This window comes from Schistocerca piceifrons, chromosome 2 (genome assembly GCF_021461385.2).
Source record: "Schistocerca piceifrons isolate TAMUIC-IGC-003096 chromosome 2, iqSchPice1.1, whole genome shotgun sequence".
Lineage (NCBI taxonomy): Eukaryota > Metazoa > Arthropoda > Insecta > Orthoptera > Acrididae > Schistocerca > Schistocerca piceifrons.
This window is the reverse complement of record NC_060139.1, coordinates 940,005,927-940,078,015: the sequence shown is the minus strand read 5'-3', so window position 1 is coordinate 940,078,015 and position 72,089 is coordinate 940,005,927. Positions and strand designations below refer to the sequence as shown.

General features: G+C 43.8%; 1 protein-coding gene across 1 annotated transcript; it reads left to right on the top strand.

Annotated features, from left to right (window-relative positions):
• Nucleotides 1-28,681: 28,681 nt before the first annotated feature.
• On the top strand, nucleotides 28,682-48,780 carry LOC124774970 (extensin). The gene is made up of 3 exons (XM_047249705.1): nucleotides 28,682-28,808; nucleotides 43,783-44,094; nucleotides 48,386-48,780. Exons 1-3 carry the CDS (start codon nucleotides 28,797-28,799, stop codon nucleotides 48,707-48,709), a joined length of 648 nt encoding a protein of 215 aa, XP_047105661.1. The 5' UTR covers nucleotides 28,682-28,796; the 3' UTR covers nucleotides 48,710-48,780.
• The last annotated feature ends 23,309 nt before the right edge of the window (nucleotides 48,781-72,089 follow it).

The following is a 72,089-nucleotide window of genomic DNA, read 5'->3' as shown; positions in this document are numbered from 1 at the left end:
GCACTGCCTCTATAAAATGCGGTGTATTTTGTTTTGACCAAGAAGTCATGGCAAATTTTAAAGTATTACACGCGGGCACAACACACGACACAATACACAAATAACTACACAACAAACGACACTCGGCACCTCCAAAACTCAAACAGCCGCCAAAGAGCCTGGTACTACGCATGCGCTAATCGTCAAAATAAGCGGCAGGCGACAAGACGACAGGAAATGATAGTACTGCGCATGCGCGAGTTCTTAAAATGTCGCTCATACATGTCGCGTATATGGCCAAAAAGCGATATACAAAATGTATACGCGACATGTATGAGCTCGAGGGTCCGCATACAAGTTCCGTGAATTTTTGTATGAGGTGATGTATCGCGACATGTCAAATTGACATGTCGCTCATACATGTTGCGATACATGTATCCCAGTGTAAACGTGCCTTAAGTTCTAGGGGACTGATGACCTCAGCAGTTGAGTCCCATAGTGCTCAGAGCCATTTGAACCATTTGAACACAACCAAGTCAGAGGCACACAAGAAAGGTCAGTAATAGTAAGGCCCTTTATCATTTTCCCATTCAGAGGGGCGTAAAACAATAACACTTAAGAAGAGACGTATGAATGCATTTGAGCAATTCAGTGACTGACAACAACTAAGTTTTTAAATGTAGAACGCAAGTCCTCACAGGATAAACGCGGCCTTACGCAACGGACTCCTAATAGTAATGTCAAGCGTCCAAAGCACACTGCTCAATAAATACACCACAACGGCAAGCACACTCAGTAATCGCCAGAACGATGGACACTGAGAACAAAATGCTGCTTGTATCCGAACCAACTGTGCTCGCAATGGCATCACATCAGTCACAGAGCCATAGAGACGAGAATGTAGTCACTAGAAGCAAACGGTAAATCCATCATAAACAAGGAAGCAGGATGTTCCCGACAGCATCGGCGCCTCTACTCACCAAGTCCGCCGCAAACGCCCAAACACCATCAGGTAACGTGGCAAACTTTCGTCTCGCCACCACACACGGCGTCGGCAGTCATGGCTTCATGCTCCGCGCACTATTGCCTATCTCATTGTTTCTGCTCGCCCGCCAAAATCCAGCTACTCGACTGTCACAGGTGCCTCGCCGACTTCCCCCACGAGGGGGCGCCACTTCTCTCTTTCCTCCGCGATACAGCGATAATATTATACGCTGTACGTTCGATAGATCAAACCCGAGCCGCCACTTTCGTGTCCAGGATCGGTGAGCCACGGACCTCGTAGCAATGGGAACAGCACCACACACTCCGACCGCGCGTGGACGCCGCCGCCGGCCTCGGCCAAACTACGCGCCGCGAAGACTTCCTCGTTGCTCCACGCCAACCGACCAACTCCCAGGCCCGGAAATGGTGAAAGGACCAAATATACAGGGCTATTACAAATGATTGAAGCGATTTCATAAATTCACTGTAGCTCCATTCATTGACATATGGTCACAACACACTACAGATACGTAGAAAAACTCATAAAGTTTTGTTCGGCTGAAGCCGCACTTCAGGTTTCTGCCGTCAGAGCGCTCGAGAGCGCAGTGAGACAAAACGGCGACAGGAGCCGAAAAAGCGTATGTCGTGCTTGAAATGCACTCACATCAGTCAGTCATAACAGTGCAACGACACTTCAGGACGAAGTTCAACAAAGAATCACCAACTGCTAACTCCATTCGGCGATGGTATGCGCAGTTTAAAGCTTCTGGATGCCTCTGTAAGGGGAAATCAACGGGTCGGCCTGCAGTGAGCGAAGAAACGGTTGAACGGGTGCGGGCAAGTTTCACGCGTAGCCCGCGGAAGTCGACGAATAAAGCAAGCAGGGAGGTAAAAACGTATCACAGCCGACAGTTTGGAAAATCTTACGGAAAAGGCTAAAGCAGAAGCCTTACCGTTTACAATTGCTACAAGCCCTGACACCCGATGACAAAGTCAAACGCTTTGAATTTTCGGCGCGGTTGCAACAGCTCATGGAAGAGGATGCGTTCAGTGCGAAACTTGTTTTCAGTGATGAAGCAACATTTTTTCTTAATGGTGAAGTGAAGAGACACAATGTGCGAATCTGGGCGGTAGAGAATCCTCACGCATTCGTGCAGCAAATTCGCAATTCACCAAAAGTTAACGTGTTTTGTGCAATCTCACGGTTTAAAGTTTACGGCCCCTTTTTCTTCTGCGAAAAAAACGTTACAGGACACTTGTATCTGGACATGTTGGAAAATTGGCTCATGCCACAACTGGAGACCGACAGTGCCGACTTCATCTTTCAACAGGATGGTGCTCCACCGCACTTCCATCATGATGTTCGGCATTTCTTAAACAGGAGATTGGAAAACCGATGGATCGGTCGTGGTGGAGATCATGATCAGCAATTCATGTCATGGCCTCCACGCTCTCCCGACTTAACCCCATGCGATTTCTTTCTGTGGGGTTATGTGAAAGATTCAGCGTTTAAACCTCCTCTACCAAGAAACGTGCCAGAACTGCGAGCTCGCATCAACTATGTTTTCGAACTCATTGATGGGGAAATACTGCGCCGAGTGTGGGAGGAACTTGATTATCGGCTTGATGTCTGCCGAATCACTAAAGGGGCACATATCGAACATTTGTGAATGCCTAAAGAAACTTTTTGAGTTTTTGTATGTGTGTGCAAAGCATTGTGAAAATATCTCAAATAATAAAGTTATTGTAGAGCTGTGAAATCGCTTCAGTCATTTGTAATAACCCTGTACATCGGCCGATAAGACGACTAACCGAACTACCAACCAACGGTCGTCCCGCTGCAATCTCCCTCCGTCGGACAGTTCACGTGTGTCGCCAGCGGCCGGCAAGCATTGGCTGTCCGCGCCTCACGGACGCTCCGCCCCCGACTTCACTGCTGCTGCGTCCCGACTGCACTGCTGGTCCGTCTCCAACTGACTGCCAGACACACGACGACCCGGAAACACTATCGGTCGCTCCAGAGAAGGTACGACAGTGCACTTACCGCTACGCGCTGCTGCTGCTGCCGCTCACGGGCAAGTAAGGCAGGAAGTTAGTGACGCCAGCAAATGGAATTAGAAAACAAGGTGGCAGCACCGTAACAGAAGATGACAACAATAAATGGCAGGAGCAAGAGCCGTGCTCGGCTCAAGTTCTCCCGCGAACGCTTGGCAGATAAGAGAAAACACTGTTGCAAATGCCTTATTTGCAACTTCATAGTGTACTCAATGGCCTTAAAGGGTTAATGGCAATTGGCAGGATAGTTTCTCTGTCGAAGTTACGCGCTTTGTGGAATCGTGGTTGTCTAGTGCCCTCTATTTAGGACGGTCGCGGATCGCGAGGAGAGGCTCGGTCAGCGGCAGTGACGGAGACTCGGTCGGGGGCAGTGACAGAGGGCAGTCAGCGCACAGAACATCGCGAGTAGTCAGTCGGCGCTTGGTGTACTGCGAAGACGCACGGTGCTGACATTCCGGTGTCTGGGTCTGGCAGTGAGCGGAACTGGAGTGCGGAAGCAGCCACCGGTCAACACATAGGCTCTGTTTAAGAGTCGTGTCCGTCTTGAATCCTGAGGAGAGTGCGGGAGTTTACCCTGGCGTGCATGTTAACCGCGAGCTACGGGGGTAACTTAAAATCGTGAGCCATTTGGTAGTGGAACTTTTGGTTGTGATGCTCCGCGTAGCCACATTGATTTTCGATAGTCATTCCTTAAACCACGTGGACGTTGGTCCGGGATACTTGGTACTGCAAGTCCATGTAATGCGCTATGCCCTGGTTCCGTTGCGTTTATCTTGAATTAGAAGTGTGGCCGATATTCCCTTTTTATTATTATTGTTAATATGTTAAGTGTTCAATTTTATGAACAAAAGTTTATTCTCAGTATAAAACTTCTGCTGCTAATTTAAATTGGAACTGCAAACTTTTCCCCTGCTGGCAACTATTATAGTAACAATTTTGCGGCTTCAAACGATGCTTTGGTATTTAAGGTTGTGTGCAGATTGTCTGGTCATTATCACCTTGAGCTAGTTGTAGTTTATAAATTTATCAAGTGAAATGTCATTGAAGATTGTTTAATGAACTACTGCTTTAATAGTAACTGCAGTTGTCACACTGTAACGTTTAACATCTATTCCTCCATTTGGCGCTACTCAGTGCTTCGCTGTTGGTTTTAGTATTTTAGTGAACTGTGTATTAATACTCGGTTTGTGTGTTCTAGAAGCCGTTATTGCTGTGCGCAGGCCATCCTGCCTGTTGTTGTCACTTGAACTCTCGAGCACGGAATTCAGACGCGCGACCGATGTGAACGCCAAACGTCGACAATGTGTATATCTTTCACTGTATCATAACATCATATTGCCGAATATTTTCCATAATAGTTAATTCACGTATTTACCAGATCTTGCTATTTGAGTCTTTTTGAAATCTAATAGCTTTTACAAATTGTTATTTTTCATGCTCACAAGGCCTGATAATTGACTTAATTTCACAACGAGTGAGCTGAGATCTGCAGTTATCTTAGAGTACTACACTCCTGGAAATGGAAAAAAGAACACATTGACACCGGTGTGTCAGACTCACCATACTTGCTCCGGACACTGCGAGAGGGCTGTACAAGCAATGATCACACGCACGGCACAGCGGACACACCATGAACCGCGGTGTTGGCCGTCGAATGGCGCTAGCTGCGCAGCATTTGTGCACCGCCGCCGTCAGTGTCAGCCAGTTTGCCGTGGCATACGGAGCTCCATCGCAGTCTTTAACACTGGTAGCATGCTGCGACAGCGTGGACGTGAACCGTATGTGCAGTTGACGGACTTTGAGCGAGGGCGTATGGTGGGCATGCGGGAGACCGGGTGGACGTACCGCCGAATTGCTCAACACGTGGGGCGTGAGGTCTCCACAGTACATCGATGTTGTCGCCAGTGGTCGGCGGAAGGTGCACGTGCCCGTCGACCTGGGACCGGACCGCAGCGACGCACGGATGCACGCCAAGACCGTAGGATCCTACGCAGTGCCGTAGGGGACCGCACCGCCACTTCCCAGCAAATTAGGGACACTGTTGCTCCTGGGGTATCAGCGAGGACCATTCGCAACCGTCTCCAAGAAGGTGGGCTACGGTCCCACACACCGTTAGGCCGTCTTCCGCTCACGCCCCAACATCGTGCAGCCCGCCTCCAGTGGTGTCGCGACAGGCTTGAATGGAGGGACGAATGGAGACGTGTCGTCTTCAGCGATGAGAGTCGCTTCTGCCTTGTTGCCAATGATGGTCGTATGCGTGTTTGGCGCCGTGCAGGTGAGCGCCACAATCAGGACTGCATACGACCGAGGCACACAGGGCCAACACCCGGCATCATGGTGTGGGGAGCGATCTCCTACACTGGCCGTACACCACTGGTGATCGTCGAGGGGACACTGAATAGTGCACGGTACATCCAAACCGTCATCGAACCCATCGTCCTACCATTCCTAGACCGGCAAGGGAACTTGCTGTTCCAACTGGACAATGCACGTCCGCATGTATCCCGTGCCACCCAACGTGCTTTAGAAGGTGTAAGTCAACTACCCTGGCCAGCAAGATCTCCGGATCTATCCCCCATTGAGCATGTTTGGGACTGGATGAAGCGTCGTCTCACGCGGTCTGCACGTCCAGCACGAACGCTGGTCCAACTTAGGCGCCAGGTGGAAATGGCATGGCAAGCCGTTCCACAGGACTACATCCAGCATCTCTACGATCGTCTCCATGGGAGAATAGCAGCCTGCATTGCTGCGAAAGGTGGATATACACTGTACTAGTGCCGACATTGTGCATGCTCTGTTGCCTGTGTCTATGTGCCTGTGGTTCTGTCAGTGTGATCATGTGATGTATCTGACCCCAGGAATGTGTCAATAAAGTTTCCCCTTCCTGAGACAATGAATTCACGGTGTTCTTATTTCAATTTCCAGGAGTGTATTTGTGTAAAGTAATTTTTTATTAATTTAAAGTTGCGCCACAAGGCTGTTTCTCTTTTAAATTTTTTTAAAATTATTCTCATTGCTTTTATACAATTGAATAAACGGTGTAAATCGCCGCAATTTGCAAATGCTAATTAATCATTGTGTTGCTACCAGTGCACTGTTTTAATTAACGTGGCGAAAATAAATTTTTGTATCCACAAATGGGGTCAACATTCCGCTCCAGCAACCGATGTGCCATGCTTATCAATCCTATACCTTACCAAACATAGCATTCGTAAACCTCTAAGAATTTAAAGGCGATTTAAGTAATTTTGTGCCGCAAAAAGGAACTACTATTCTAGTAGGGGACGAGAAAGTTACTCGTGGGGTTTACTGCGCACGCTGTAGCATTCAGCAGCCTGCCAGAGGAGGAGGAGGAAATTATTTTTTGACATCCCGTCGACACTGAGGTCATCAGAACCAGAGCACGGATTGGGGAAGGATGGAGAAGGGAAGCGGCCGTACCTTTTCGAATGAAACATCCCGCCATTTCCCTTAAGCTGGTAGCCTGCCAGACACACTGAGAAAATAAATTCGTTGTTAACACGAAATCACCACTATCAGCAGTAGCAAAAGGACTGGAAATCGACTTTTTCAAATATCAGTATAACATTAATTATGAGATGCTGTTTTGAGAAAAAAAGTCCTCGTAAATTATGTCTTTTTCCCCTTTTTCCTTCCACTCCTGTAAACTGTGAATTTACTCATGTTGATGGTTCAAATGGCTCTGAGCACTATGGGACTTAACTTCTGAGGCCATCAGTCCCCTAGAACTTAGAGCTACTTAAACCTAACTAACCTAAGGACATCACACACATCCATGCCTGAGGCAGGATTCGAACCTGCAACCGTAGCGGTCGCGCGGTTTCAAACTGTAGCGCCTAGAACCGCTCGACCACTCCGGCCGGCTACTCATGTTGAGCTCGCAAGGGTGATTTGTAGTGATACTTAGGTGAACAAGAACTTCATGGCCGAGATCGCTATAAAAAACTTTAATGTAGGTAACTGGTTTCCGTAAAACTAAATTACTATCTTCAGATCTTCAAAAATGTTATTACAAACATGTGCTAGCTACACAAATGTTACCATTGAATTAACAAGTAAATAAAATATGAAATGAGCGACGTGTTGGCAAATCAGAATTAAAAATTACTATGTACATCACAATTCGCCAAAACATCATTCCCATATCAGAACACGTCATGCCTATAGAGTGGCACAAGACTGTCAATAGTTAATGCATGAGGCGACCTGAAGTTCGTCTGGCTGTTGACAGGTTAAACATGCAGCTGCAAACGCAATTCAAAACATATACAGAAAAAGCAAGCGGGTACCAGTATACTTATAAATTCATCTAGGAAAAGAATTCTACAGTACTAGTTTTAAGTAGTTAATGCAGCTTCTGAATATTAGTCATTACTCCACTTCTTTCAGCAGCGTTCAACAGAACTCTCAAGAGCCTTATATCCTAGAAAGACAGTGTAATTATACAAAACACAGGACAAGATGTGGCCAGTCGCTGTAAAAGGTAGCAGCCTTCCATCTACTATGTATAACAAAATCATGATGAGTCACCCACACCTGCGTAAGCCAGAAAGTGGCGCATATGGCAAAAACGATCAAACGTAACAGAATAGATACACTGAAAATTGGTTCCCAAAAATTTTCGAAATACATAAAAGGAAACCAATCTGAAATGCCTGGGCTAACAGGACAGAGCGGATTAGGTTGTGGAAAGGGGCCAAAATAAGTTTCTGTCAGTTGCACTCAACATACAAACATTATTTATCAACACACAATATTACAACAAGGATGCAAACACACAAAACTTTAATCGACCTCCCTTGATTAACTTGAGATCGGCTGAACGCCACACTCAAAATCCATGCCACAAGGGCTAAGCAAGAAATTGAAATACAAGGTACTTCTGGAGGTTTCACCCAAAAATATTTTCTAAATCTTCAATCTAAACAGGCTGAAGGCCTTAGCAAGTAAATTTTAATGGAACTTGGCTGGAGGCCGCATATTAAGCAATAAGAAGAATTACAATCAAAAGGCAGAAGGCCTTATCTTAAAACATTTCATGCAAAATTCGGCTGAAGGCCCCATACAAAAGCATAAAAATCTTATGCCATAAGGGCAAGACAAGAACCTTAATTTATGAGATATTAAAACTTGGCTGAAGGCCGCACATCAGCAAATAATTTAACGGCTTAAGCCCTAGAAAGAAGAGTTTCAATTTTAAAAGGCAGAAGGCCGTATCTTAAAACATTTCGTACAAAACTCGGCTGAAGGCCCCTATAAAGAACAACAATCTCATGCCTTAATGGCAAGACAAGAACATTAATTTAAGAGATATTAATACTCAACTGAAGGCCACATATCAACAAAAAATGTTTAACGGCTTATGGTCTAGAAAAAGAGTTTCGATTTAAAATGCAGAAGGCCTTATCTTAAAACATCTCATCTAAAATTCGGCTGAAGGCCCCATATAAAAGAATAACAATCTCATGCCTTAAGGGGAAGACAAGAACATTAATTTGAGAGATGTTGATACTAGGATGAAGGCCACACATCAACCAAATAACTAAAACCCAAACAGGTAAATTACTATGTAACACACAAGGAACGGCGCTCAGAAGTTTCCAAGGGTCGGACTGAGATTGTAACACTAACGCCTGTTTAGGTGAGACAGGCACCCTATGCAACGACTTCTTAATCTGAAGGCAGCCCAACCGATAGACAGCCGACCGACCAATCAACAAAATCAATTCCTCTCCACGCAACCAGCAAAACGACCACAAGATTTCAATACAACGTCACACACAATATTGGCGCCCACAACAACCAACAAAACCTCAGCTGGACAGCAATAACTCGACGAGGAAAACACACTGCCGAAAATTACGTCAACGACCAGGGCAGGTAACCGGAACGTCAACTTCAATAACAGGGAATAAATTAAGTTAAACTCCACAGAAGACGGCTGGAATCTAAATCCTTGAATACATACACGTTCTTGCTCCCGGGAATGTCCCAAAAGCGACAACCAAGATCAAACGAAGAAATGTAAGCAGTTTAGGCTCGATAGTAGGTTAAGTGAGGACTCTACTTTCGTGTCCAAGATCGGTGGGCGACAAACTTCGCAGCACTCGCAAGCAGCACCTCACACTCCAACCGCACCTGCAGACCGCCAGCAGCCCCGGCCAAAGTACTCGCGTCGGAGACTTCCTTGGTGGTCCACGCCAACCGACCGACTGGTCACACACCGCCCAGCCGGAAACTATATCCGCCACACCAAAGATAGTACAGCAGTATTAGTATCGATACACGCTGCTGCTGCCACTCACGGAGAGGACAGAAACATTATCGCGATAACCGCAGGAGAAATAAGAACACAGGACTGCAACCACGGTTTAACCCAAGACAAGCAGGACTCGAGCCAGTCACGGCTCGAACTCATCTCTTTGAACATTATAATTCTCAGCCTATAGCTGGATATTTCTACGTTTCAGGACTGCAGAAAACGAAATATCCATCGATGTAGCTTCTTAAGAAAATCATACATAAGGAAGGGCGCCAAACTCTGCTGAAGTACCGGCTGTATTTGCAACTGATAACATGGAAACATGTGGGGGGTTCGTCTGCTGTGGATCCCTATGTCCAACACTGTGCACTGAACGGTGAGATACGAAACACTTGCACCTGCACCAGCAGTGCTCTCTGTCGTCAGATCTGCCACAGATCGCCGCCTGTCCTGATTTACACTCTCTGTGATGGGACGTAACGTCCAGCACCTCGCCGTCTACTCGTGTTTTCACAGTCCTTCAACCACTTTCTCATAGATGTTCACGACAGCAGCACGCAAAAAGGCGACCAGCTATGCCATTTCCAAGGTGCTCGTTCCCATGCGTCAGGCCACACTAATATGCCCACTGACAAAGTGTTATTAATTCGCTGCTGCAGATTGATCAACTTCAGAAAGACAGAGAAACTCTGGAAACGCGTTATACAGGCACCTTAACAATTTGATACCATGAACTGAAGATTGTTGGCCGGCCGCTGTGACCGAGCGGTTCTAGGCGCTTCAGTCCGGAACCACGTGGCTGCTACGGTCGCAGGTTCGAATCTTGCCTCGGACATGGATGTGTATGATGTCCATAGGTTAGTTAGGTTTAAGTAGTTCTAAGTCTAGGGGATTGATGACCTCAGATGTTAAGTCCCATAGTGCTTAGAGCCATTTGAACATTCTGAAGACTGTTGGAAGTTGATTGTGGACACAATTTCTCCCTACCAGGGAAAGCACGAACTGGCAATTAGGAGACTCATTTTCGCCAGTATCGACAGTTGGCTGGCTCAAATTTATAATTTTGGGGGTAAAAAAAAGAAACTGAGAAGTCATGGTTTGATGGACATACGTGACCCTGCAGTTTTTTCTACTTGTGAAGATCATGCTGTGACAGATACGTCGGAGTATAATCCCTGTATAATAGATACAAATGACGTGAATGCAATCTATGACGAAATGTGGCCTCTCAATTTAATACGTAGCAGGATACTGTTCCTATGCATGTAAAAACCGTTAATTTCTGACTGCACAGAGTGATGCAAGAGATAAGACGCCAGGCTATATTTTAATTGCTGCTGCCGATATATGTGCTCTTCGACACCCAAATGAGGATGAGGTGTTTCATGCATCTTATATACTTACTGTGATGAACATGTTACTCAACAAGTTCAGGGTGTAGTTTCGACAAAGCGAGAATCAGCACACCGTTTTTTCTTTTTTTAAAAAAAGTGACAGAAACCTGTTTGCCAATATTTTATTGGGACATTCTTGCGTTCAGCAAATATGACCCATGAACGAGTCATGCACACTGCAAGTGATATTATACTAAACAATTTCGTTAAAAACCAAACTGATCAAGTAAGGTCAAAAATCACACATGCAGCTAAAATAAAGACATAACCATAAGTTCTGGAAGAAGTGAAATAAAGTTCACATTTCACAGTGGAAAAACTTATTTAAGTGAAAGATTTCGAAATAAGTATCTCTTTGTGTACAAATGGTGCATAACAGGCCAAAAATTTCTTGCAAGGGTACCCTTGTCTAGGATGTTTTCGTATATATATTTTAGCTACCTATTTTGTAAATAAAAAAGCTATAAATTTTTTTCTTATATTATACAACACTATTCATTTATCTACTGAAGTCATTCCTTGTAAATCAAAAAGATACAATTCCACTTTTCAAGTGAAGCATCGTAGAATGATGCTTATTATTAGTAATCTTGAATTGTACAATTAGTCAGTTTTTGCATGTTGATATTATTACGAGAAATATTTAGCTCATTTTTCTTTGTAAGTCCTCATAAAAATCAAAAACGTCACGTTGAAAATGAAATGAACGAGAGACATTTGCATAATTTAACACTGCCTAAGCTTCACAGACAATTTGTCATCGTATGTGCAGCACTAGTCCGGAAGCAGACACCATAACGTCATTGTTAACAATGTTAGGCCTGTTCCGTAGGTGGCACTGCCTTGTCCACCGGAAGTGAAGATATTAGGTACTGAGTCGCCTGCTGCACTGCGTCTTTTGACGCTTTGCGTCTACCAGCGAACAACTATCAGTTGCAGAAGATGACTGCAGACATGTCGGACGACTAGGCGACGGGCGTTTCTGCATTTCAACAAAAAGCGACATCAGACAGATCATAAGGTTAAGATCATTTTCTTAACTGGGACCCCTTGTAATCGTTCAGTTTCTCTTCTTCTGTACTTTCTGGGACACCAATTTCCTCCATTTTGGTGTCGGTGGTCAGAAGTAGTGTCTATTCGCCAGAGGACGATCGCATTGTTTATTCAATGCAATCATCAATTTTGCATTTTACTACGAGGGCTATTCAGAAAGTAAGGTCCGATCGGGTGCGAAATAGAAACCACAGTGAAAATCGATGGAGCATTGCACAGATATGTTGCTTAGTGTCTCTAGTACTCCTGTCGATCGCACCATGTCGCTCGTTTCAGTTCTGAGCACGCAGCGAGCCCATAAAGATGACTAGAAAACAGTGTCTCCCACCACGTACGAGGGCGTGGTGAGAGATTTCGCCTGGTGTTATGCCAGCCCACATAACTGTCATGCGTTTCCTTCTTCATAACGATTCTCGGGAGCACTCTGCAGGGCAATGAAGATGCTCCTGCAGCGTTTGGATGGAAAGTGTTTGATCACCAACAATACAGCCCGTAATTGGTTCCTCCTGAGATTCATCTCTGTTCACATTAACCGGACGCTATGAAGACAGCATTTTGGCACAGACAACGAGTTGTAGACCAGCGCAGAGAAATGGCAGAAATCACAGGCGGCTGTCTTGTATGACGAGCGTATTGGAAAGTCCATACAGCGTTACGATAAATGTCTAAGTCGGAGCGGCGACTATGTAAGGAAGTAACTTGAAGGTACAGCTAAATGTTGCAAGTAAAACATTTTTGATTTTCACTGTGGTTTCCATTTCGCGGCTCATCGGACCTTACTTCCGAATAGCCCTCGCAGAATAATGCAATGTGAGATGTGTTAATTAATTGCTAGTTAACTTCGCACCTTCTGTCTTACGAAATGCATAAACACTTACGAAAATGTACAGTCTACAGTTTACTGTGAGAGTGTTTTCTGCAATTGTATTTTTACTTTCATCTACTAACACGTCGTACATACTGAAATCTATTAGGTTAATGTGTTCTTGATTTTAATAATTACATTTATTTTATGGTGAAATAATCTTCTATTCACTGTACGCTAAGTTGTGTACATCTTACGTGACTGACTATGTAACCTTCCCCATTGCATCCCCTGTACCTTTTTACGTAGTTTTGTTACAGTCTTCCGACACCGACAAAATGCAGCTCCCAGCGATAGACAAAAGAAAGTTCATAAAGGTCCATTGTTATTTGTAGAACCATTGTCGGTATTATTTACAGTGTTACATTTATATAATTTTTACATTTACATACTTCATTATTTCTTTACCCAACTAAGATCTGACCATGATCTGCTAGTCAGATCGAAACTGATCAACATCAATAAAAAAAGATAGTGATCCAGACGGTATTTTCCACTCATTATATTGCGGCCGTTATAAATCAGAGAACCGGTCTGAACTTCAAAAACCGGTCACAGATTACTCGGTAGGCCAGCGGCTACCTCCGTCACAAGCCGCATTTTGGGAGGCAATGTGGAGAAATTATTTTTCTTTTCACTTTTGATAGTAGTACGCACAGGAAAAACCGTTCTGAGAAAGCAAAATATTCAGAGGAGTAATATTAGGATAGTGGTCTTGTTCTTCAGTACTGAAAACTTCGAAAGATGAACTTTTTTGCTTGTCACCTTTATGGTATTGCAGCTTTAATGGCCAGTAGACTATATCTAACCCACCAGTTTTGTTCAAGTGACTATCTTCCAGCCATGGTTTAACACTACAAGTTTAAGAAAGATCATTTGGCTTCAAATACATAATAGTTCTCTAGTTGCTGCATCTCTCACACATGTGTCCTTCATCTTACACATTTCCAGCAGCCACCAAGAGCAAAAATTGACAGTTTAATACATTAAGGTGACAAAAGTCATGGGATAGCGATACGTACATATACAGATAGCGGTAGTATCGCGTACACAAGGTATAAGAAGGCAGTACATTGGCGGAGCAGACATTTGTACTCAGGTAAATGAAAAGATTGTTGGCCGGGATATCCCATTCGAGTTCGGCCGCCATATGCAAGTCTTATTTCAGTCAGCGCCACATTGGGCGACTGGCGGCCAGCATTGAGGATGAGATGATGGTAAGGACAACACAACACTCAATCCACGAGAGTAGAAAATCTCCGACCCTGCCGGGAATCGAACCCGAGCTCAGTGCATGGGAGGCAAGCAAGTCACCACCCAGCTAAGCTGGCGGACTGTACTCTCGTGATTCATGTGAAAAGGTTTCCGACGTGATTATGGCCGCAAGACAAACTTTGAATTGTAGTTGGAGCTTCACGCGTAGGACATTCCATTTCGGAAATCGTTAGGGGCTTCAATATTTCGAGATCCACAGCACCATGAGCGTACTGAGAATACCAAATTTTTAGATTTATCTCTGGCCACGGACAACGCAGTGGTCTATGGCCTTCACTTAATGACCGAGAGCAGCGGCGTGTGCGTAGAGTTGTCAGTGCTAATGAACAAGCAACACTGCTTGAAATGACCGCAGAAATCAATGTGGGACGTACGACGAACGTATCCGTTAGGACATTTGGCGTTAATGTGGTATGACAGCAAACGAACGACGCGATTGCCTTTGCTAAGAACGCGACATCGCGTGCATCGCCTCTCATAGGCTGTGATCATATCGGTTGGACCCTTGACAACTGGAAAACCATGGCCTGGTCAGATTAGTCCCGATTTCAGTTGGTAAGAGCTGATGGTAGTGTTCGAGAGTGGCGCAGACCCCACGAACAACCCAAGTGCAAGGCACTGTGCAATCTGGTGGTGGCTCCATAATGGTGAGGGGTGTGTTTACGTGTAATGGACTGGGCCCTACAATTGAACCGATCATTGACTCGAAATGTTTTATGTTCGTCTCCTTGGACACTATGGACTTCACGTTCCCAAACAAAGACGCGCCATATCACCGGGCCAAGATTGTTCACAATTGGTTTGCAGAACATTCTGGACAATAAGAGCGAATATTTTGGCCACCAAGATCGTCCGACATGAATCCTATCTAACATTTATGAGACATAACCTAGACGTCACTTCATGCACAAAACCCTACACAGGCAACACTTTCGCAATTATGGGCGGATATAGAGTCAGCACGGCTCAATATTTCTACAGGGGACTTCCGACGGTTTGTTGAGTCCATATCACGTCGAGTCGCTGCACTACACCGGGCAATAGAAGGTTCGACACATCAGGAGGTATCCCATGACTTCTGTCACTTCAGTGTAGTTCTTTACTTGCTGCATCTGTCATAGATGTATCCTGCAACTGAGACATTTCCTAGCCGTCACCAAGTTCAGAACTTGAGAGTTTAATATAGTGTTAAGCATAATGTGTGGCCAAAGTCGAACCATAAACAGTAAGTGATATTACATTTGCCGTATATGATGCTTAACACTGTATTAAGATGTCAAGTTTATCGCTTGGTGACTGGTGGATAATTTCGGAGATAATGGAAATATGTGTGACAGATGCAGCAACCAAAAAACAATTATGTATTTGACGCCAAGGTGCCCTTGTTAAACTCGATGTAGTGTTAAACCGTGGATTGAAGATAGTTGCTTGAACGAAACTAATCGTCTGCATATACGATGAAAAGTGCAACACCATGAAAGTGGCATGAAGCAGTCGTCAAACTGGCATGGCATCTACTACATGCATGGATACGTAAGTGGGCAGTATTTCAGCAGCCACAAAATGTAGGAAGGGATGAAAGATTACTATTTATTTAAATGATCAACATATATTATTTGCTTCTTCATTTGTGTGGCCATAGTGTCAGTAGTTGCTTTATAATTCTTGAGGGTATTTTTGTTTCTGTCGTTGCAACTACAACAATGCGTAATTTTTTGACAAGACGCGTTTCGTTTTATTGAGGTAAAGCAAGATCAGTGGTCTGTAATTAAGTTATTTACATTCAAATTTGCTTTTATATGGAAAAACAGTTCGTTACGAATAGGTTGATTTGTACTTACGGTGATTTTTTGGCTGATTTCTCGCTTACATCGGGAAACGCAGTCTGCTAGCACATCCGTTCTTTCTGTGCTAGACACTGCTAATTTTGGTCTAATTTTTAGATTAGATTTTAAATTATCAGTGTTTAACGCAGAAAGACAACGATGTGCTAGCAGACGGTGCTTCCCGATGTAAGCGAGAAATCAGCAAACAATTCACCGTAAGGACAAACGAACCTATTCTTAACGAACTGTTTTTCGATCTAAAAGCAAATCAAAACTGTAAATAACTCAATTACAGACCACTGATGATGTTTTACCTCAATAAAGCGAATCGCGTCTGGTGAAAAACTCAGGCATTTTTGTAGTTGCAACAACAGAAACAACTCAGTTCCTTCGAATTATGTTATCACCCTACTCACCATGAATAAGCCACGGGACAGGCACAATACCCACCTCAGTAGAATTTTCACATGTGAAACAAGTGGTTTCCTCGTCCGCAGCTCGTGGTCGTGCGGTAGCGTTCTCGCTTCCCGCGCCCGGGTTCCCGGGTTCGATTCCCGGCGGGGTCAGGGATTTTCCCTGTCTCGTGATGACTGGGTGTTGCGTGCTGTCCTTAGGTTAGTTAGGTTTAAATAGTTCTAAGTTCTAGGGGACTGATGACCATAGATGTTAAGTCCAATAGTGCTCATGGCCATTAGAACCAAGCCATGTGGTTTCCTCGACACGTTTGTTCACAGGTTCACTTGCGAAACCGCATCTGAAATCTGGTTATACATCCGAACGAGATTTGCGATCATAGACCGTAGAATCCCGTACTGTGTCGACTTAATGGAAATGGTAAGGTCGCATAAGATGCGATACCCCTACAATCCAAAAACATCGCAGCTTCCTGGATGATCGTACACACGGCTCTTACATAATTCACAATTGTCTAACAAGGCCGCTTACATAATTCACATTGGCTGGCCGTCGTCAACGATTATTGTTCACACAAAGAATTAGAATGTCAAACAACAAAATTCTATAAGAACTAGCAAATTTATTTGGCAGTTATCTGAACACAGTGACCACACTACCATAGTTAAGAAGAAGAGGAAGGAGAAGAAGAAAGAAGAGCGCAAAATAGTTGGTTGAGACTAAGTGTTTCAAAGTGCCGAACTCTCATTAACACGTTCACGCGACGTGGCTCACATTTAGATCTTACGATCGGGTGGCTTGTACCATTGGTTGCTTATGCTTGAGTCTACCAATTATGCTACCTGCAATACAATACCGTATGTTGTATTGCCTATCAGCCAGGCGCAACGAACAGTTCTGAATACAAATTTGTGCGACCCTTCAACAAGATAGCTTTCTGAACAAATGAGACACATAATTCATGGTTAATTTAGTGTACAATTATTTTATGTGATCCCTCGTTATTTTAAAAATAAAAGGTCACTATTTTAAAATGGTGGCCTAGGACATTTGAATACGACCGTCGATCCAAGGCGAGAAACACAATTGGCAGCACCGGCGTGAACATGTTAATGTGATGGAAGAAACTCCAGATACAGCGAAAGACAAAATTTCTGCGTTACATTTCTACATCTCAATTTTCGATAGACATATTATTACGTATAATAATTTGCAAAATTAATAAAGATTTGTTCCATATACAAAAATAAAACTGGGGATATAAAGCAAATAATGAAACAAAGTAACGCAGAGTGTTGCACCTGGAGGATAGTGTGCCTAGGGGCACGTGATGTTACCTGTTCGGTGTTTCGATCTAATGACCGAATTTAGAATCACATGAAGGAACACGCACTAGAGATCACCATTCCGGCACTTTTTACTGTTTTTGTTGTTGTAAGACATGAGATTGTGTTTTGTGCAGCGTTTCTATGTATTACGTATTTAAGTGCTGTATATTATATTAAAGCTATTTGGGAAATATTGCTAATTCTTCAGTTAGAGAGTTTTATTGTGAATAAAATTCTGCATATTTTTAAAACTAGTTACATATGGACTGTCAAGCCAAACTTCATCAGTCGTGCACCATCTTGTACCTTGAAACGCAAGAAGTCTTCTACCGCAGGGCACCAAGTTAAATAAATTTTTAAATATCTTAACAAATTCCCACGCCATGAAAATAAAAATTTGGGCTACTTATTTCAAAATTTTTTAACCTGTATCTGGTTTTCGACGATTTAAAAAAAATTTGATTTCACTTATTGATTAGTGGTGTGCAATACATCAGTAATATAAGACATACAATACTAAATACAGTACTGTTTGGGAAAGCCTTTCTTTCTCGGAGTAATTTTTGTTATTTTAGAAAAAGACTGAAACAGACATAAAGTGAATGCTATCATTCCAAAATGGAAAGAGAAAATATGTTAAACTTCTATTACAAGGGTTTCTAGAAGCGAAAGTCTGAAAAGTGTTCCCAGGCACAACAGTCCCCTGTATAAAATCCTACAGCTATGCTGCTGCTACAGAGATAAGCAGACAATCTGTCCACCGACCGCTATCTTCAGTGATTATGGATTACTCACAGACAGAGTGAAAGGGTGTGGGTAGCAAGTGAAACAAGCACAACCACGCTGAAAAATTTGTAATATAGGAATCCAATATCCCATATTATTTACGGCATACATAAAAATGAAGTATAAAGGTTTAGCCATCGAAACACGCTCTTTAAAACAAACATACATTAAAGTTATTAGGTAACGGGCAACACATCACATCGTACAAGTGATAAAGAAAGGAACTTGCTCCTACGGCGAGAGAAAAATCGAAGTGAAATGATTTTAGAACGCTCTCAGCTATATCACATCGGTCGGAGAAGTGACTCACTACAGTAACACATGGACAAGGAAAGTGAGGAAGCTCCTAACTGTACAATACCTTTACTACATCAACCCAAGACACTTCAGGTAGTTATCTGTGTCCACGTTCGTTGGCTTCACCAACTCATAACAAACCTGTCACATTACAACCTAACTTAGACCTCGATCTAAGCTACAGATCAGTCTGTCACCATCACCAGATCTTTTGCTATCACATTCGTGGACTTCGCCAACTCAAAATACCAAAGTGTCAAATTCTAGCCTAATGTAGACTTTGGGCTGAATAACAGATCAATCTGTCTCCTATCACATTTTATTTTCCAATCAAGGCTTCGTTGGCTATGACAATAAACAAGGCTCAAGGTCAGCGAGAGGAAGGAAGAAGAAATGGACAGAGATCTGGGGGGATGGGGGAGGGGGTGAACTTACATTGGAGGAGGGCGGAGATGGACAGAGAGAGGAAGGAGGAACGGGTGGAGAGAGATAGAGAGTGGAGGAGATGGACAGAGAGAGAGAGTGGGGGGGGGGGGGGGGGGGAGAGGTGGTGGAGAGAAAAAAGGGGAGGAGGAGGACATAAACAAAGAGAGGGGAGAGGAGGAGATGGCGAGAGAGAAGGGAGACAAGGAGATCTGGGCATATATCCAAATCCCATACATATTTAGCTGCTGCGAAGCATTGCCAGGTTCAATAGTCTACAAATATAATTACGTATTCTGTCTAGTATACTATATATTCAGAATAGGGCAAAATTTCGTCATTTACTATTGTACCTAGTGTTGCAGGTTCAATGGCTATCAGTGTAAATAATCATTACAATATTAAAACTCATCAAATATTACGAGCCTTCGATAGTAAAATGTTTCCACTTGGTATTTTTTGTGATATGTCCAATGAGCTAGATTGTATATATCATGTTACTCTCTTATAAAAATTACGTTTTATGGAATGGATGGCTTTGCAAATAACTGGTTTGAATAACACTTAACGAACAAAATGCAGAGAGTTGTGCTGAATAATTCAAACAATGTTAGAAGGTCAGAAGGCTTTAGTGACAGGGAGAAACTACGAAAGAAATCCCACAAGGTTCCAATTTGGCTTACTGATGTTCCTTATACATGTGAAGAACCTTCCATCCAACATTCATCAAGCAGAATTGGTGCTTTCTACAGGCGATACTTATGCTATTATAAATTCCAGCACAGAGAAAATAACACAAGAAATTGATAATAGTTTTCTTTCAAAGAATTAGTAAGTGTTTCTCTGACGTTCCTTTAGTTTTGAGAAAAGACACTACGTTCAGTCTTGTACAACAAATATGGTCATACTAGCAACTGATGTAGCACATGAATAAGGTAGAATGTTCCAAATTTTTGAGTGTACACATTAACGAAAACTTGTAGTGAAAGAGACATGTTACTCAGATCCTCAAATAAGTTGAGATACTTTTCTGTTCGTATAACTGCTAGTCTTGGAAACAAAAAAAAACCTCAAAAAAATGGTTCAAATGGCTCTGAGCACTATGGGACTTAACATCTATGGTCATCATTCCCCTAGAACTACTTAAACCTAACTAACCTAAGGACATCACACAACACCCAGTCAGCACGAGGCAGAGAAAATCCCTGACCCCGCCAGGAATCGAACCCGGGAACCCCGGCGCGGGAAGCGAGAACGCTACCGCACGACCACGAGCTGCGGACAAATGAACCTCATATTTCCACCCAGTAAACTCTTACGGAATAATTTTCTGAGGCAACTGATCACTTAGAAAGAAAGTATTGATTGTACACAAGTGGGCAGCAGGAGTAATATGAGGCTTTCACCTGTAATCATCATCTTGCAGATGCTTCTTGAAAGAGTTACGCATTTTAACTGATCTTTATTATATAATGTTCCTCCTAAGAATCGTCAGGTGAATTTTCTCTGGTGTTTCGGCAAATTTGCAATTTCATTTTTGCAATGTGCAACTGGACTCAGTCCAAACAGCTGTTTCCCGTTACAAACTAACAAAAATTTTAGCCTGAATTTTACGAGCCTATTCGATACAGCGGTCCCAGATTAATCTAGTGCGATATTTGCTGCATCGATGTTTTCTTTAACCAGTACTTCAACAGCGGCAGCACAGCCCTGGCTCGCGCTGAGTGCTAGCTTTATGCAGCAGCGGTGCTTCGTCATCGCTGGGTACCGTTTACTCTAAGTGCTTTACTGTCCATGTGAAGAGATATCGTTACGACTAATAACGCAACGTACTACTCTGAGACCGGTCTATCGAATGGGCGCGTAAAATTCCGTTTAAAAAGTCATGTTGTTTGTAACGGGAAAGAGACTGACACTTTCCATCGACGCTTGGTGTTGCGTGAAAGATGTGACGAGCAGAACTTGATTGGCCCGACTCCTGCTAGACACTAAAAAAACGAAATTGCACGTATCTGCCGAAACATGAGAGAAGATGCGCCTGACGACTCTTGGGAGGAACACCCTGTACATTTACTAATGAAATTCCTCAAAAATAACTGATCACAGTTTGAGAAGAACATTAATGTCGAACACTGCAACACCAAAAAAAAAGACTTTTGTTTACTCATTACTAAAGCTTTCAGATCAGTGTGCATGTACAAACATTTTTGATATTTTGCCCAACAATAGAAATGGTCTGCCAGGTAGTACTGCGAGCTTTAAATATTTTAAATCTATCCTAAGATAATTTCTTATGGACAGCTCCTTGAAGCAAGACCGACGGATTTTTGTTTAAAAGCTGATAGCTTTTGAAAAGGACAGGTTTTAAATGCAATTGCACGAGTAGGACTTAGTATGTCACTTTATGTTAAATTAACGCCAAAAGTACCATTTAGGAACTTTTAAACAGCCAGCGTGTAGCCATCCACACACACACACACACACACACACATATATATATATACAGGGTAATTACAAATGATTGAAGCGATTTCACAGCTCTACAATAACTTTATTATTCGAGATATTTTCAAAATGCTTTGCACACACATACAAAAACTCAAAATGTTTTTTTAGGCATTCACAAATGTTCGATATGTGCCCCTTTAGTGATTCGGCAGACATCAAGCCGATAATCAAGTTCCTCCCACACTCGGCGCAGCATGTCCCCATCAATGAGTTCGAAAGCATCGTTGATGCGAGCTCGCAGTTCTGGCACGTTTCTTGGTAGAGGAGGTTTAAACACTGAATCTTTCACATAACCCCACACAAAGAAATCGCATGGGGTTAAGTCGGGAGAGCGTGGAGGCCATGACATGAATTGCTGATCATGATCTCCACCACGACCGATCCATTGGTTTTCCAATCTCCTGTTTAAGAAATGCCGAACATCATGATGGAAGTTCGGTGGAGCACCATCCTGTTGAATGATGAAGTCGGCGCTGTCGGTCTCCAGTTGTGGCATGAGCCAATTTTCCGCGGGCTACGCGTGAAACTTGCCCGCACGCGTTCAACCGTTTCTTCGCTTACTGCAGGCCGACCCGTTGATTTCCCCTTACAGAGGCATCCAGAAGCTTTAAACTGCGCATACCATCGCCGAATGGAGTTAGCAGTTGGTGGATCTTTGTTGAACTTCGTCCTGAAGTGTCGTTGCACTGTTATGACTGACTGATGTGAGTGCATTTCAAGCACGACATACGCTTTCTCGGCTCCTGTCGCCATTTTGTCTCACTGCGCTCTCGAGCGCTCTGACGGCAGAAACCTGAAGTGCGGCTTCAGCCGAACAAAACTTTATGAGTTTTTCTACGTATCTGTAGTGTGTCGTGACCATATGTCAATGAATGGAGCTACAGTGAATTTATGAAATCGCTTCAATCATTTGTAATAGCCCTATATATATATATATATATATATATATATATATATATATATATATATATATATATATATATACTCCTGGAAATTGAAATAAGAACACCGTGAATTCATTGTCCCAGGAAGGGGAAACTTTATTGACACATTCCTGGGGTCAGATACATCACATGATCACACTGACAGAACCACAGGCACATAGACACAGGCAACAGAGCACGCACAATGTCGGCACTAGTACAGTGTATATCCACCTTTCGCAGCAATGCAGGCTGCTATTCTCCCATTGAGACGATCGTAGAGATGCTGGATGTAGTCCTGTGGAACGGCTTGCCATGCCATTTCCACCTGGCGCCTCAGTTGGACCAGCGTTCGTGCTGGACGTGCAGACCGCGTGAGACGACGCTTCATCCAGTCCCAAACATGCTCAATGGGGGACAGATCCGGAGATCTTGCTGGCCAGGGTAGTTGACTTACACCTTCTAGAGCACGTTGGGTGGCACGGGATACATGCGGACGTGCATTGTCCTGTTGGAACAGCAAGTTCCCTTGCCGGTCTAGGAATGGTAGAACGATGGGTTCGATGACGGTTTGGATGTACCGTGCACTATTCAGTGTCCCCTCGACGATCACCAGTGGTGTACGACCAGTGTAGGAGATCGCTCCCCACACCATGATGCCGGGTGTTGGCCCTGTGTGCCTCGGTCGTATGCAGTCCTGATTGTGGCGCTCACCTGCACGGCGCCAAACACGCATACGACCATCATTGGCACCAATGCAGAAGCGACTCTCATCGCTGAAGACGACACGTCTCCATTCGTCCCTCCATTCACGCCTGTCGCGACACCACTGGAGGCGGGCTGCACGATGTTGGGGCGTGAGCGGAAGACGGCCTAACGGTGTGCGGGACCGTAGCCCAGCTTCATGGAGACGGTTGCGAATGGTCCTCGCCGATACCCCAGGAGCAACAGTGTCCCTAATTTGCTGGGAAGTGGCGGTGCGGTCCCCTACGGCACTGCGTAGGATCCTACGGTCTTGGCGTGCATCCGTGCGTCGCTGCGGTCCGGTCCCAGGTCGACGGGCACGTGCACCTTCCGCCGACCACTGGCGACAACATCGATGTACTGTGGAGACCTCACGCCCCACGTGTTGAGCAATTCGGCGGTACGTCCACCCGGCCTCCCGCATGCCCACTATACGCCCTCGCTCAAAGTCCGTCAACTGCACATACGGTTCACGTCCACGCTGTCGCGGCATGCTACCAGTGTTAAAGACTGCGATGGAGCTCCGTATGCCACGGCAAACTGGCTGACACTGACGGCGGCGGTGCGCAAATGCTGCGCAGCTAGCGCCATTCGACGGCCAACACCGCGGTTCCTGGTGTGTCCGCTGTGCCGTGCGTGTGATCATTGCTTGTACAGCCCTCTCGCAGTGTCCGGAGCAAGTATGGTGGGTCTGACACACCGGTGTCAATGTGTTCTTTTTTCTATTTCCAGGAGTATATATATATATATATATATATATATATATATATATATATATATATATATATATATTGCACCGACCTATATACTGAGCCATAGTTCGCAGTTTGGCCACGGTAGTGCCACAGTCGTGTGAGTAATGCAATTGTGAAGAGTTCCCTAACGAGATTTTAATACCATTCCGCCTCCCTCCATCAAAAACTGTGGCGGGTAGGATACATTTTGTAAAAAAAAAAAAATAGCTTAATTTGGCGTAATGAAAGAATTTTTGCACATTTTAATCGATTTGATGCGTCTTTCTCGGATAATTCTAAATAAATCAGAGTTCTTCCCCAATTTTACTTTTTTCTCGATTTCAGCGCCATCCGTCAATGGTTTAAAAAAATGTCTCAGACGAAACTTGATTACTCTTTTATGGAGAATCCGAATCTGCAATAAAAATGGGTCTTTACTGATGTGTCGACAGAAGTGCCGACACAGTGTGGTTTGAGGAGACCGAAATACACGCTATAAAGAAAAGTACGTAGCTCCTGGAATACTTAACTTTAATCCATCCTTGTGGTACATCGCTCTTTACGAGACAAGTGAGACTCTTTAGATACAAGCTATGTAAAGCTAATGGCGCCTTGCTAGGTCGTAGCCATTGACTTAGCTGAAGGCTATTCTAACTATCTGCTCTGCAAATGAGCGAGGCTTCGTCAGTGTGCATCGCTAGCTACGTCGTCCGTACAACTGGGGCGAGTGCTAGTACGTCTCTCTAGACCTGCCGTGTGGTGGCGCTCGGACTGCTATCACTGAAAGTGGCGACACGCGGGTCCGTCGTATACTACCAGACCGCGGCCGATTTAAAAGCTACCACCTAGCAAGTGTGGTATCTGGCGGTGACACCACATTTACATTTAAGGTTTAAAAGTTGCCCCCCGGCCCAGCCAAGGGCGCGTGGGCTGCAGGCTACTTGTTGACCCCCTTTGACCCTACGAACTTGTCTTTTCCACTCTTTTTACTTTATGTATAGTTTTCGAGATAATCTCATCCGGAACTTCATATGGACGCACAAACCCAGTAGCTACATGCTGCATATATCATTTCAACGATTTTTTTAATCTAAAGTACATGGAAAAAATCGTTGAAATGATATATGGAGCTTGTAGCTACTGGGTTTTTGCAAACGTTCGTAGCGTTTCCCCATAAGTTCACTCAACAGAGTTTATTCACCTTCACTATTTAAAACAATCTGCCAACGCTGCTGTAACTTTTCGAGGTAGGTAGGTAGGTGGTTAGTGTTTAACGTCCCGTCGACAACGAGGTCATTAGAGACGGAGCCCAAGCTCGGGTTAGGGAAGGATTGGGAAGGAAATCGGCCGTGCCCTTTCAAAGGAACCATCCCGGCATTTGCCTGAAACGATTTAGGGAAATCACGGAAAACCTAAATCAGGATGGTTGGAGACGGGATTGGACCGTCGTCCTCCCGAATGCGAGTCCAGTGTGCTAACCACTGCGCCATCTCGCTCGGTGTAACTTTTCGATTCCGCGACTATAGAAATAATGTAGTTTTGAGTTGAAGAAGTCGTCGAGCCAATTTCGGAGCGCATTTTCATCCGGAAAGGAAGTTCCTAGAAGGACGTTCGATAGAGAGCGGAAAGTTGAAAATCTGAGGCTGCAAGATCACGTGAATAAGGCGGGCGCGGGATTACTTTCCAACCGAATTCCTGTATAGTGTTTTTTTTTTCGGTCTAGCAGAATGCGGGCGGGCGTTATCGTGTCGTAGCATCATTTCACCCAGTCTTCCTGGTCGCTGTTCTTCGAATGAGTGTACAAGACGTCTCAGTTGCTGACAATAAATGGCAACAGTGATGGTTACGCATCGGAAAAGCAATTCGTACTACAACACACCGTCGCTGTTCCATCGAATGCATTACAGTATCTTTTGCAGATGCGTGCAAGTCATTGTATAGGCAGTTGCTGATTTGCTTGGGCTCAACCATTCCTTTCTCTTCCTTATGTTGGCATAAAGACACAATTTCTCGTCACCAGTAACGATACAGGATGGGAATGGTCCCTGTTGTTCACGAGCCAGTTAATGAAGAGCAGGCAGAGACGCACATATGACCCACTTATTGTTGTGATTTTGGCTCAGAGCATACGCTAACTATGACCACGATTTTTGAACCTTGCGCATTGCAGGCAAATGTCGCACAATGGTAGAATGGCCACCAGTTCTCGAATACACTGCCGCGGATCGCTGTGAATTAATGCGTTTAAATGAAAGTGTTACTGGTTGAAATGGCTCTGAGCGCTATGGGACTTAATTTTTAAGTCATCGGTCTCCTAGAACTTAGAACTACCTAAACCTAACTAACCTATGGACATCACACACATCCATGCCCGAGGCAGGATTCGAACCTGCGACCGTAGCGATCGCGCGGTTCCAGACTGTAGCGCCCAGAACCGCTCATCCACTCCGGCCGGCCGACTGTATTACTGAACGTGGACAGTCACTAATGACAAAACAATACTTCTTAAAACGAGAAAACCGTTTTTTGCCTTGCTCTCTCGAATGGCATTATCCCCACACACGGTGAAAATGTTTGTGGGTGCCTCCGCTATGGTCACCCCTCTACTGAACTCAAACAAAAGAATAGATCGGAAATGTTCAAGTTTCTACACTTGGCACTCCATTTTATAGCGTCCAAAGCTCCACTCATTGTCTCCAAATAGCAATCGATAAATAAACGCATAGCAACCAGAATGCCAACATGCAAAACAAAATCGCTACGAACTTATACATTAACCTAATAATTATGTATACACTATGTGATCAAAAGTATCCGGACACCTGGTGGAAACTGACTTACAAGCTCATGGCGCCCTCTATCGGTAATGCTGGAATTCAATACGGTTTTGGTCCAGCCTTAGCCTTCACGACAGCTTCCATTCTCGCAGGTATACGTTCAGTCAGGTGCTGGAAGATTTCTAGGGGAATAGAAGTCCATTCTTCACGGAGTGCTGCACTGAGGAGAAGTATCGATGTCGGTCGGTGAGGCCTGGCACGAAGTCGGCGCTCCAAAACATCCCAGAGGTGTTCTATAGGATTCAGGTCAGGACTCTGTGCCGGCCAGTCCATTACAGGGATGTTATGGTCGTGTAACCACTCCGCCACAGGCCATGCATTATGAACAGGTGCTCGATCGCGTTGAAAGATGCAGTCGCCATCCCCGAATTGCTCTTCAGCAGTGGGAAGCAAGAAGGTGCTTAAAACATCAATGGACGCCTTTGCTGTGATAGTGCCACGCAAAACAACAAGGGGAGCAAGCACCTTCCATGAAAAACACGACCACACCATAACACCACCACCTCCGAATTTTACTATTGGCACTACACAGGCTAGCATTCGCCATACCCACACCATGCCATCGGATCGCCACATTGTGTACAGTGATTCGTCGCTCCACACATTTTTCCACTGTTCAATCGTCCAATTATTACGCTCCTTACACCAAGCGAGGTGTCGTTTGGCATTTACCGGCTTGATGTGTGGCTTATGAGCAGCCGCTCGACCATGAAATCCAAGTTGTCTCACCTCCCCACTAACTGTCATAGTACTTGTATTGGATCCCGATGCAGTTTGGAATTCCTGTGTGATGTTCTGGATAGATGTCTGCCTATTACACATTACGACCCTCTTCAACTGTCGGCGGTCTCTGTCAGTCAACAGACGAGGTCGGCCTGTACGCTTTTGTGCTGTACGTGTCCCTTCACGTTTTCACATCACTATCACAACGGAAACAGTGGACCTAGGGATGCTTAGGAATGTGGAAATCTCGCGTATAGACGCATGACACAAGTGACACCCAGTCACCTGACCACGTTCGAAGTCCGTGAGTTCCGCGGAGCGCCCCATTCTGCTCAGTCACGATTTCTAATGTTGTTCAAGTGAGTGTGAAATCTTATGGGACTTAACTGCTAAGGTCATCAGTCCCTAAGCTTAAACACTACTTAACCTAAATTATCCTACGGACAAACACACACACCCATGCCCGAGGGAGGACTCGAACCTCCGCCGGGACCAGCCGCACAGTCCATGGTTCAAATGGCTCTGAGCACTATAGGACTTAACATCTATGGTCATCAGTCCCCTAGAACTTAAAACAAACCTAACTAACCTAAGGACAGCACACAACAGCCAGTCATCACGAGGCAGAGAAAATCCCTGACCCCGCCGGGAATCGAACCCGGGAACCCGGGCGTGGGGAGCGAGAACGCTACCGCACGACCATGAGCCACAGTCCATGACTGCAGCGCCCTAGACTGCTCGGCAAATCCCGCGCGGCTTCTAATGACTACTGAGGTCGCTGATATGGAGTACCCGGCAGTAGGTGGCAGCAAAATGCACCTAACATGAAAAACGTATGTTTTTGGGGGCGTCCTAATATTATGACCATAGAGCGTACATATCCTGCAAATTGATGCATTCCACATTATTTGGATGAAAAATTATTTCGAATGATCTATGGAAGAAGGAACTAATTACATAAAAATGACTTATGTTGGTTCCACAGTGCCGCTCTTTAAGTGCATTGGAGTCTTGCAGCAGTACCTAAGGAAACTGGCCCTCCTTTTTCCTAACGCGAGAGCATAAGTGAATCCTGCTGCGAGAGTGTTTGCTGGGGCGGCCCCTCGCGGATGTGGGGAACACAATGGAGGCGCGGCGGGCGATGGGAGGCGAGTGACGCCAGGCTGGGCGCAGCGCGCGGCTCTGTCTTGTCTGCCTCTGTCTCCGTCTCTGTCCCCTCCGTCCCTGGACGCGCCCCCCTCCCCCCCCCCCCCCTCTCTCTCTCTCTTCCCCCACAAGGCTGGCGCCCGCTATATAAGTGGAGCACATCGTCGGCACTCGGGGCACTCCGCCGGCACTTCCTCCGACTCGACGGCACTACTCACCATGAACACCATCGTGAGTACTTGTTTCATATTTTGTCTAATAATTTTTGTTTATGCCCGTCCCAATAACTTTAAAAAAATCTTGAAAATTGTGATCCTTGGTTTTTGCTAGACATTACTTCTTCCGGTGTAATATTCTTTGATGTATACCTCGCTTTAAGGATACCTTGGTATCAGAGAATCACCACAATAATTTACGTGCGTGCCCTAAAATTTGACAAGAGTTCAAGTTGCGTGTTAAGAGTATATCTTGACGTCTATGTACGTTGCAGTTCTTGTAAGAGCTACCGTTTTCGTCCGACAAGACCTGATGTGACAGCATGAAAACTCAGAGCCGACAGATAAAATGTGTCGCTACATCATTTCTGCTTTCATTAAGTAGTTTGTCCTGGTGGTGATTGTTCTTTCGTACCTATGTACAAATATGTGTGATGGAGTTTCATGGTACGAATTCACTAAAAGAAGGGATAGATTGATGGGACACCGAGGTATAATTTGGTAATGGAAGTGATGAAGTAAAAACTGGAGACAGAGATGAAGGCACAAATACAGTGATCACATTCAAAAGCGTGTAGGTTGCAGTACCAACGCAGAAATAGACAAACTTGCGAAAAATAGATGTGCACGAAACACCATATTAGTGCAATTTACGAATAATTCGGTTCTGGTAAGAAATCAGGTGTGCAGAAACGCGTCAACCACTGAAGATTTATTTAAAAGTAAAGGCAACTGCTCCTAATTAATAGTGAGCTAAACAGCAGTACGGGAAAGTAAGTGCGCGAAATTTGTATGTCGATAAAAAGACAGACCTCCTTCAGACGCGAAACTGTACAAAATTGGTCATAAAAATAAATTAGCTTGAACCATTTCATTCAATTAGGTTAGCACGAATCTTATTTACTATGAAATGAGATTTCTGTGTCCCTCAAAACGTTACCAGTGATGGATTTGGCATTAGCTCTAAAATGTCCAATTATATTCGACGTTTACAACGTGCATCTCTGAATTGCTTGTGTCACGTAGCTGAGCACAAAGTCGCCCGAAAACAAATATCAAGTATACAGCGATAGACTCTATTTGCTTGAAGAAGAAAGGAATGAAGAATAGGTTACAACGTTCAGTCAGTGAGGAGATCATTATAGATGGAGCACAAGATCGGATTTCGACGAATGAGAAAGAACATCGGTCATGTGCTTCTATGAAACATCCCATGATCATCATTAATAGAGTTGAGGAAACCACGGGAAACCCGTATCTGGGTGACTGCATAGGGATCTGAACTGCCCTCATCTTGAATAAAAGTCCAGGGTCTTGCCATCTCGCCAGGTTTGTGCAAAGATACATCATGGAACGACTTCCTGCAAAATTATTGGGTCTGACGCCAACGGTACTGGAATGGGTACTAACCAAGTGACCGTACATAAAAATCCTGAGAGTAACTTAGCACTGTTTTATAGGAGTGGACATCACTTGGCTCGCGTGCATCCAGAAACGCTTAGAAATTATAGTGCGTGATGGAGCTAAGTGCATTACAGGAGTTTTCTGGTACTAAGCCAGCGAGTTTCTTATTTGAATATTCGATGACGTAGCTCCCACTCTTGGTCCACGAGACGCAGCAGGCAGTGGATATTGGCGCCCAGATTGATGCCTTGACGTCCGAAAGGAGTTCGATACGGTTCACTCTATAGGTGTAACACGAACTTATGGACAAAGAGACAGTCTTTTGTTTGGATTGAACAGCATATTGCAAATATAGCACAAATAGAATGTCGTTTTTAGTGACATTATTTACACGTGAAAGCAAAATCTGGTGTACCTGAAGAGAATGTTGCAGGTGCGTTACTGTTCACAATATATACAAAGGAGTTAGTGGATAACGCCGGAAACACTACGAGGCTGTTACGAATGACGCTGTTGTGTACAGAGCAGTCTTAACGGTGGAAAACAGTAGGGTAATGCAGAAAGACCTGCAGAGGATAGTTGCTTGGTCCAGGGATTGACAGTTGACACTCAAAGAAATTAAATATATTGCGCATAAACAGTCGGGAATACCGGTTACGGCATGATTACACGATTGCAGGACCATCACTGGAAGCAGTCACATCCGCAGAACATCTTGTAGTTTATATGCGGAACGATTTAAAGTGGAAAGACCACATAAAACTAATTGTAGGGCAGGCAAATGCCAGACATATTCATTAGAAGGATCCTCAGAAAGTGAAGTCCACCCACGAAGGAGGTAGCTTACAAAATTCTCGATCGACCGATACTTGAGTACTGCTCGTCAGAATGAAATCTCTACGAGATATGACTGACTACAACGGTGCCAGACGTTCAAGACAGGCGTTGTGCGTCACGTTGTGGATTACTGTTACAGTTCCGTAGAAAATTAGCAGAGTCAACCAACAATTTGCTTACTCCTCCATACAGAAAGGACCATAAAGGTAAAATTAGAGAGACTAGCACAGAGGCCTACCAATAGTCGTTGTTCCCGAACGGAATTCGCGACTGGTGTAGGAAAGGGCGGGGGAAACTGAAATTACACTGTCGTAAGAGTGCAACTGACAGCCTGGAAGCAGGACGTGAACTGCAGCTCCGCGTGGCTGCGGATGGGACGTTGGAGAACGCGCAGCGTGAGAACCGAGGAGAGCCATGGGACCGTAGGCGAGTTCAGCAACGAGAGCGAGAGTGCGCGGGCGGCGGGAAATGGCGGGGCCTGCGACGCCCACCGACCCAACCCGTTTCCCAAGGCCGCGTAGGGCTGGGCAGGCCTTCGACGGTAATGTCACCTGTGACCGCACGTGTCCGTCGGAAGCGAGACAGGCGCTGCCGGTGGCGCAAGGCGTGAACCTTTGTCCGCCCGTTGCGCGGGCGTGTTGAAAGCGACGGAAGACTAGAGATTACCGTTTCCTCGACGACGACGTCGTTAGAGGCGGAAGACGAGCTAGTACTGGGGAAACATGGGAAAGGAAACCTGGGATGCTTTTGTTAAAGGAACCATCCTGGAGTTCACTTAAGTGGTGTAGGGGAACTTCAGATAACTTAAATTTGAACGTCTGGCCACGGATTTCAAACGCCATCCTCCCGAAGTCGAGTGTAGTGCACTACCACTGCGCCATCCCGATGAACCGTGCAGAGACTGAGGCGCGGGGAAACTCGCACGTGATAAACACGTGTTGCCAAGAATAGGGTGCGTATCGCAGGGTCTAGTTTCCTGGATGGTGGCACCCAGCATCAATATGCTATGCAGTAGTTTCCTGACTGTCTTTCTCGTATCAGCAGCTACTGCAGCAACTGGCCTTATTCGGACGGCAAGAAAGGAAGATTGTACACAAATGTCCCCTCGACGCAAAATTCTTTTAATGAGGGAGCACAAGCCCCGGTAGGTCAAGGGTGGGAAAGGATGTCGGCTGTTTCCCTTCGAACTGATAAGTCCCAGCACTTGCTTTATTTATGACAAACGCGGAAAACATCAATCACTAAAACATGTGTTAGCGGTCGATAGTATTACACATTCCACTTCCTTATTACTCTCTGTTAGTGCGTAGATTTTTGGTTAGGCTTTACCGTGACTGTTATTTATATCGAAATTTGTGGTTTCATACGATTTCAGTCTCCAAGACGAAAAACACAAATTAGATTTAGTCACGTAAGCTTGAATTCGGAAGCCTGTATGGGGAGTTTCGTTTAGCTCTCCCCTTAATCACTGTTTTTTTTCTCGCTCCGCACGCGGAAGGAACTTATTTTGCTACCACTGTAGAAGGGTCCAAAGGTCTGATAGTATATTTTGGAATTTCCAGCCGAGCTGACGATTGCGCGCAAAATGAAATCTTCAGCAGGCTACAAAACAGAAAACAAACGATCAGTCACACCCAGGAAACACTAGAAATGCTTAGAAAAATCATTTCATATGTGACCAGCACATCCACCTCTAACATTTCTCCTGTGGACAATCAGTCAAAAATTCGCGAAAGAAAAATTGCTTCTTCCTCTAGTAGTGCTTCGATTCTTGTACACAAATACATACATTTAAATTTGGGAATATTTTATGAAGAGTGTCGTAAAACAGCTCATCGATTTTCTGTCATGTTGAACATATAACATCATCCGCACAAGGGTTCGATTTCGATGTATATTGTTTGTTTCAGGTATTTGTTGCAATCTTCTTGTCCATGAGATGTCGTAAGCATATAGGTGATTTGTCGAACGGAAAGTAAACGGAAAACGCTGCTCTTATTATGACGCTGTGTGAACTGATGTAACTAGGCACCAAACGGAAACATCTAATGCAAAATATCTCCTTCATGGATTGTGCGTTTCCAGTCCTGAAATTCTTGCCCCTGTTATTTAGAACTCGACAGCGGTATCTCTATTATTGAAATCGAGAAAAGGAACAAGAAGTAACAATGACACCATACTTTGTAGTATTAGACAGTCGCTTAGCCTTACTCACGAATTGCACTCCTATCTTTCATGAAACATACATTTCCGGCCTTGGCGAGAAAAGAAGAAAGTGAACTAGTAGAAATAATGTCGTTAGCCAGAAGCATATCCACAAGCTAAGGCTGTTATTGATGTTAATAATTTCAGATAAAAATTGCTGGTAACAATATTCATTCATACAGGGTGTCGGAAGATAAATCATTAAGGTGCATGGCAAACGGGGAAGATGAAGGGAGGATTCATCACAAAGCATGCAACGAACTAGCGTGATGCCACAGATGTGAGACATGTTTACCGAAAAATATCGTTTATAACAGTACTGCAGGACACTTCACAATGAATTCAGACGCCCATATGGTACGCTTCCTCAAAGGAGATATCAGATATGCCGTATCATTCAAGACTGTCTTGGTGATACATACCATCATTAACAAAGCATAAGATGGTCTTGAGCGCGGTAGTTCTATACAATGAAATACGTTACGCGGGATGGTGTTTCCTTGGTCCGCTACAACCTGTCATGGTGTTAACTTACTAATCAATACTTTCAGAGGGACAACCAAGCCAGATATGTCAATGTACAACTGTATCATGATCTGAATCCAAAACTTTTGGGATATTGTGCTGACACTTATCGAAATCCAGTAGCAAACCACGTGCGAAATGCTCTGTCACAATGTAGTAAGATCTGTCGCTTCTTCCCTCAACATGGATACTTCGTAGTCATCAGTTTCACGGTCATTCATCTACAGCAACTAGCCTTTGCTGTCTGAACCATCTGAATATGTCCCATTGCTTGACGTAGGCTAGATTTAAGAGTGTAATGGTATTCGCTGTTTGACGTTCTCGCGATGTTTCAAGATATATCGCTTTCAGTAACAATCAGGAAGTAGTCGACGCAGCAGTAGTAGTAATAGTTATTGTTAATGTTTGTTATTGTGCGGTTTATGTATACAAGGTGTGTGAGAAAATCAATGAGATCGATTCTTCATCTACCGATTTCTTATTTTTTTGAAACAACAATGTTCTGCCCTTCAAAGAAGTTGCCTTCGGCGGCTACACACCGGCGAAGTCATTGTTCCCGGTCTTGGCAGCAGCGCTGAAAGGCTTCAACTGATACAGCCTTTAACACGTCGGTCACATTCTTATGAGTGATCTCCGAAGTTCCAAAATGACGTCTTTTTAAGACTTTTTGAGTTTCGGGAAAAGAAAAAAGTCACAAGAGCTCATATCAGGTGAAAAGAGCGACTGTGGAACAGCGGGAATGCCTTTTGAGATCAAAAATTCCGTGATGGAAGTGGCAGTGTGACATGGGTCGTTGTCATGGTGTTGCCTCCACTTGTCGTCAATGTCCGGTCTCACACGATTCACTCTTTTTCTGAACTTTCCAAGGACATTTTTACAAAACACTTCGTTGACGGTTTGTCCTGGAGGAACGAATTCTTTATGCACGACACTCCCCTGTCAGAAAAACAAATCAGCATGGTTCTGATCTATGATTTGCTCATTCCAGCTTTTTTCGGTCGAGGAGATGTCCCAGTGAGCCACTTCTCGTTTTACCGCTTTGCCTAAGGATCACATTAAGAAACCCATGATTCATCACTTGCCACCATGTAACTGAACCATTCGTGGTAATTAGCAATCATCTCAACAAGATCAACTCACACCTTTCTTCAATTGTCCTTCTGCTCAATTGTGAGCCGGCCGGTGTGGCCGTGCGGTTCTAGACACTTCAGTCTGGAACCGCGTGACCGCTACGGTCTCAGGTTCGAATCCTGCCTCGGGCATGCATGAGTGTGACGTCCTTAGGTTAGTTAGGTTTAAGTAGTTCTAAGTCTAGGGGACTGATGACCACAGATGATAAGTCCCATAGTGCTCAAAGCCATCTGAACCATTTGCTCAATTGTGAAGGTTTTCCGGCACCATTTTGGCTCAAACCTTTGACATGTGCATAACTTCCGTCGAAATTTGATGTACGGTGGAAATGTTTAATAGGTCCCCATAACCCTTATTGTTAAACGTCTATCTGATCTCACAATAGCACGCACACGTTCGATGTTTTCGTCACACTTTGAAGATGAAAGGTCTCCCTGAGAGAAGTTCATCTTCAACGCGTTCTCGACCTTCCAAAACTTATTTGTGCAGCGAAAAACGATTTGAAATGTTCCCCATAGGTCTGTTTCAGCCTTTCAAAGGTCACACTTGCGGATTCCTATTGACACAAAAGTTGATGGAGTAACGTTGCTCTAAATTCCGCATTTCCATTTTCGTAACATACAACAAGAACAAATCTCACTGATCGTGCTCATAAAAATCACGTGATGATCGTAAGGAGCTGAAACTCGGACTGACCATCTGGAAGGGATGAACACACCGGTCTATGTTTATACAAGTGGAACAACACAGCATTGTCAGATGGCTCGCAGTGTTGTCAGTCTCATTACATCTCTCATACACCAAGTGTATATATACACTACCAGCCATTAAAATTGCTACACCAAGAAGAAATGCAGATGATAAACGAGTATTCATTGAACAAATATATTATACTAGAACTGACATGTGATTACATTTTCACGTAATTTGGCTACACAGATTCTGAGAAATCAGTACTCAGAACAACCACCTCTGGCCGTCATAACGGCCTTGATCCGCCTGGCCATTGAGTCAAACAGAGCTTGGATGGCGTGTACAGGTACAGCTGCCCATGCAGCTTCAACACAATACCACAGTTCATCAAGAGTAGTGACTGGCGTATTGTGACGAGCCAGTTGCTCGACCACCATTGACCAGACGTTTTCAATTGGTGAGAGATATGGAAAATGTGCTGGCCAGGGCAGCAGTCGAACATTCTCTGTATCCAGAAAGGCCCGTACAGGACCTGCAACATGCGGTCGTGCATTATCCTGCTGAAACGTAGGGTTTCGCAGGGATCGAATGAAGAGAAGAGCCACGAGTCGTAACACACCTGAAATGCAACGTCCACTGTTCAAAGTGCCGTCAATGCGAACAAGAGGTGACCGAAACGTGTAACCAGTGGCACCCCATACCATGACGCCGGGTGATACGACAGTAAGGCGATGACGAATACACACTTGCAATGTGTGTTCACCCTGATGTCGCCAAACACGGATGCGACTATCATGATGCTGTAAACAGAACCTGCATTCATCCGAAAAAAATGACGTTTTGCCATTCGTGCACCCAGGTTCGTCGTTGAGTACACCATCGCAGGCGCTCCTGTCTCTGATGCAGCGTCAAGGGTAACCGCAGCCATGGTCTCCGAGCTGATAGTCCATGTTCGTGCAGATGGTTGTTGTCTGCAAACGTCCCCATCTGTTGACTCAGGGATCAAGACGTGGCTGCACGATCCGTTACAGCCATGCAGATAAGATGCCTGTCATCTCGACTGCTAATGATACGAGGCTGTTAGGATCCAGCACGGTGTTCCGTATTACCCTCCTGAACCCACCGATTCCATATTCTGCTAAAAGTCGTTTGATCTCGACCAACGCGAGCAGCAATGTCGCGATGCGATAAATCGCAATCGTGATAGGCTACAATCTGACCTTTATCAAAGTCGGAAACGTGATGGCACGCATTTCTCCTCCTTACACGACGCATCACAACAACGTTTCACCAGGCAACGCCGGCCAACTGCAGTTTGTGTGTGAGAAATCGGCTGGAAACTTCCTTCATGTCAGCACGTTGTAGGTGTCGCCACCGGTGCCAACCTTGTGTGAATGCCCTGAAAAGCTAATCATTTGCATATCACATCATCTTCTTCCTGTCGGTTAAATTTCTCGTCTGTAGCACGTCATCCTCGTGGTGTAGCAATTTTAATGGCCAGTAGTGTATATATCCACGGCGCGTCATCGTTGGGAAACGAAATAGCAATAGTAATGAATGTTAAGCCGACGCCAGCCTTGCCATTTAACTGAAAGGTTTCCTAGCTAGCAGCAACGCACATATAAAGCTGATGAGTCAGAAGCGAGCACATTAGATGCGTAGCTGTCCAGCGTGTTCCAGAGAGCACTCACGAGCGACGAACGAGTTAACTGCAGACGAGAAGGAGCAACATGACGACATGGGCGGGAGCCGGTTCTGCGACAAGCGGCGCGACCTTGCCGGTGTAACAGTACCGCGGCGGTTAGCTGTACGTCGTTGTCGTAGTCGTCCGCGCTGCCTCCCTGATCTACTTCCGATAACCAGTGATGTAGCATCTTGTTAGCGCTACAAGGTGCGATCACTTGCTGATCGTTACTGAAAGCCGTATATCTTGAAACGTCGCGAGAACGTCAAACAGCGAATACCATCACACTAATACTGTTTTTGGTCTGTTTGTCGTACACGCCTAATTTCTACTTCTACATACATAATTCGTGCGTTGCAGAGAGTACATTCTGGCATTCCTAATTATTCCCTTTTCTGTTGCACTCGGAAATGAAGCGAATGAAAAACGACTGTCTATGTGCTTCCGAACGAGCTCGATTTCTCTAATCTTGCTTTCGTGGTCCTTACACGCGATATACGTTAGTGACAGTTTGATCAGGATCGTTCTCCAGTAAATCGCGACCTGGTGAGGATCCTAAACACTCAGGCAGTACTAAAAATAAGTCGCTTAAGTGTTCCGTAAGCAGTCTCCAAACTACACTTTCCTAGAATTCTTTCGGGAGAGCGAAGTCGACCATTGCCTGGACTACAAACCACCTTACCCGCTTCATCTATTTCATGTCGATTTGCAACCTTCTGCCTCACAATTTAATCGATGTGACTGTGTCAACTAGTCCACCACACTGTATTCGTACATTGCAGGATTACATTTAGCATTCATCTGCAGTAACTGACATTAGAGCAAGTTGCTATTCACCGCATCGAACAGAAATTTTAAGTCATCTTATGGCCACCTACCGAGACTCAACAGTTGCAGACAACCTGCAGGTGAGGTAAGCTCCTGAGCTAATCAACAATACTTGCGTTCCTGTGAAGAAAACCTTAAACGTAAAAAAGCAATCTTTCTATATCGAATAACTGGTATTCCAATCTTGGTGAATGGCACCTCGAAACGTTTTGGGTGTCATCTTCTGCTCAGGCAAATACAGGGACGCAACAGTTTTGTCCGTATTTGCAGGACTGAGAGACGGCTGTCTGTTTAAGATAAATTTCCATATAATGGAATTTTTTTATTCTTACCAATGTATATGCTACGTTTAGTGTGGACAAACTAAAACAGGTCAGCAAACTGAGCACCAAATACCAAAATTAACGTTATGTAAAGACTGTTCTAGGTCCTGGTGAGGATTTTTTGATGCGTAATGAACCTGTTTCACGAGTTAAAATATCCAGACAGAGGCAGAATCGGACATCATCTGAAGAAATGAAATATTGAGGATGCAATTTCTCGATACCACTTCATTCGAAACCACCTTCGTAACTAAACAAATGCCTATTGATCTTGAAACTAACTCATGCAAAATACAAATTTTTTTGAGGATAAAGAAGTAGGCTGTTTTTGAAAACACTCCCAAAAAATGATATTTTACTGTCCAGTCGCACAGATAATCGGTGTTGTATTCGGTTTGGAATTTCCTGGAGGCTTTCATGTAACTAATGTTTTCTGGTGTTCAGACACGTTTCGGACAGTTTTCCAAGATCTCTTTGCTCCTTTCATTATGTTGTCAGTATCTGCCTAAATTACTTTCCGGCCCTTCAAAAATGCCTAAGTAGTGTCTACGTAACACAAAACTCTTACTTGCGTCCGGTTGCCCTCCATTCCTTTTTTTGCATAAGGGTTCGACTTCCGGTCCTGTACAAAGTACAGCAATTTGATATTGTTATCAGTCATCCATATCACAAATTCTATTATTATCTCCTCATTACTAACCATTTTGCAATCTTCTACAATATTAATAAGTTGTGACACCCATCCAGCGCCCGTCTGCGGCCTTACATAGAAAAGGAACCACGTGAGTGACCACATATATAAATTTTTTAAAGTTTAGTGATAAAATATCACTCAGACGCAGATACGACTGGAACTTCTATTGCATAACTACGAAATTTTGTCTACAGAATGCCAGAGGTGGCAAACAGGCCTAAAAAAAAAAAAACAGTTTTGAATACGAAGCTTCATGACTGACCATTAATAAATGAGTCAGTGGTTCACGGAATTAGAAACAGCAAAAAATTCCCATGTTTCCGAGGTTTTCACATGTCAAGGAATTCTCTTCAATGAAATTTACATTAGGTTTATATTTTTTGAAAAATGTATTATTACAGCAGTTCACTTCTAAATATCTATTTGTATATTATTATCCTCAATATTCAGAAAATTAAATATTCCAGATCTTTTCACAGATAATATGTTTGTTTTTGAAATTATTTCTTCGTAGACGTTCGACAAGTAATCTAGTTAGTTTTCTGATCTACTTCCAATGACTGTGGGAGAGATTTCTTGAAACAAAAAATTCGGTTACAGTTACTCAAATTTTTCAATTTCACGATCCGAATAAGAGCTTTACGGGAGTAAACATATTGCCATCATGCGTCACTTCATATCTGATTTTTTAGAATCTTTTCCTTTGAGAACAATCAATACCTGACAGAGCTTTCTTGTAATTACCGCGAGACAACAATTTGCGCTTTTAGTATATTACGTTATAATTTTTCACGTCCGTATATTATTTAAGGCACCAAAATTTGACAGTACTATTTCGTGCGTGCCAAAACCGTATATGCACCTTTGCTCAGACTGTGTTGTTTTTATTAACTCCAGCATTTATTTCGTTCCTGTCTGCAGAACGTCTGCTACCGGTCACCTGCAAATGTCAGCACATTTACACAGTACCATGATACAACGTTCCATTCACTGCTTGTCCCTGAACGGTCTCTCAATAAAGGTCACTCGCCTGTTCCTGCAGGCCGCAGGGCAGCAAATAAATAACTTTCATTTGAGGAAGGTCTACAACTACACGCGAGTTGCATTTATGAAAATAAGGCAGCAACAACTTCAGCGTTCATAGCGCTTGTTATAACAACACATTCGACATGCGAAACGCTAAATACAGAAAAGAGAAATAAACTCTGTATAAAACAATGAACTGTGGGTGTAAAGAGCACTTGCAGTATTTCAGAAAATTAATATCCGAAAATTTGAAATAAGACTGGAGAGCGATAATTATTTTTGCTTGGCAACACCCGTCTCCATAGAGCACTAAGTGCAAGTGGGAAGAAATGATTTCCATTCTTTTACTTGTTTTACTATGCGTTTATTGATTACGGAACGAAGTACTTCATTGTTATTTCGCTTCAAGAGCTAAAGAAGAATCATAAGTTTATACACCAACAGAACGCACTGATACAACTGAAAAATAATTGCATACGTTCATTACTCTCCGCCCGCGGAAGCGCTTCATCCAAGTGTTCATGTGGAAGCAAGTCAAAGTCATATAGATCAAAAGAACAAGGTATGTGAGATCAATGTGGATAATCTACATTCGAGATCATCACAAGGGACCCACGTTACTGCTCGCCAATATGACATCTCTCGATGAACAGCTGTGGAGCTCTGTCTCTCGAATATAGTACGTATATAGAGAGATCAATACGGATAAAAGCAGTTTTCAAAGCTATTAATGAAACATTAATTAATATACGGGTTTTATGTGCTAGTTTCATAACGGTAACAGAGAGTAGTTTATTTCCGTCCTCTAGGAAACTTTGTAATTATTTTATTTGTCTCTTGTGTTCCATAGAAAAGGTATACAGCAAAAACCACCGGAGCAGAAAAGAGATTATGAAATGATTAACAGCCTAACTGTAGTCGTGCCGATCAGACGCGGCGAGCGAAACAAGCCAGCACCTTCATTTATATGCAACTCCAACGGGCGCAGTGCCAAGCTGTTTGCATAAGCTTCAGGCGTCACGTGTAACCAGTTTGCTAAGGTCTCGTGGGGTAACCGTGAAATTAAAATCTGCTTCCCGCTAACATGTAATACCGTAGTGCTCTATGTAGTTCGTGAAATGAGATTGTATTATATAATCTAATCTTTATTGTATTTTTCAGCCTCTTGTGTGACCATAGGCCGAAAAGTACGACAAAAGATTTTCGTATCCAACTAGGTCCTTTCTTTATATTATAGACACTCCCTTGCATTTATCGACATTTAAAGAGATTTGCCAATTATTATATGAAGTGAAAAGTGTTTCTGCTTCTCCTTACCATCGACCGCCGATACTTCTATACCGGGTATAACGGGTATAAATGCATGTATTGTGATCATTGGTAACTTAATATGCACGCACTTCATTGTGTTAGTTGCTTTTTCACTGCGTCTGACGGTCTTCCCACAAGCGCGTTACATACACTGAGGTGACATTAGTTATGGGATATCTCCTAATATCGTGCCGGACATCCTTTTGCGTGGTATAATGCAGCAACTCTACGTGGCATGGACTCAATAAGTCGTTAGAAGTCTCCTACAGAAATGTTGAGCCATGCTGCCTCTGTAGCCGTTCATAAATGTGAAAACCTAGGCGGTGCAGGAGTCTATGCACGAACCGACCTCACGATTACGTCCTATAAATGTTCGATGGAATTCATGTAGGGCGATGGGAGTGGCCAGATCATTCGCTCGAATTGTCCACAACGTTATTAAACCAACCGCGAACAGTTGTCCCCTAGTGATATGGGAACATGAAGTCCATGAATGGCTTCAAGTGGTCTCCAAGTAGCCGAACATAACCATTTCCTCTCAATGATTGGTTCAGTTGAAACGGAGAACCCATCCATTCCACGTAAACACAGCCCACGCCATTGCATACTATCTTGTTGATAACTTGGATTTATAATTTCGTAGGGTCCGAGCCGCATTCGAATCCTACCATTAGCTCTTACCAACTGGAATCGGGACTCATCTGACCAGGCCATGGTTTTTCAGTCGTCTAGAGTCCAGCCAATAAGGTGACGAGCCCAGCAGAGGCGCTACAGGAGATGTCGTGCTGTTAGCAAAGAGATTCGTCGGCTATCTGCTGCCTTACCCCTTTAAGCTACATTTCACAGCACTGTCATAACTGACATGTTCATCGTACGTCCCACATTGATTTTTTCGGTTATTTCAAGCAGTGTTGCGTGCTTGTTAGCACTGATAACTCTTCGCAAGCTCTACTGCTCTTAATTGAGGACCGTCGGACACTGCATTGTCCGTGGTGAGTAGTAATTTCTGAAATTTAGTATTCTCGGCACTCTCTTGACACTAAGGATGTCGGAATCCACTTCCCTAACGATTTCCGAAATCGAATGTCCCACGCCTCTAGCTCCAACTACCATTCTGCGTTCAATGTTTGTTAATTCCTGTGGTGAGGTCACAATCACGTCGGACGTCTTTTCACATTGTAAGTAGGCTGTTTTTATGTTGGTAACGCCACGTAGCGCTCTGTATGAAAATCACTGGCTGTGCTGTGTGCAGTCTGTGGCTGGTTGGCATTGTTGGAATGTTCGCTATTGTAGTGTTGGGCAGCTGGATGTGAACAGCGCGTAGGGTTGCGCAGTTGGAGGTGAGCCGCCAGCAGTGGTGAATGTGGGAAGAGAGATGGCAGAGTTTTGAGAGCGGAAGATCTGGACGTGTGTCGGCCAGAAACAGTAAATTTGTAAGACTGGATGTCATGAACTGATATATATATATTATGACTTTTGAACACTATTAGGGTAAATACATTGTTTGTTCTCTATCAAAATCTTTCATTTGCTAAGCATGCCTATCAGTAGTTAGTGCCTTCAGTAGTTAGAATCTTTTATTTAGCTGGCAGTATTGGTGCTCGCTGTATTGCAGAAGTTCGAGTAACGTAGATTTTTGTGAGGTAATTGATTCATGAAAGGTATAGGTTATTGTTAGTCAGGGCCATTCTTTTGTAGAGATTATTGGAAGTCAGATTGCTTTGCGCTAAAAATATTATGTGTCAGTTTAGTGTTGATCAGAATAAGTAACGAGCGAAATGTCTGAGTACGTTCAGCTCTGCTCAGCTGTTTGAAAATGAAATAATGTAAGAGGTTTATCAGCACAGTAATTCATAAATTTTTCTAAAGGGACGTTTCAACATTAATCACCTGAATACAAATGACAGCTCTGCCAGTTCACTGCCATTTTATTTCTTCTGTAGGCGATACTACCGCCACCTGTACATGTCAAAATGGCCATACCATGATTTTTGTCACCTCAGTGTTATTTACTACCTGATGTTTTCTGAACGGTCGTAACTGCACCACTAAGTGAGTACGTCAGTGAATATAGACTAATCGTTATCCGTCCCACTTTAACAACTGACCTGCTGTCCAAGGGAATATAAGAATTAATGGCACGTTCTTGCCACATGTACTTGGAGGTACTAAGCAAGTTAAAAATATACCACCGCTAATAACTATAATTATTAGTCTGTAAACGTGGTAAATACTTGTTCAGTACAATGTCCTCAATCACCCCTACAGCCCTGCACAGTCTGTCAGTAGTGTCGCCCCTACCCACGGTCCCGTCTGTGTTGCGCCGCAGGTTTTGGTCGCGACGCTGGCAGCCGCGCTGTGCGCCTGCAGCGCGCAGTACGTGCCGCCGAGCGAGGCCCAGCGCGCCGCCATCCTGTCGGAGCAGCGCTACCTGGCGGGAGACGGCACGTTCGGCGCCGCCTACAGCCAGGAGGACGGAGTCGAGTTCAAGGAGGAGTCCGACGTCGACGGCAACCGGCGCGGCTCCTACAGCTACGTCGACCCCAGCGGTCAGCGCCGCACCGTCACCTACACGGCCGGCAAGGACGGCTTCCGCGCCACCGGAGACCACCTGCCCGTCGCTCCCAACCCACCCCCACAGGTACGACACGCTGTGTCCCTTTAGCGTATGACAACCTCGCAAACGTGTCCTTGCGCTCGCTGTCTTCTTCTTCGGTAAGCATGAAGGGGTGCTCAGCCTCAGTGCGGACTGCACTCTCATGCGGTCAATGTCTACCCGCTCGCGAGCTCGGCCGGGAGCCTGCAGATGGGGAAGTTCGCCCGCCGATTTGCAAGTCTTTCCAGTTGACACCACACTGAGCGACTTGCGTGTCGATGATGATGAAACGATGATCAGGACGACCACAACATTCATACCCCGAACGGAGAAAGTCTCCGATCCGGCCGGGAATCGAAGTTGGGCCCCCTGGATGGTAGTCAGACGCGATGGCGACCCAGTTAAAGGGCTCGCAGAATTTCAGGTGAGATTCTTTGCGTCAGTCGGTTTACTCACGGCTCCTGAGTGTGCATATGCACTTTAAAGTACTCTTAAATTTCAGTAAGACGAAGTGTGCTAATGCCGTTCTTCTAGCACTTAGTGTCATAGACCATGAACTCCCATAATCGTTGTGGAATATCACGTGTACTGTAGGAATCGAAGTCATTTCAGGGACTGAGTAGTACAAGATTATTCGTGAGTACGTCCATGGCCTTGTAAGATGACTGCACAAAAACTATAAGACTAACAGAAAATAGAGACGTATTAGTGGACAGAGCATCTCTTCAAGCCGGCTGCTGTGGCCGAACGGTTCCAGGAACTTCAGTCCGGAACCGCTCTGCTGCTGCGGTCGCAAGTTCGAATCCTGCCTCGGGCATGGATGTGTGTGATGTAGTTAGGTTAGTTAGGTTTAAGTAGTTCTAAGTCTAGGGTACTGACGCCCACAGATGTTAAGTCCCATAGTGCTTAGAGCCATTTGCACCATTTCTTCAAGTTTTTAACCCACATAACAGATGCTCAGTATGAGCACAGTCTTTGATGCAGCAAACGTCAATACGTTACTAAAGTCTCTGATACAAATTGTCTGGAAAGACGCGACAGCAGCCTGCGTTGAAAATCTTTTCATTGGGCTGCCTATATGCTGGTGCGAACTGATTCAGTGCGACAATACGGGCCGGATGATTTTGCTATATTATGTCCTGAGGCCCATTGTCCCTAGTACAACTATGCCATGGCGAGAATCACGAATCGAAACTTGCAGCGATGCTCTGTTCACTGATATGTTTCATTTTTTATGTTTCATATAACTGATTCGTCTCGATGGGCAATGTATCCACCACCATCAGTACAATGTACAATTAAGTCCGACCTTGTGCGGGACTCTCAAAGTAGTGGGTACGGAGGACATGGACAGAGACTGTGGATAGGTGGCGCTAGGTGGGAATGTGGGTCGGCTGAGAGGCGTGCCGAGATAGTCCACGCAATAGTGATAAACACTGTATCCAGGCGTCGCAGTGGTTAACGCACCTGCCTGGTAAGCAAGAGATCCCGAATTCGAATTCTACCATTTACTAATTTATCAATGGCCAATATGTAGCCACACCTCCAAACATATCGTGTATACGTAGCCTGAAAACTGACTCTTTCCACATCGCTTGGATAAAAATTGTGTAAATCAGGGTCCTTCATTCTACTGCTCTATAGAGCAAAGAGCTTTCTCTCATGCTCATTGCTAGAGAGCGCGTCGAGTAGCGACAGGAATCTTGTTGAATGCGGTATGCGGCGCGCAGCAACTGTAATTTGTCGGAGATTGCCTTATAAATTAGTGCCAGCAGTTGCAATTTAATTTGCAATAAACAAGTACTAACAGAAACACCGATCAAACATGGTCAGCCTATAATTGATTACAGTGAGCTCAAATACAAATATATTGTAACGTAAGGGAAACAACTGCATGCAAAAAGGTGACACGAAATATATGCACCTACGAACTAAATGAGTTACCTAATTACGTAATTGATAATAACGATAGCCATCAATCAGTTAAGTGTTACTACTCTCTGAGAACTTAAATCCAACGAAAACTCACGAAATCAGCATAGAATACTTTTATATTATTTCCTTCTCCATTTCTTTGATTTTCCTAGCGCAAGGACGGCAATGTTGGGAAGCTGCTAATCAAATATTGTTTTCGATTAAGTTGCCCTCCTAAAAAACAATTTCCAATCGACAACTATCGTATAAGAAATTTATAGCTGATTCTCACAGCAGTCTCTTAATGGATAATTTGCATCCTGCAAATAATTGGCCGTATTTTATGAGAATATTTGAGTTACAAAAATCGCAGTTATTCTTGAAGCGAACATAGACCCAGTTTTTGGCATTTTTGTCGTATTATAAAACTTGCTCATTTTTAAATTTAGTGGTATCGTACTTCACTTGACAGGCTGGCCTTTAAATCAAGGTTTACTGACTCGCACTGGTCATCGACGTATTTGTTGTACTCTCTCGCGTGATTTAGGACATAACACCGCTGCAGATTTAATTATTAACACAATCGGCAACAGCCACAGCTCCTCTCTTTAAGGTTTATCTCAGAAGGTCTGCTATTACAGCAGTCCTCTTCGCCTGGCAGTGCTGTGACAACTGGGTCCGATGGCCTAGGTGTTCCCTTGTTGCTGGTCTCATCTGTTGGTCTGTGTGTTTCGCACGGCCCTGCGCTCCCCAACAGCCTCGCTGAACAATCCTGGCCTAAATGACATGTGGGACACGTTGCAGTAGCTCAACTCGTCATGTGGGTTGGTTGTAACAGCACGCAGAATATATCCCAAGGTCGTGTGTCCATTAATAGCACCCTTTTGATTATAATAAGGATCGCCTCAAGTTTGATACGCTGCTCGGCTATTGGCAATGTATTTTTAAATTATTTTTTAGGGATGCTGTGATACTTTTTCTTTATTTCAAGAACTGTTCTTATGGAACGGGTACCACTTGCAATCATAAGCACATAAAAAAACTGACCAAATTCGAGTAGAATTAGCGCACTAGGGGTTCCGTACAAACTTATTTACATAGTTCATCCATCCTGGGAATCGAGAATCTCAACGATTTTTGCCTGTTATCGATATCGACACTGGAAAGATATTGGTCCTGGGAATTCCAAGATATCAAAATCTCTACAGTAGTTCCTCAGACTAACCCGGACATACAGAGAGAAGCGAGCAGGGGACGTCAGTTTACATATGTAGAGAGAGAAAATTTAACAAAACATTTTTCATTTTTTTATGACTACAACTTACATTTTATGTTTGCACATAGTTGGTCTATTACCCTCCTGACGGATGAGGAATTTAATGTATGTTCAAATGGCAAGAGATGTTTTTTATATGTTGTAATTACAATTCAAAAAGTTTCAGAATTTTTTTATTGCTTGTATTGTGAAACCTACTTCTTGTCAAATTTCGTGTTTCTAGGTCAACGTTTTGACTACTGATTTTGCGAGCATTATAATATATGATATAAATGACCTAATTTCCTGATTGCTTTGACGTAGAAGCTTGCAATTTTTACACCGCCAAGGGAACATAGGCCCTGATATGTGACGTGAATTTGAACTTGATACCCCAAACTGTCCCAGAGAAAACGGGTCTTAACAGACGGACAGACAAACAGACAGAACAAAAATATATTTTTCGTGTTAAATAACTGCAAATTACCGATTTTCAGATTTTCTCCTGTACTTGTACTGTGAAACTTTGCTTCTTACCGAATTTCATTATTCTAGGTCAGCTGGAAGCAACGTGTATGTTTTGGCGAGTGAGTTTTCGAATATCAAAATATGTGTCATAAATAGGCGTATCTTTTGATTGAAGTGACTTAGAAGCTTAAAATTTTTACACCACTAAGGGACCATACACCTTCACATACGATAAAAATCTGAACTTGATACTTCACCCGCTCCACAGAGCAAAAGGATTCTTAACAGTCGGAGAGACAGACTGACTGACAACAAAGCGACCATATAAGGATTCCGTTTTTACAGACTGAGGTACGGAAGCGTAAAAAGTGATAAGTAGAACATAACACAGTCTTGCACTATGCATATCTTTCTCCATGCACGTTCACTCTTAAACTGACGCCACACCTCCTTATTCTGGGGTCTCTGTTCTCGAAACTAGCCAATCGGAAACCATGAAAGGCAATGCTTTCTTCTAACGGCGTCCTCTGGACAGTCAGTTGCAGAGTGTAGACAATATTTCTCAGTCGTTTCAGGCAGTCGAACCTCACGTTCAAGATTTGTCAGATCCGATCACAGGCCAATTAACCAATGTGCTTAGCTCGGCACTGCTTGACAGTGAGTGCGTGGACTGAGGCGGCGCTTGTTGTGCCTCGGCAGGTGCCGCCACAGCCGCAGTACCAGCCGCAGCCGCAGTACAACCCGCCGCCGCAGTACAACCCGCCAGCGCCCGCCTACAACCCGCCGGCGCCCGCCTACAACCCGCCGGCGCCCGCCTACAACCCACCTGCGCCCGCGTACCGCCCACCCGCGCCGCAGTACAACCCGGCGCCCGCGCCGCAGTACAACTACCAGCCGCAGGCGCAGTACAACGCCATCCCGCAGTACACGACGACGCCCGCGCCTCACCGCTTCTACCCGCCCGGCAAGCTCAGCCTCAGCCGGACGCCCGACGGCTTCAGCTACACCTTCAACAAGAGCTAGGCTCTCACCCCTCGCACTCACACCACATTATATATTTACTAACTATTGTTAAATAAAATATTTAAACCACAGCTTTACCACTCTTCATTACTTACCCGAGACATTTATTTATTTATTTAGCGTATTGCGCTACACACATGGTTTACACTTATTACATATGAAATTATATGATAAAATACACCATAAAATACATAAGTGAAGGATACATATTCAGATAATATATAATACATCAACACAATAAAAAGTAACATCACATCAGATATTTTGCGTTACACAAGTCTTCAAATTCTGACGTCCGAATTGGCCATCCATTCGAGGCAGGGCGGTGTGGCGTTGTAGAAGTCAGCCCGACTGCCCTGGTAGGCTCTTAATTCACAGTCCTGGGCGATGTGCTGCATTGTTTGATTAGGTGCCCCACAGTCACAGCTAGGGCTGGGAAGCTTTCCCCACTTGTGTAGATTGTGTGCACATAGTCCATGTCCTGTTCGGATTCTGTTTAGGCTTTTCCATAGCTGTCGTGGAAGTTCAAAGCCCTTAGGTTTCTCTGGTGGACAGATACGTTCACGGTTGTCAGGGGAGGCACTATCACTCCAGCTCTCGTGCCATTTAGTATCCATGCTGAAGTTGGTAGCTGACAGTTGTTGGGCCAGTCTTAAAGGGGGATTTCTGGAGCGGAGTCGTATTCTTTCCAAAGCTGGGACATCTTCATGGATAGGAAGTAGGGGGTTATTCAATATTTTTGTGTATTCCTTCATCAGAGCTTCCTGTCTTCGCAGGGAGGGTGGAGCTATATGACTAAGTGTTGGAAGCCAATATAGTGGGGTAGTCTTTATGCATCCAGTTATGGTTCTCATAGCAACGCTCAGCTGGGTGTCCACCTCGTTTACATGCTTGCTGGTTAACCACGCTCGTGCACAGTACTCGGCTGCAGAGTACACTAAGGCGAGTGCAGAGGTTCGTAGTGTGTCTGCTGCTGCTCCCCAGTTAGTGCTGCAGAGCCTCTGAGTGAGGCTGTTCCGTGAGCTTATTTTATTGGATACATTTTCCAGGTGTCTTTTGATGGATAATCTCCTATCTAAAGTGACCCCCAGGTACTTTGGCTGTGGCTGATATCGCAGTTGACTGTTATTCATATGAAACCTCAGCTCATATCCTGCCATTCAGTTGTTCAAATGAAAACAGCTGACTTCAGTCTTGGTGGGGTTTGGTATTAGCCTCCATTTGGTGAAATACTCATGCATTTTGTTTAGGTCAGTTGTGAGGATGTTTTCAGTGTCTCCAAACTGCTTGCTTTGGATAGCTAGGGCGATATCATCAGCTTAGCTGAACTTCCTTGAGAATGTATGGCTTCTACTGACTTTTCCCCTGATTTGTTGGTGAATCGACCTATGTGGTACAGGTTAGTACACTGCTCTGGAATTCGGGAAGATGGCAGCTGAAATCCCCCTCCAGCCATCCACGCTAGGTTTTTCGTGGTTGGCCTAAGTTGCTCAAGAGAAAGTAATCCTGCAATACATTAATCAACATATCCAGAAAGAGTAACGTGTCATCGACGGTGAGATTCTTACAGACGGAGCACACTCTCAGAATGTTGGACGGAATGGAGAAGTATTCGGTCATGCTCTTTTCGAAGAAACCATACCGTCATTTCTCTTGAGCAACTTAGGCCAACCACGAAAAACCTAGCGTGGATGGCTGGAGGGGGATTTCAGCTGCCATCCTCCCGAATGCCAGTCCAGTGTACTAATCTGTACCACATCGCTCGATTCACCAAAAAATCAGGGGTACTGTCACTAGAAGCCATCCATTCCAAACCAATTTAGAATCATGCCGACGGAGAAACGTAAACGGTGAAAAGGAAAGCTTTGTGTCGTCACAAGTAACGAGACATCTGAACACACACGGTAGAGGTTAATGTCTTGCATAATCCACCTACCTTTCTGCAACTTTTTGCAGAAAACCTCTAATAGTTGCACTGGTATCGGACGCTTTCGCACAAAGCTAATCTCGGGAACTATTATAGCGATTTTTTTAAAGAATACTCCGCCATTTGACTGTATATATCTGTATATTTCCCGTGAACAACCTAGATTTCGGTTTTCACGCCATTATCGAGTACAATGATCTCAAACTATTAATGCAGTTTGCTGTGCATTGCGCAGGATGACTTACTAGTAAGTTTATATCTGTTATACATTTTAATGTGTCAGGTCTTCTAGAGCCTATATTCTTTGACACTGCTTTCATTGTTACATCTTGAAGGCATGTGCCAGTCTTGTGTTTACCTTTTTTGGGCTGACTTTCCCAGAAATGATATCTTTGTACAGTAATGTGCTGCGTTCCTAAAAAAGCGTTAATTTTGAACAACTTATATCATGTTAAGCAAATTGTTGAACTGTGTATTTGTCATCCTGCACAGTACACAGCAAAATGACGTTAATGATCTACGAACATTGTACTCGATAATGGAGTTAAATAATATGTCAAGCCGCACAGTACACAGAAAAATACGTTAATGGTCTCATATCACTGTACTTGATAACAGCGTGAAAGCAGAAATCTAGAATCTACACAGGAAATATACAGAAAGATACAGTCAAATTGCGGTGTATTATTTCAAAAAATAATCTATGTCTGTGGCTCAGTATCGTCGAAAATTTTTTACGGTAGGGATTTTGGTATGGTTTTCAGTAAGAGATTCCTGAGGAACATTTATGTACATAATTTATTACCGCTACTACAGACACGTCGTAGATACAAGCCATAGATACTTAGCGTTACCCGTGCGGAGCAAACGGAAATGTTAACTGTTAAATACTGAATCATACTTTTTAATAAAAATAACATCGCTTTATTTTTAATTAATAACTGTGAGTACTCAATGTGAATTAAAATATAGTACAAAAATCTGAAACAACGAACACAAAATAAAATTTTTTTGATTTCTAAATATTGAACAGTATTATTGATGGATATAATTTTTTTTTCATTTCACAATAAGGCATTTCCCATATGTGTCTCAAATTTTAATTTACTTTCGAATGACTAATAACTAAAATGAAAAAGGTTAACTACTATAAACAAAATAGCCTATGGCTGTGAGATGTTTTTATAAATTTTTTAGTACGTGATCCATTTTGGGAATTCCACTTGCATCATCAGATGCACTTATGCACATAGCAAAAATTTTGCTAAATGGTTTTTGAAAACACTTAAATTTATGGAAAATTTTTGCTATGTGCACAGACGCATCTGAAGATGAGAACGGAATTCCCGGAATAGATCATTTAAAAAAATGTTACAGACCTGTCGCATAGCCAGAGATTATTTTATTTGTAACTGGTAATCATATAGATTTCTGTATTCCCTCCATCCAGGACAATGGATAGTCAAAGTACAACAGGTTATTTTTATCAAAAATTGTGATTCAATATTTGTTAAATAACACCCCACTTGGTAATAAATGTAGCGACTTACGATAATCAGACTTGCACGCTACGCACTCAGGTACCAGCAATTACGTTAATATGCACGAAATTTTTTTAACGTAACAGCGCTTGGAAATAGTCTAATCTTTAAACGGATTTTTTCAAGTGTTTTTGAAGATTGCGTAGTACTGCTTTAGGAAACTGCAAGTACGAAAGAAAACTGAAAGGGGCCAGTCCCTGATACTCTTCTGTATTTGCTTGGTATCAGTTATAACAGGTGTTTTTATTTTTTAATAATAACCGGGTAAAAAACCGAAATATCAGTTGGTCAAAGCAGCAGTACTGAAACTTTTCGTTTTTAAATAAACCTTTTCTAAATAACGAGTAATTTTTACTCGTAACATTTGCATTACTTGGAATTATTACGTAATTGTAGAAATTGGGAAAGAGATCAGAGCTATTTTAATGACAATGCCCACAGAAACGAGCAACAAATACGTATCTTAAGAATTGGTACAGCGTTGCTGACACGATAATGCACCTGATACCACGTGGCATGGGCTATTAGATAGTACGTGTGTACATGCAATGTGCAAGAAGCTGGTCTATACAGTAGTTTCTAACTGTCGTCATCGGATATCAGTGATATTACAGAACACCACCATCCTTAATCTGGACGTATTTTACGAAGTAGGTCCATTGCTTTAAAAGATTAACAACAGGGGAAGCCACAACAAATTTGTGACCTAATACAAGGACAAAACTTAAAAATTAACAGTTCATTCATAATTACAGTAAAAATTGAAAGCAACTGATCTGCTTCCTGTGTCTACATAACGCGCCTTTATCTACCTGTAACCTTTGAAAATAGACAAATGAAAATGAAAAACAGAGTTCTTCAACCTCAGTTTTCACCCTTTAGCCCTGACTATTAGTAGCGTCCAAATAATAGTGTCATTCCCAATTGCAACCTGATTTTTGAGCAGAGTTTCAAAAGATTAGAATCAAGAGGAGAATGCTGGTGATTTTTTGTAGTAGTCAACCACGTATCAGTTTTCGAGAAAGGCAGCGAACGGTGGAGTGAGTAAGTTCTCTTTTATTTCACTACCTGGATTTAATATTTTGATTCTATGTATCCTGAAAGTGAGAGAGTCAAAATTTTTCAGTCTGTGTTCGATTTCTGCGTTTATAACAGGAAATAATAGGAACAAAAAACCGAAAATCAGTTATTTCAGAAACTGGTAATTCTGAGATGTTTTGACAGTCCGGTTAAAGTAGCCTTGAAAAAACGGATATGACCGAGAAGTAGTCGCTCCACTGCTTGCAGGACGCAGCCGGTAACGCGCATCTCCGGTCGGAAGGCGAGGAGAGTGTGAAGGAGGGCGTGGGCAGACCTTGGTTTGGGCCGGCCCAGGGCCGAGGTCGCGGCAGGACAGGGCGATCGCCGCGGGCGGCCTGTGAGGAAAAGCGAACCGGCGCGCGGCTGGCTGCTGGCGGCTGCAGCGACCACGCCCAGCGCGCAGCCCGCGGCAGCCGCGGTGACCTTGGGCGCGGGCCCGCGCGCTCTTGAACCGCACCGCCAGCCAGGGCGTGGCGGAAGCGGAGCCGCACGGCCGCAGCCCGGATACGCCGGAAGCTGTCGCGTGGAAGGTTCTGTCCGCAAGGGAACTTGCTGAGTGTCCCACATCACCGCCTGCCGACCTCACCGGCGACGAGGCAGCTAATGTTCACAATCACGAGACACGGTGCCAGCGTCACACGAGACGTGCTAATTAACGTGATTTGCGACGGTAGCACTCTCCAGCGATAGCTGCCGACTGTGTCTGGCTCGCAAATATGACTGTTGGTATGATTCCGTAGATTTTCCCGGTGTGTTATACACTACTGGCCATTAAAATTGCTACACTACGAAGATGACGTGCTTCAGACGCGAAGCCGCGCTGGGTTAGCCGAGCGGTCTGAAGCGCTGCAGCCATGGACTGTGCTGCTGGTCCCGGCGGAGCTTCGAGTCCTCCCTCGGGCATGTGTGTCTGTGTGTGTGTATGTTTGTCCTTAGGATAATTTAGGGTAAGTAGTGTGTAAGCTTAGGGACTCATGACCTTAGCAGTTAAGTCCCCTTTTTGAACAGACGCGAAATTTAACCGAGAGGAAGAAGATGCTGTGATATGCAAATGATTAGCTTTTCAGAGCATTCACACAAGGTTGGCGCCGGTGGTGACAGCTACAACGTGCTGACATGAGGAAAGTTTCCAACTGATTTCTCATACACAAACAGCAGTTGGCCGGCGTTGCCTGGTGAATCGTTGTGGTGCCTCGTGTAAGGAGGAGAAATGCGTACCATCACGTTTCGCACTTTGATACAGGTCGGATTGTAGCCTATCGTGATTGCGGTTTATCGTATCGCGACATTGCTGCTCGCGTTGGTCGAGATCAAATGACTTTTAGCAGAATATGGAATCGGTGGGTCCAGGAGGGTAATACGGAACGCCGTGCTGGATCCCAACGGCCTCGTACCACTAGCAGTCGAGATGACAGACATCTTTATCCGCATGGCAGTAACGCATCGTGCAGCCACGTCTCGATCCTTGAGTCAACAGATGGGGACGTTTGCAAGACAACAACCATCTGCACGAACAGTTCGATGACGTTTGCAGCAGCATGGACTATCAGCTCGGGGATCACGGCTGCGGTTACCCTTGACACTGCATCACAGACAGGAGCGCCTGCGATGGTGTACTCAATGACGAACCTGGGTGCACAAATGGCAAAACGTCATTTTTTCGGATGAATGCAGGTTCTGTTTACAGCATCATGATGGTCGCATCAGTGTTTGGCGACATCGCGGTGAACGCACATTGGAAGCGTGTATTCGTCATCGCCATACTGGCGTATCACCCGGCGTGATGGTATGGGGTGCCATCGGTTACACGTCTCGGTCACCTCTTGTTCGCATTGACGGCACTTTGAACAGTGGACGTTACATTTCAGACGTGTTACGACCCGTGGCTCTACCCTTCATTCGATCCCTGCGAAACCCTACATTATAGCAGGATAATGCACAATCGCATGTTGCAGGTCATGTACGGGCCTTTCTGGATACAGAAAATGTTCGAGTGCTGCCCTGGCCAGTACATTCTCCAGATCTGTCACCAATTGAAAACGTGTGGTCAATGGTGGACGAGCAACTGGCTCGTCACAATACGCCAGTCACTACTCTTGATGAACTGTGGTATTGTGTTGAAGCTGCATGGGCAGCTGTGCCTGGACACGCCATCCAAGCTCTGTTTCACTCAATGCCCAGGCGTATCATGGTCATTATTACGGCCAGAGGTGGTTGTTCTGGGTATTGATTTCTCAAGATCTATGCACCCGAACTGCGTGAAAATGTAATCACATGTCAGTTCTAGTATAATATATTTGTCCAATGAATACCCGTTTATCATCTGCATTTCTTCTTGGTGTAGCAATTTTAATGCCCAGTAGTGTATGTTTAAGCTCCGGCGCATTGTAAATACAGAGCTAGTTTTAGAGCTGTATATTTAAGTATTGATTTATTATTAGATATTCTGTACATCAACAAGCCGGAAGCCTGTTTATCACCCTTAGAGCATGACTTTAAAGGAAAACGATGCACGTTCAGGCTTGGCATCCACTGTGCTAACAATAGTAACTGCGTGTAAGTGGCACTATAAAAGGTTACCGATGGGTCTGTCGTTCGCTTTCGTCACATATCGGATTTGTCCTGAACGCTTCATGTCGACTTAACCTGTTTTCTCATTTCCGCGAACGCCAGCGACCTAACAGATTTAATGTCAAAATAGCGTGGCGAATGTAAACGCTGTGGTCTCTGTTGTTAGCGCCGAGTGCGACTACGTCTAAATTTGCCCTCACACGTCTCCGCCCATCGCAAAGACCAATCTTGTCATTTAGATTTTTGTTTACCATTTTCAGCAACTGCTTTTGAAGAATGCAGATGTGAAGAAATAGCACACTAGTTGCATTGATACGCAACTGGTGTGCTATTTCTTCACGTCGGAAATCTTGTTATTCCATTCACACCGCTACTCACCAGTACACTCGGACTTCTTCCTTGTGCCATCCATACATACTTCACACAGTCAAAGAGAAAGACTGGACGTGGTGAACGCTCAAAAAGTACTAAGACTCCTACACACAGTGAACGTGAAATTATGTTCTACTACAGTTTCAAAAGAACAATTTCAGGTATTTACCGAAAATCGCAAAAAATATATAATACAAAATATAAATATCGGCGCTCGATATTGCCATTTCGATATCGAATTATCGATATATCGGTGAAGAAAATATCGCCGATATACAGGGTGATTATAACTAAACTTTCAAACCGCTGTAGAAGTAACACCACTGGTCAGAATGACGTCAAATTGCAACGGAATATTATCGGAGAAGGGGGGAAACGTATGGCAGAAGAAAAATAAATAGTTACAAAATGTAGTAATAGATGGCGCTGTATGCATCATAATTTAATAGTGGTCGACTACAAATGACAAATGAATTACCCAACAATTCCTAAGGTGTACGTTTGACGTTAAACAAACTGTACTGCTCAGTGTGCATCGTTGTACAGGTGTGATACTGTTAGTTACGTAAGCCCATCCACCACGGCACGGTCATATCACATAGGATGGGAAAAATCGGTTTTTAATTGTCCTGAGGCCAAAACCCGCATAAAAAGCGTCAATCATATCGGTTTTTAATTGTCCTGAGGCCAAAAACCGCATAAAAAGCATCAATGAAAATTAAATTGGATTATTAATTTCCATGTGACTGGCGCAAAACATGTTCAATATGCTGTCCACCGTCTTTTGCAATAAGCTGCAAACGAGAAACAGCATGTTCCACAGTCGATTGAAGTGTTTCCGGGGTCACGTTCAGAATGTGTAGCGCAATGCGTGCCTTCAATGCAGCTAATTTTGCAATCGTAACACTGAACACAACATCTTTTAGATAGCTCCACAGCCAGAAGTCACACAGATTAAGAACAGGTGATCGGGACGGTCAGGCTGTAGGGAAATGGCGGCTCATAATTCTAGCATTTCCGAAATGGCGCTTCATCAAATGCTTAACTGAATTCGTAACGTGCGGAGGTGCATCTTGCATAAAAATGATCCCATCCACACATCCACGCTGTTGGAGAGCTGAAATAACGTCGTTGCGCCAAAGACACTCATAGCGCTTAGCAGTGACGGCACAGGTAACAGGACCAGATGCACCTTTCTCTTCGAAAAAATATGGTCCTGTGATAAATGATGCCGTAAACCCGCACCACACTGTGACCTTTTCAGGATAAAGTGGTACTGGTTGATTTGCGTGTGGATTTCACGTTGCCCATTTTCGACCATTCTGTGTACTGACATACCCTGTCAGATGGAAGTGCGCTTCGTCTGTCCACAAAATCTTCTGCTGCCAGTCATTGTGCACGTCCATTTGAGCAAGAAATTCTAAAGCAAAGGTCTCTCTTGCTGGCAGGTCAACAGGAAGCAACTCGTGCACATGGGTAATTTTGAAGGGATAGCAAAGGAGGATGTTTCGTAGGATTTTACGCACCGTGCTACCGGGTATGTCCAGTGTTCGGGCAATTCTCCGTGCAATACAAGTTTGCACACTACCTCTCGTTTCCTCCTGTATTGCTGTGGCTACTACTTCCACTGACGTCGATTCAATTCGTTTCCTCCCTCTACCAGGTTGCACACCAAAAGAACTCGTATCTTCGAATTTCCGAATAATTTTTTCCAGACCCACGGCAGTCAACGGACCAATGCCTTATTTCAAACCCATCAGTGTCCGAAACTTCTGCAGAGCGCCGTGTGCAGTCTCATCATTCTTGTAATATAGCTTTACAAGCAGAGCACGATCCTGCATTGAGACAGTCACTGCGAACGTCACAGACGCGAAAGTAGGAAAAGCTGTGTACCCGCTGTGTTTATACCAACTTCAATGGCTCGTGCGCATGGCAGGTGTTTTCATTTACGTATTCTGACACATACAGCGCAATCTATTGATCAATTTTCACACTATCTTTTATTCTTCAGCCGTACGTTTTCCTCCTTCTCCGATAATATTTCGTTGCAATTTGACGTCATTCTGACCAGTGGCGTAATTTCTACAGCGTTTTGAAAGTTTAACTCGCGGTCGCTCGCGAATATTGTTGTCACGCGATAATTCCCGTGTTAGATTTTTTCTAACAATGAGATCTTGCATCTCTTTATCTCTTTATGCCAGGCAAAGACACTTTTATCCAGTAAATAATTTCTTTATTATTACCAAAGCATTATAAATTAGTGTTGTTGTTGTGGTCTTCAGTCGAGAGACTGGTTTGATGCAGCTCTCCATGCTACTCTATCCTGTGCAACCTTCTTCATCTCACAGTACCTACTGCAACCTACATCCTTCTGAATCTGCTTAGTGTATTCATCTCTTGGTATCCCTCCACAATTTTTACCCTCCACGCTGCCCTCCAATGCTAAACTGGTGATCCCTTGATGCCTTAGAACATGTCCTACCAACCGATCCCTTCTTCTAGTCAAGTTGTGACACAAATTTTTCTTCTCCCCAATTATGCTCAATACCTCCTCATTAGTTATGTGATCTACCCATCTAATCTTCAGCATTCTTCTGTAGCACCACATTTCGAATTCTTCTATTCTCTTCTTGCCCAAACTATTTATCGTCCATGTTTCACTTCAATACATAGCCACACTCCATACAAATACTTTCACAAACAACTTCCTGACACTTAAATCTATAATCGATGTTAACAAATTTCTCTTCTTCAGAAATGCTTTCCTTATCACTGCCAGTCTACACTTGATATCCTCTCTAATTCGACCATCATTAGTTATTTTGCTCCCCAAATAGCAAAACTCATCTACTACTTTAAGTGTCTTATTTCTTAATGTAATTCCTTCAGCATCACCAGATTTCATTCGACTACATTCCATTATCCTCGTTTAGCTTTTGTTGATGTTCATCTTATATCCTCCTTTCAAGACACTGTCCATTCCATTCAACTGCTCTTCCAGGTCTGACAGAATTACAATGTCATCGGCGAACCTCGAAGTTTTTATTTCTTCACCAAGGATTTTAATTCCTGCACCAATTTTTTTTTTTTTTGTTTCCTTTAATGCTCGCTCAATATACAAACTGAATAACATTGGGGATAGGCTACAACCCTGTCTCACTCCCTTCCCAACCACTGTTTCCCTTTCATGCCCCTCGACCCTTATAACTCCCATCTGGTTTCTGTACAAATTGTAAATAGCCTTTCGTTCCCTGTATCTGACCCCTGCCACCTTCAGAATTTGAAAGAGAGTATTCCAGTCAACATTGTCAAAAGCTTTCTCTAAGTCTGCAAATTCTAGAAACGCAGGTTTGCCTTTCCTTAATCTTCCTTCTAAGATGAGTCGTAGGGTCAGTATTGCCTCACGTGTTCCAACTTTTCTACGGAATCCAAACTGATCTTTCCCGAGGTCGGCTTCTACCAGTTTTACCATTCGTCTGTAAATAATTCGTGTTAGTATTTTGCAGCCGTGACTTATTAAACTGATAGTTTGATAATTTTCACATCTGTTAACGCCTGCTTTCTTTGGAATTGGAATTATTAAATTCTACTTGAAGTCTGAGGGTATTTCGCCTGTCTCATACATCTTGCTCACCAGATGGTAGAGTTCTGTGAGGGCTGGCTCTCCCAAGACTATCAGTAGTTCTTATGGAATGTTGTCTACTCCCGGAGCCTTGTTTCGACTTAGGTCTTTCAGTGCCCTGTCAAACTCTTCACGCAGTATCATAACTTCCATATCATCTACATCTACATTCTCTTCCATTTCCATAATATTATCCTCAACTACATGACACTTGTATAGACCCTCTATATACTCCTTCCACCTTTCTGCTTTCCCTTCTTTGCTTACAACTGGGTTGCCATCTGAGCTCTTGATATCCATACAATTGGTTCTCTTTTCTCCAGAGGTCTCTCCAATTTTGCTGTAGGCAGTATCTATCTTACCCCTTGTGATATATGCCTCTACATCCTTACATTTGTCCTCTAGCCATCCTGCTTACCCATTTTGCACTTCCTGTCGATCTCATTTTTGAGACGTTTGTATTCCTTTTTGTCTGCTTCATTTACTGCATTTTTATATTTTCTCCTTTCATCAAACAAATTCAATATATCTTCTGTTATCCGAGGATTTCTACTAGCCCTCACCTTTTAACCTATTTGATCCTCTGCTGCCTTCACTATTTCATCTCTTAAAGCTACCCATTTTCTTCTACTGTATTTCTAGCCCCCTTTCTTGTCAATTGTTTCCTTATGCTCTTTCTGAAACTCTCTACAACCTCTGGTTCTGTCAGTTGATACAGGTCCCATCTCCTCAAATTCCCACCTTTTTTCAGTTTCTTCAGTTTTAATATACAGTTCATAACCAATAGAGTGTGGTCAGAGTCCACATCTGCCCCTGGAAATGTTTTACAATTTAAAACCTGGTTCCCAAAATCTGTCTTACCATTATACAATCTATCTGAAACCTTCTAGTATCTCCAGGCCTCTTCCATGTATACAACCTTCTTTCATGATTCTTGAACCAAGTGTTAGCTATGATTAAGTTACGCTCTGTGCAAAATTCTACCAGGCGGCTTGCTATTTCATTTCTTACCCCCATTCCATATTCGCCTACTACGTTTCCTTCTCTTCCTTTTCCTACTACCGAATTCCAGTCACCCATGACTATTAAATTTTCGTCTCCCTTCACTATCTGAATAATTGCTTTTATCTCATCATACATTTCATCAATCTCTTCATTAGCTGCGGAGCTTGTACTACTGTGGTAGGAGTGGGCTTCGTATCTATCTTGGCTACAATAATGCGTTCACTATGCTGTTTATAGTAGCTTACCCGCATTCCTATTTTTTTATTCAATATAAAGCCTACTCCTGCATTACCACTGTTAGATTTTGTATTTATAACCCTGTATTCACCTGACCAGAAGTCTTGTTCCTCCTGCCACCGAACTTCACTAATTCCCACTATATCCAACTTTAGCCTATCCATTTCCCTTTTTAAATTTTCTTACCTACCTCCCTGATTAAGGGGTCTGACATTCCACGCTCCGATCCGTAGAATGCCAGTTTTCTTTCTCCTGATAACGACGACCTCCTGAGTAGTCCCCGCCCGGAGACCCGAAAGGGGGACTATTTTACTCCGGAATATTTTACGCAAGAGGACGCCATCATCATTTAACCACACAGTAAAGCTGCATGCCCTTGGGAAAAATTACGGCGGTAGTTTCCCCTTGCTTTCAACCGTCCGCAGTACCAGCACAGCAAGGCCGTTTTGGTTACTTTTACAAAGCCAGATCAGTCAATCATCCAGACTGTTGCCCCTGCAACTACTGAAAAGGCTGCTGCCCCTCTTCAGGAACCACACGTTTGTCTGGCCTCTCAACAGATACCCCTCCGTTGTGGTTGCACCTACGGTACGGCTATCTGTATCGCTGAGGCACGCAAGCCTCCCCACCAACGGCAAGGTCCGTGGTTCATGGGGGGTATAAATTAGTATATACATGGTATGGAACAACTGATTTGCTACTCTAAAAATATTTCAACATGCAAAGATTTCGCAAACTTTTTTGATAACAATTACAACACCTATGTGAACAGCAGTTCGTAATATTTATAGCAAATGACGAATTATGGTTAACCACAGTCCTTTTTACTCGTCAGATTCAGATATGGCTTCTTGTGACACACACTCCTCGCAAATAAGAACACTCGATGCTGTATGTTCTTTACAGATAGGACTGAAACAATGATGAAAGCGATGCTGTGTGAATCTGTTTATCCTTTTAGGGCGTTAGTGACGTCTTGTTTTTTCTCTTGGTTCATTTTCTTCTTTAGCTGTCGGTAGCTTGCAAATGTGTGCAACACCTTTTATTTCCTCCTTCAAGCGAAATGACATCCGCGGAATCGACATGCGTTTCATCATGTGAGCTTTTGTAAGCTTCATACGCAATTCTATGATGAATCTTCTCCGTGGAATTAAGTCATTTGTATTTACCATATATATTATTTGAGCATTTATTGCTTCGATGTTCAAAAAACTGAAAAACAGTGAAGAGGCAAGTGGTTGCTTATTCGTGAAACCGAATGTTCATTCGACAACATCTACACCTCCTTTTGTGAGATTGTAAAATGTAATGACATCAGGTTTGTTCGCTTCGTCACTGGCAGCGTCTATAGCATCGTCGCCGTGAATGATGAATGACATTAGAACATTCTTTTTCTGTTTCTTTTTTGGCAAATCAAGCAGCTGTTGCTAGGCTTTTCTCCAAATGCGAATATGGTGTTCTTTAGTTGCCTATATCTCACGTCCAGAAGTTACGGTGGAATTTCTCTTTTATTCTTACGAAAAGTATGTATTACTGTGAGTCGACGATTGGCGTACATTTTGTTAACAAATGGTGTAGCTGTAAAATAATTGTCCATCGTCACGTCTCTGCCTGTTTTGTCTATCGTTCGAATCAATCGTAACACCACATGCTCGGCATCACTGGGTACTTGATATGGCCCAGTAGGCTGTTTGCCTGCATTTACTTCCATATTTAGCGTATAAAACGTTCTGTCATCACAGAGCGCATATACCTTGATACCATATTTTGCAGGTTTGTTTGCTATATACTGCCTGAATTTTCAACGTCCACGGAATGCTTCTAACATCTCGTCTGTCGTTGTCAATGCACCGGCACTATTGCTCTTCTTGCAAACATACCCAAATTCGTCAAATTTTTCTTTAATAGGTGCCAGATTATCTGTTTCCTTTCTCTGAGCACTCGTAAATTTGTCGTCAAAGCGTATAGCTTGGAGAAGTGTGTGGAACGTTCGTTTGCTCATCGATGCAATAAAGAAATCCAGTGCAGTCCTATCAGAGGCTCCTCAGTATTGAGATGCTGAGCCATTTTCACTCCTGTGAGGTATAATACACCAAAGAAAGCATATAACTCTTCAAAATCTGTCCGTGGGTAGTCTCAAGCACTCCTTGAATAAGATGCTGTCATTCTGTCAGGCTACTCGTTTGTGTATTCCAGAATGCCACCAATTACACTATGTGGAAAAAATAATTTACAGAATTCCAAAATTTTCAAACTTTTTGCAACACCCTTCACACCTGGAAGCTGTGTTACAGTATTCTTACAGGCAGTTTTTGCTGGAGGAGCGTGTTTCTTCAATCATTCTGTTATTCCATCCTTACCAAGAAAGGTTTCACGATCTGTATATTGAGAAACAGCTGTAGCTGAAGTATCAGATTCGCTGACTGACTGATCTGTTGCGGTACTGATCTCCTCATACTCAGAGGGTGCGTCAGTATCTAATGACAGACCCTGTATGCAAATATCCTCGTCTAGTGGTTCATCTAGTCACATCATAATCTGTTCCTCTGACATGACTTCTTCCCTGAAAAGTTTTATATATTTTCATATCCGACAGAGAATGTCATGTACTCTGAATAAACAATTGCTTCATTCAGTTCGCAAAACCCAATAAGGATACTTCCTTTTCTTATAAAAGACGTAACATACGCTGAACACTTTCAGGAGAAAACAAACGAACACAGCCGCATGTTACAGGTAGAAGAAACAGACTAAAAGTGAAGCAAGGGGGTATTCCACGAAAGGCGTAGTAATTGTTATGTAAAGCCTCCCGTGTTAGAAAAAATCTAACACTGCGCACCATTCAAATAATGCCACAGCTAGCAAGCTATTGTTGAAATTTGAGTGTCAAATGGTTCAAATGGCTCTGAGCATTATGGGACTTAACATCTGATGTCATCAGTCCCCTAGAACTTAGAACTACTTAAACCTAACTAACCTAAGGACATCACACACATCCATGCCCGAGGCAGGATTCGAACCTGCGACCGTAGCAGTCGCGCGGTTCCGGTCTGAAGCGCCTAGAACCGCTCGGCCACAGCGGCCGGCTATTTGAGTGTTGAGTCACAGATTAATTGAAGCACGGAATACGAAAGAAAGCATTTCTAGATCGTCAGTTTATTAGCATTGAAATGTGCTGGAATATTTAACTAAAATCATAAATATTAGATTGTTTCTAAGAACGCGAGTGATCGTGGGTTAATTATAATAACTCTGTATATATCAATACTTTCCGGAAAAAGTATCTATATATCGATATTTTATCAAGAATCCTACTCGCAAACCACTTAATTCGTTTACGGGAATGGACGTGGGTAAAATTCCAAGGTTAGCCCAACAAGACGGCGTCAGCGTTCTTCACACTGAAGAGACGACCACTCCTATGCTTCCCACTGCGGGTGTTGGGGCAACCCATTCCCTGACTGCCGTGTACGAAATAGTTAGTAGCAGCTGTCATGGACTAGTCAGTAACGTTTATGCTTCACACGCGATAGTGGATGACAGCCACGAATTAAATGATACACGCCTTAATCCCATTATTTGTCAGTAAGGATCTTAATGCCAAGACGAAATTGCAGCTCCATAAGTCGACAACGCAGCCAAAATTTCTGTATGGATATGCAGTGTGGAGGATCAACTGTGATTCCACCATTAAATCCCTACACACAATCCGAAACCGGTGCCAGAGGTGGACGCTGGGGGTGCCACGTTGGACAAGAACACGAGAAATTCACAACGCATTTCATGAACGAAACCTAAAGGACAAGATAACAAACTATGCCACCAAGTTATTCACCAAGATCGACAAGCCACGATGCTTAGTACGACAGCTACGCCTGGTCAGAACGATACGCCCACAACACTGACGTAACGTGCCAACGGCCTTGGTGCGCTGGCGCCCACATTGACTCCGCTCTCATACTGGAAGAAGGACGCTGAATGTGTGGTCTACTTTCGGATCAATAATCAACATCCTACTGATCTACCACTCGATGTTTTACATTTAGCCATTTTGTGTGCCCCAGTTTCCTTTAAAAGTGAAATGAGTAAATAAAGAGAACATTTTGTATCTGTACCTTTCACCCAACAAGAAAAAGCCCTCAGAGAGAGTCAGTCTTGTGTCCGTAGCACACACACGAAAAAAGTTATGTCTATTTTAATGCACATTAGCCCCCTTTTCCATATGCTAGTCATGTTCTTCTGTCTGCAATACACAAAAATAAAAACTTCAATAACCACCAAGAACATGTCATAAGACAAAACGGGAAGTCCCACGTCCGGTCAGTAAGGAATAAATTTATAAAACTTCACAAAATTGAAAACACTCACTCCTTACAGAACACCCTCTTATATTTATATAAAATCTTATATTACTGAAAATATTTCCATTAATTTAATAAGAAAGTCCCACAGTCTCTTAGAAACGCGAAGATGGAAAAAAAACTTTATACAGCAAGACGTGAACCCACTACACATTGTTTCACAACTCCGCACCTCATCTGACTACGCTACGGTGAACTCTGATAACAAACGGCATTGTATTATGTGCTACGATCTTCTAAAGGATTTAATCGCCGATATATTATTAATTAACATTTAATTATAACAAATACTATCAAGAACGACTCCTTTTTTATAAATCTTCAATGTATGGTTACCTTAAAACAACGTACTTTCATAACACGCGAGCTATAACACGAAACTAGCTAAGTCCGAAAATTCTTTAACCGCCATTGTGACGTTTCCCGTCATTTTATTAGAACAGATCAAACCAATAAATATGCGTTCTCGAGAGATCCTCAGTGGTGCTTAGGAACAGGATATATTCATAGTCTGTAAGTTATAATATAAGACCCACAAAATATGGGCTTCAGCTGAAAGCGACAAATACAATATAGCTTCTGTGAAGTTCTGCTTGTGACGAAGAGAGCCCTCTTGCCGCTTATCGAGTCAACTTTTGGTCGCACGTTGCCGAAACATCGCAGAACCTACTTTATGTTTCACGTGAAGCAATGGCTCCTCAACGTGACATAACAGGAAGTTACGTCACAGCTCCAAGTCAACATTACCTAATTGGTCTCGTGTGAAGACGGCTTTAAGGCTAGGAGCACGCAGCGCAGCGCAGGGAAAACTGATGATGCAGCAAGATCGCGACTGAGAGAAATTTTCTATTCTAGCTGTCGCGAAAACAGACGGGTCAAGGTCAACTCCCCATCTAACAGAATTGTCAGTTATAGGTAATTTCAGATGTTAGTAAAAATTCCCGAAAAAATATTAGACATTCTGTTATTAGTCCAGAATATCATGGAGTGCTCTCCAAAAGAAGATTACTGCCAGTCGTTACAAAAAAAAAAAAAAAAAAAAAAAAAAATTAACGTTACAAGAAATTTTCGAGAAAAATAATTTTTTTACGTCAACCTATGGAAAAAACGGAACCACTAATATATTTGGACTAAAAATATTTCTGAGCTTTCTCAGACTTTATAGATGCATGTGATACATATTTTATCCAGAAAACATAAAAGTATTCTGAGATAGAAAACAAAATACTGTAAGAGAGGTAAAACTGTTTCGCCTGTGTAACATAAACCGTCATCGCTGATGAATTTGCGTTCTGTTGAACTTCATGGAATCTTCCAGCGAGAGGGTTCTTAAGAATACTATAAACGTAGTTATGGTAACCTTGACATATTACGTTTCATTTACGAGAGACAAGTTGCGCGCCAGCGCGAGAGTACTTGTAAACCGCCGCCAAGATTACTACCTAGAATATGCACTAGCTTCCAAAAAAATTTTCATTTGCAGCTGTTACAGGCCCTTCGTCACTGCACCCAAAACGTCGATGTACACCATACAGAAGTAACTATAGATATTTTCAGGCCACTATTTCCGTTGAGGTCGAGAAAAATGTTTGTTTTATAGCTTTATTTATGCAAGTATGCCACAACCCTCTTGTCCTCAGCACGCAATAAGTGCATTTTACACAAAAACTTCGTTCTTGCCGCTGCAATGTCTCTGATTTTCATTAAAAATTTTCGTCAATCGTTACACTGTCTGAATCTGAAACCAAGTGAGCGCGAAGAAGAAGGACGCACGTCTCTGAGCCAGAATAATTAACTTTTTCACGGAGAGCACCCTGTATTTTTCAACCTGCCGGATACTCTCCTCTGTCGTAATGACTCGGTACAGTTCTACGCATTAACTTTTTGTTAAAATCATCAAATTCCACGCATTTCCGTCCTCGTTTGTATCCCTTTCTTGGAGAATCGAAACGCGAGCTCACATCTGGACATTCTGCCGATGTTACTGCACTGTTAATAGGCACACAGTTTGTTCGTAAATACCGTAAGTCTTTTCTGTCAGTTTATGAATAAGCGCAAAATTTGTGTTATTCCTGGCCTCTTCACTGTTGGCCAGAGCAGTAAAAAAGCTTCAATACGTTCGACACGACAATTTTAGTTTGTTTTCGAATGTCTAATCATCCTTTATGTACATCGACTGGTGTAGAATTACAAGTAGACCCTTGCTTCTGCATTACGCTCACTAAAAATCCACAGATGACTGAAGCACCCGTGAACACACGATGTCGCACGGGAAACTGAACACATACACTAAGTGATCAAAAGTACCCGGACACCTGGCTGAAAATGACTTACAAGTTCGTGGCGCCCTCTATCGGTAATTCTGGAATTCAATATGGTGTTAGTCCACCCTTAGCCTTGATGACAGCTTCCGCTCTCGCAGACATACGTTCAATCGGGTGCTGGAAGGTTCCTTGGGGAATGGCAGCCCATTCTTCATGGAGTGCTGCACTGAGGAGAGGTATCGATGTCGGTCGGTGAGGCCTGGCACGAAGTCTGTGTTCCAAACCAACCCAGGGGTGTTCTGTAGGATTCAGGGCAGGACTCTGTGCAGGCCAGTCCATTACAGGGATGTTATTGTCGTGTAACCAATCCGCCACAGGTAGCGCATTAAGAACAGGTGCTCGATCGTGTAGAAAGATGCAGTCGCCATCCCCGAATTGCTCTTCAACAGTGGGAAGCAAGAAGGTGCTTAAAACATCAATGTAGGCCGGTGCTGTGACAGTGCCACGCAAAACAACAAAGGGTGCAAACCCCCTCCATGAAAGACACGACCACACCATAACACCACCGCCTTCGAATTTTGCTATTGGCACTACACACGCTGGCAGATGATATTCACCGCGCTTTCCCCATACCCACACCCTGCCATCGGATCGCCACAGTGTGTACCGTGATTCGTCGCTCCATACAACGTTTTTCCACTGTCCAATCGTCCAATGTTTACGCTCCTTACACCAAGCGAGGTGTCGTTTGGCATATACCGGCGTGATGTGTGGTTTATGAGCAGCCGCTCGACCATGGTTCAAAAATGGCTCTGAGCACTATGGGACTCAACTGCTGAGGTCATTAGTCCCCTAGAACTTAGAACTAGTTAAACCTAACTAACCTAAGGACACCACAAACATCCATGCCCGAGGCAGGATTCGAACCTGCGACCGTAGCGGTCTTGCGGTTCCAGACTGCAGCGCCTTTAACCGCACGGCCACTTCGGCCGGCCCGCTCGACCATGAAATCCGAGTTTTCTCACCTACCGCCAAACTGTCACAGTACTTGCAGTGGACCCTGACGCAGTTTGGAATTCCTGTATGATGGTCTGGATAGATGTCTGCCTATTACACATTACGAGCCTCTTCAACTGTCGGCGGTCTCTGTCAGTCAATAGACGAGGTCGGCCTGTACGCTTTCATTCTGTACGTGTCCCTTCACGTTTCCACTTCACTATCACATCGGAAACAGTGGACCTAGGGATGCTTAGGAGTGTGGAAATCTCGCGTACAGACGTATGACACAGGTGACACCCAATCACCTGACCACGTACGAAGTCCGTGAGTTCCGCAGAGTGCCCCATTCTGCTCTCTCACGATGTCTAATGACTACTGAGGTCGCTGATGTGGAGTACCTGGCAGTAGGCGGCAGCAATATGCACCTAATATGAAAAATATATGTTTTTGGGGGTGTCCGGATACTTCTGATCAAATAGTGTAGCTGTGCAAAGCTGTGAAGCGGACAAATCATAGCACTTCACACCTGAAGATATCATGCAGTGGGTATGACCTTGAGCTGCTTATTTTCGTGAAAGCCACTACTGCACTCAGTTAGGAGTTGGATTCCGATGAGCAAATGGACATCGTTAATGTTATTATGTGACACTGTGTAACGGTAAAATTCAGAATGGATTGATATCTTAAGTTTTCAGATACAAGATTCACTGAATACGTCCATTGACGTCGGAGTCAATTGCCTAAGCCTCATGAGCTTCTGTGGAACTTTATCTTTTGTGAAAGTTGTAATGCCCTAATGCCAAGTGGGAACGGAAAAATACTGGTTGCTTTCTTGAGATACCTTTAGATTCAAATTATTTTCCTAAGGGAAAAGAAAACAATTACGTCAGTAGCTTGAGCAAATGAACTAGGAAAGCTGTTGATAATGTTTAAGGTAAAGTCCAGCATCAGGACATCCAGGGAGTAATTAACAAGTGCCAAGTGTGTACTGCTATCTTCTACAGAGTAATGGAGAACTGTTGCGTCGTAAGGTAAGACTGCTCAGGATTCTTGAACTGGAGGACACTGAATGCTCAGGGGAGAATTTTCAGTTTGCGAAAACTGCGCACGTTGAAGAGGCGCGGTACTGTACTGTGCTCCGCTGTAAATCAACACAAGTTGCGGGATAGACAGAAATGTGTGCTAATCATAAAAACACTTCCTGTGCTGCACTGCCCTAGCCCGAGTCCCACTGTGCGTCTGGTCTAATGGAGGCTGCAAAGATTCTTACCACGAGTACGGTGCTGCGACAGAGGCTCCCGCAAACACCTTCATTAGCGGAGCACGACTGGAAACTTGCCATTTATAATCTGTGCCACGTAAAGAATATTACGAATAAGGTCGCTTCGATTTTCGAACAGACTAGTGGTATCTAACAAAACGAAGTCTCAGTTTTGATTAAATTTTGTTTTATTCAATAAATAATCATTTTCGCCTTTATAGTCATCGGGTCTTAAAGAGAGCGGCGACGCAGGGAAAGCGTAGTCCTAGCCGTAAGCAGTTTATGAGTAAGCTTCCTGTGCGTCGTTATTCTTTTTAACGTTATCTGTCCAAATAAATCAAAACGTGGTCAACAATGTCAATTCTTCAGTTTGTTTGGAAGGAATTTTGATGATTACTACTGTGTCAGCGGTATAACAGATACAGGTGTCACGCGATGGAATTAGACTGTCACAAACTTATCGATTCATCTATCTTTACTGCACCGCCGCGAAAGTTAACTTCAGATGTCCGATTTCTATTATCCATACGCAGTCAGCACCGAGATCGATTCTGTCTTCCGTTTTCTTTCACAGAAACGCTTCACAACGCTCAGACGATTACTATACTGACATGACAGAAAGTCATGGGCCAGCGATATACACATATAGGGATGGCGGTAATATGGCGTACAAAAGGAATAAAAGGGCAGTGCGTTGGCAGAGCCGACATTCGTGCTCAAGGTGGATGAAAAAATGGTACAAATGGCTCTGAGCACTATGGGAGTAAACATCTGAGGTCAACAGTCCCCTAGAACTTAGGGCTACTTAAACCTAACTAACCTAAGGACATCACACACGTCCATGCCCGAGGCAGGATTCGAACCTGCGACCGTAGCGGTCGCGCGGTTCCAGACTGAAGCGCCTAGGACCGCTCGGCCACTGCAGCCGGCCAAGGTGGATGATATAAAAAAGTTACCGACGTGATTATCGCCACACGACGGAAATTAACAGACTTTGAGCGAGGAACAGGAGTTGGAGCTATACGCATAAGACAGTCCATTACGGAAATCGTTAGAGGATTTAATATTCCGAGACCCACAGTGTCAAGAATGTGCTGAAAACGGCAAAGTTCACGCATTACCCATCACCACGGACAACGCACAAGCCGAAGGTCTTCACTTAACAATCGGGAGCAGCGGCGCTTGTGTAGGGTTGTCAGTGCTAACAGACAACCAACACTGCGTGAAACAACCGCGGAAATCAATGTGGGGCTTACAACGAACATATCCGTTGTGACAGCGCGGCAAAATCCGGCATTAATGGGCTACGGCAGCAGACGACCGACGCGAGTGTCTTTGGTAACAGCACGACATCGCCTGCAGCGCCTCTCCTGGGCTCGTGACCATATCGGCTGGATCCTAGACGCCTGAAAAACCGTGACCTCGTTATATGAGTCCCGATTTCAGTTCGTAAGAGCTGGTGGTAGCGCAGACCCCACGAAGCCACGGACCCTAGCTGCCAACAACGCAATGTGCAAGCTGGTCGTGGCTCCGTAATGGTGTGGACAGTGTTTGCATGGAATGGACTGAGTCTTCTACTCCAACTGAACCGATAATTCACTGTAAGTTGTTATGTTCGGCTACTTGGAGAGCATTTGAGCCATTCATGGACTTCATGTTCCCAAACAACGATGGAATTTTTGTGAACGGCAATGCGCCATGTCAGCGGACCACAATTGTTCGCGATCGATTTGTAGAACACTCAGGAAAATTCGAGCAATGATTTGGCCACCCTGGTCGTCCGATATGTTACATAATCGAGGGGAGGTGGCGAGGGCACAAGAGAGGGGCCAGGCGGCTGGGATAAACATACACTTACTTGCTACTACAACAACGAAGTTTCGTGTTACATCTACTTCCCATTACTTATCTACACGTCTTTCAGAAGAACTGTCTATGGAGATAAAAGAATTTGTTATCTCAAAGCAATGTTTCCATTCATATATGTTTAGGCATGCCTACGGTTGTCAATGCCAATACATTTTGAGGGCTTGGCTATCCATGATCGAAAACTTGTCTTGTTCTGTATCACAATAATGCTACAGGTACTGACCGAATAAAGGTATTTTTTAATATTTTCCCAGCCAAATAGCTTTGTCGA

Coding starts and splice junctions, on each gene's coding strand:
- LOC124774970 (XM_047249705.1), top strand. Junction 44,095..48,385: donor CTCCCAACCCACCCCCACAG/GTACGACACGCT, acceptor GTGCCTCGGCAG/GTGCCGCCACAGCCGCAGTA.